The sequence below is a fragment of the Oryza brachyantha genome, chromosome 1 (genome assembly GCF_000231095.2).
Source record: "Oryza brachyantha chromosome 1, ObraRS2, whole genome shotgun sequence".
Classification (NCBI taxonomy): Eukaryota; Viridiplantae; Streptophyta; class Magnoliopsida; order Poales; family Poaceae; genus Oryza; species Oryza brachyantha.
Genome location: NC_023163.2, coordinates 4,279,092 through 4,345,160, shown reverse-complemented (window position 1 = coordinate 4,345,160; position 66,069 = coordinate 4,279,092). Strand labels below are relative to the sequence as shown.

Below are 66,069 nucleotides of genomic sequence, written 5' to 3'. Positions count from 1 at the left end.
TCTTTTTTTTCTGTTTTTTTTCTAGTGTCTGATTCTGTTTTAACCAAAAAAAATCTAGTTATGTGTGCTGAATTGGCCTGGAAAGTCGGTGTGGTATGACACTATAACATTTTCAACATTTAACGGGCAAGTTGTTGCTATGCTCCACGTAGGAAAAGGTTGGTGCGAACCACTTACTGATATGTTTGCTAGATGCCACCTGTATGTACCGGGACTATTTAAACTTGTGAAGATTGAAGACCACAAGATTTTTCTTTTTTTTAAGCATAAAATGTATTCGAGATTCGACCAACTCAAAAGCACCTCCTGCCTTCACGGAGAAATGCAAAATACCATGGCTCTGTGTCACGCGCGCGGTCAATCTCTTTCATTTCACTGCTCATAAATTGTCGTGGAGTAATACTCTCTCCGTTTTTAAAATATGCAACGGCACATTTTTTTTTTTTGACATAAGGACATCCGTCTAATTAAAAAATTTAGCACAATTTACCGATGATAATCGGGTTATAAAAATAAATAACAAAGCAGCTAAGTAAACATCATATCTAAAAGTAGACAAACATCGTATATTTAAGAAACAAAAACAAGACTGTTTACCATGGCAAACATCAAATTTTTGGATTTGCTAGATTTCAGGCACTTGAAAATTTGTAAAACTTTCAATTACCTGAAAGTATAGTGATATTCAATGTGCACTTATATTTCAACTACAATTTTGTTGTTATATATGGTTTATTGTTTTTTATCTAAGTTTCTTTTTTTCACATAATTTTGTATGTAATTTATGGCTTATAAGTTTATTTTGTATAATTTTGTATACTTTTGTATGTTAGTATAGCTTATTGTTCAGCTACTGGGGTGTGAGTGATAAGTAATACTAAGTAATACGAGAGTGCTATAATTATTGGATTATCCTGTATGGGACGAGAAAGATGACAGAATTTTTTTTTTATAAAAAGATGGCCTTTTAAAAAATTCCTTCAGTTATTTGGTGTCTGTGTGGCGTTCGTGTTCTCTTATGTTATTTTAACATAACATAAGAAGTTTTTGATGATTTTCCACCCCTATAATGATTTACGATTTAACACCCCACGTGTCTATTATATTGGTCTTTGTTCTACATGTCCTATATATACGAGCAACAAATCGTATATTGCAACTTAATAATAGTAATAGAGTGGCAATCCCTGTCAAATGAAATGCATGTCGTAGAGTATCAAACTTAGGAGTAGAGTTCACATTTTTTTTTTAAAAAAAAAAGGGTTAGAATGCCCTTTTAGTTTCAACAAGGTCACTGATCCCATGAAACAGAGATGATGAAGGAATAATGCCAATTCTCAAAATTTCGTTCAACCTTCCACGACTCCACGGGGCACTTCTTGTTGAGTCTAGATGCAAGTTATTAACATAATCTCCTTATTTGTTCCAAATGCACGACCTTAAGCCATTTGGACAATCACATCAACTACTTTTTCATAGTGTTGCATGCAAGCCACGATGAAACGATCTAAAAGCTTAAGAAATAAGAGAATAAAATTATTCTGATTGATGTTAGGATTGGTTGGCACAAGGATACACAAGAAAACTTCAATATTGGATAAACATTTTTTGCGATGCTCATAAAGTATAATACACAATAAGACAGGGAAAATGGATAGGGAGGAATGCGTGTTTGTCCGAGATCTAGTGTTACACGTCGGATCCAACACAGTGATCAGGAAATGATCAGAAGGAAACGTAAAAAGGAAGGATTGGACCGACACTAATAATGTAAAAAAATAAAAGCAAATTTCCAGCAGATATTTTTGCGCATTAAACTGGGTTTTGCTATCTGCATCTGCGTATTCTCTTCGGCCAAATGCAACCTGCATGCTTGCATTGGCAATCCCATGTTTTTTAGATGATTAAAATCCCATGATTATTATCGTATATTCACATATAAGTTTTTTTTTCAAGATGACCCTTATAAGTTGACACATAAACAACAAATGCATAATGCATGTTCTGCTTGGCAAGCACAAACATGAAAGCATTTAACAAATGCATAATGAAAGGGAAGCATTCGTCTTCATTCTCAACATTAAGCCCAGCCCGGCCCGGCCCGGCCCATAAAGACTCGCATGGTCTTCTTCCATGCACTCCGTCGCCGCCCGGCCGCCTCCCTTGGTTGGCCATCCTCTTCCTCCGTCTTTTCCCTAGACCCTGCGCTAAGGTATGGCCGATCCCGGTCCGGTGCTCGCGGCGCGCGCATTTCGTGATCACCGACCAAAGCCATCTCCCCCCTGACTCCTGCTCCAGGGGCAGGGGGGTGGCGCCGCCTCAACCCTCCAAGCCACCAAGGTAAGGTTCCAAGCGGCCATCGTTAATGCCGCGTTCTCTACATGTCGACTGAAGAATTGAAGTCGCTCACCGATTAGAATTTTGGCATTCTGGTTCTTTAAAAAAAATTATTTTACAAATAAATCCTTAAAAAAACTTATTACACGAATGGATTTTTTCGACCACGCCAAAGTTATTGACGTCGTCGTTGTATAGGACGACTCCAACGTCCTCCAAATCTTCAGCATGCATACCCACTTCACCGTGCATATTACTCCCGCCGATCACCGCGTATGTTATGATGAGGTATTTTTCTAATGAGGTAACCCAGATCAATACATCCAACATGCTTTTATCTCTGCTAATCCTTGTAGGAAGAGGCCATTTGTGCGTGGTTAGCAACCGCTAGTTAAATTTGGTATAGAGGCAGTGATTTGATAATATGTCTTGGAATGAAGTAATGCCAATAAACGTGTGGTTTGCACATAATATCCATTTTATCTTGTATGAGCCTCATAAGTCAGTGTGACTTACCTCATCTCTCCATTATTTCGCCTCCATCACCGCCGGTAAACTTTTCCTGTCCCCACCATTGTCGGGCGCCTAGCCATCCTCCAGCGGCGGCGACAGGTCGCTCACGTCGACAGCGTCGTGCACGCCATTCGGGTGTGCGGTGGACTTGAACGCGATGTGGGCGTGCCGGAGCGCGTGCGACCGTGTTTGGCCAACCGGAGTTCTCTTGCGGCGGCACAAGAATCTAGCGAAAGAAAGAGATATAAAAGATGCACGCATGAGCAAGTAAAAAAGGTGACAACTTTATGACGTTAGACCAGGGGAAAGAAATCACCCGACGAGTTCCGCCTCGTCGTCCTGGGCGCCGGCGACGCCCCTTGGCCCACACCGCTGGATCCGCCACCCAGCGTCAGCGACCTTGATGACGTCCTAGATCTCCCACAGTGTGGCACCCAGCTGTCGCGTGGAGGTTGTGGCCAAGCTCCTCCCCACCGCCATTGTCGCCACCACCGCTGGTTCTGCAACCACTGATGCAGTGCCACGGTGGCATGCTACAAAAGAAGAAGTGGCAAATAGTTAAGAAAACGTCTCTCTCCAATGGGTAATCGTGTAAGAGTAATCTTGGGAATAACATTTAAAGATATGTCATTTCTAATAGTATTTCTAATAGTGATAAACAGTTAAATTACCCTCATAAGGAGGCTGTATTAGTGTATCAACCTCCTCGCTACACATCATAGCATGCTCTCATCTCATCACAACCTCTCAATAATGGAGTACGTCCTGACCCCAGAGTCGCAGGTTTTGCTCAGCTTTACTCTGTCAGCATCTCAGAAAGTCTGAAACGGACAAGTGCAACACCGCTGCTTTTTTTTCCTGTCCCATAATAACCTTATTTTTCGTTTTACCGTGTTTAACGTTTGACCATTCGTTTTATTTGAAAAATTTATAAAAAACTTAAAAAAATAATCACTTATAAAGTACTATTCATATTTTATCATCTAGTAACAATAAAAATATTAATCGCAAAAAAATTTCAAATAAGACGAATGATCAATCGTTGAACACGGAAAAATGAAAAATAAAATTATTATGGGACAGAGGTAATATCGCAGATGCAGGCAATTCCATGGTCCCTCGTTACAGACTTTTAGCAGTGTTACAGTTCCACTTCCAACACCATGTTTACCTTAGAATTGTCCTGTGTTCTTGACGCTGAGGACCAGAGCTAGACAATACCTAGCCATGCCGTGCGAATTACGATGCTTCTGAACAGCTGTGTGCCTTTTAACCAGTGGGTAGTGGCTTCTTTCTCAACGGGTGTTGGATCCATATACGTGGGATTGTTTAGGTTTTTTTTACGTAAAAAGTTAAACGATATATTATAAATAAAAAATAATTTATAAATAAAACTTTGATATAAATATTTTCAGCGATGTAAAAGCTAACACCGTAAAATAAACTTCAAATAAACCTCAGTAAAAATTCCTAAAGCCAACTCAATGCTAAAAAATTTAAATTTTAACATATAAATATAAGTATAAGAAAACAAGTGCAACAACGCCGCATGGGCGCGCGACATGGTGGGATTGGGATCACGGCGGGTTCACGTCCGGCTGCCGCCGTCCGGCTGCCGTGTCGGCGAGGGCAGCGCGAGCATATTGCAGAGGATGCCGGCACGCGCGCGGCGCGGCTTCCTCGGTCTCTCCCGTTCCCCCTCCCCGCAACGGTCGCCGCGGAGGCGCGGATGAACTGCCAGCCCGCGCGCAGGGCGCAGCATGCCGCCGCGCGTCACCGCGGCTGCGCGTTTTACGAGCGGCGGCGCGGGCGGTCACCCGCGCGCGTGCGTCTCGTCGGCACACGCGGCCCATGCGGTGCGGAGGATGTCCACGCCCGAAGCGAGACGTATACTCGTCGTGCACGCGTGTATATGCGTCGTGCCATGTGTAGGTGGTCGCGGTTGTCTCGCGAATTCGCCGTGCCCTGCACTTCTGCTGTTCTGCAACTCTGCGACTTCTTGATTTTTTTTTTCTGTCTCTGTAGCACTAGCACAGAAAGCGATTGCCGCCGCCGCCGCGGACCGAAAAGATGACATGGAAACCTGTGGCAAAAACTTTCCAGGATGCAAAGAGGAACTTCTCCGACACAGCTGCCAGCTGGGCATTTTTCTCAGGTTTGTAAACTGTAGTGTCTACTTTCTTTCTTATTCCTGCCATGCCCTTTTTTTCCCCTTCAAAGATTATTCCTGTCATGCTTAGTGTGGAATGATGAGTGCCATCTATAGGATAGGCATTTTGTGATGATTAGTCTGTAAAAACCACAAAGGAAAAAAAAAAGGCGCAGATCGGGACACAGTGTCATGGCATGTGAGCCCGTCTGGTCCATGTGGGCTGTGGCCCAACCTGTGGCTACTTTGCCGGCTTCCTCTCCGGGGTGGCTTTGCTCAATGATCAGTAGCTAGTAGTAGATCACAGTGTACTGACTGCCGATCGAGTCACTGGATAACAGCACCGACGAGCGTCAAGTGTCTGTGGGTCGCTGCAAATGCCAACGTGTGATGATGAGGCACGAAAGAGCCAGCAAGCATCTTTCCTGAGTCAAAAACAAAAAACGATTACAAAATTTTAAGCAGGCAGGTAGTACTAGTAGTATGTATTTGCGAAATGTGATGCGGTAATGCTCCCATCTCTGGATAATTTTGGCATGACGAAATTTTCGTTTTCTGGAGAAAAGAAATCCACTGCACCACGGACCACGGTTCTACTATCAAGTTGAGACAGCCAAATTGTGTTACCTGATCTATGTAGAGCCTGGTTTGATACTTGAAATTGATTGAAAATGCGTATTTCCTCCGAGCAAAGCTTGTATAATAAGATGATATAAGTAAACAATAAGAATTACTCACATGTTCTAGAAGCATCTCCAGTATTAATGTTTTAACATGTATCCATAGCTACCTATAGTATATATGGACTAGAGACAGTAGTTGGCTCTTTAATTTGACTTTGTTCAGACAAGTGACAAACTGCTTAGCTCATTGGAAAATATTGCGTACAGCAAGTTCAATAGTATAGCGAAATACTAGTTTTAATTTATCTATAGTCAATTTAATAGTCAATTCATACAATAGTTACCTATAAAACATAAATACATAGTCTCACGTGTCATACACATATTTTGTCTTGGATCCCTATGCAGCTGGCTATAAATTAGTAGCACACATCCCTTCCTTCTCCTCTTATCTCTTTAAAATATACTTATAGCTGGCTTATATCTCTCCTCTTATCTTTTTAAAATATGCTTATAGCTGGCTTTGCTCTAATCTGATCTACGCTTCTAGCAGTCATCCAATCAGGCACTGGCCATTGCCATCCGGGACTGCCTCATCTGCAGTGCTCCACTACTCCACGGGTCCATGAGATTCCCTGTTCTGATCGCATCGTCGATCTATTAATCAACGGCTGGAATGTGTTCGGACTAAAACCCCACCCGGCCAAGAATCAGTTCAGTTGTGTGAATTCTGAGAAAATCCAGTGCAAGAACAGTCTTTCCCGTTTGTTTTTGGTAAAAACAGGATTAATAATAAGTTTATGGCGTTGGCGAAGCGTACATCTAGAATGCATTTTGATCCAGTTTCACGATGAGTTCACTCGCCGGCAGTTGAGCCGGACCTCGCCGTTCTTTCCTGTGAGCGGGCTCAGGTTGCCCAGCCGCACCATCGCGGCGGCGAAGTCCGCCCCGAACGCCGTCGAGTTAGCGGCGTACGCGCGCACGAACGCGTCCGTGGTGCCATTGCCCGCGCCGCTGCCGTAGAGCTCCTGGTCGGAGCGCAGCAGGACGCGGCGGCTGACGAGGTCCTGGTAGTAGGCGTTGTCGAAGGTATTGGGCGCCTGCAGCTCGAGCGGCGCGAGGTTGGCGTCGCCGCCGGTGGTGGGGCACGACTTGGTGCGCAGCTGCGTGGCGAAGGTGGAGTTCACGCCGGTGTCGTTGTAGATGTGCGCGCGGAAGGTGGAGCAGCGCGCCCACCCGACGGTGTGGGCGCCGGACAGCGCGGTGAGGTCGCGCGCGTCGAGGCCCTTGGCGCTGAACATTGACAGGAGCGAGGCGAGGCTCGCGCCGGGAGGCGGCAGGTTTGTGTTCGCCGCGCTCTGGCTCGTCGAGCGCGCGTCGCGCCGCCCCAGCTGCACCGTCCAGTTCGGCCCCCCGAGCTGCACGCATGACGCATCCGCCATTAATGCCAGCATTACCACGAGAGCGTAGCTTCGTTTTGTCTGGGCATGGATACAGGGGAACTAGTAACTGACCAGGTTGACGGCGTCGCGCGCCGCGAGGGCGATGATGTCGGCGCAGGAGACGGTGGCCTTGCAGGAGGCCTCGACCTGCGCCTTGATGGCGTCGATGACCTCGTACCCGCGCACGGAGTTGGCATTCGGCCCCGCGTTCTTCTCCCCCGTGAAGTTGGCCGTGTCGTCCAGCAAGATGGAGGCGTCGCACCCCTACACACACACACACACCACGCAGGCATCAACTCAGCACGCGTCCCTCCCACTACACTGAACAGGACGACGTAAGTTGGCCGAGGCAGGCAAAAGCTTACATTGACGAAGCAGTCGTGGAAGAAGAGGCGGAGGATGGAGGCGCCCATCCGCGCCTCCTTCTGCACCGCCTGCGCCATGCCGCGGCGCACGATGGCCGTCACCCCAGGGCACGTCGCGCTGTAGTACCCCGGCGACAGCTGCGCCTCCACCGCGAGGACGACGCCCGCCGCCGCCGCCAAAGCGACAACGCGCGCCACGACCACGACCATCGTCGTAGCCCCGGACGACGACGACGACCACCCCCACCCCATCGCCAGCAAAAAGAGAGCAAAAGAAAAAGGGAAGCGACCAAACAAACGCTCGGCTCGATCCGCCTCACACCCTCACGTCACGCATCGTACGTATATATGGCTGGCCGCGCGCCGCACCGAAACACCGAGCACGGAAAAGGCCGCCCGGCGCCGCGCGCGTTTCCAGCTACCGCTCGCTGCACCGTCTGCCGTTGTGCCGCGGTCTACAAGGTGACAAAGCTAGGCAACCGGGCTTGCTTTGTCGCGGCCGCGTGCATGCGAGCCCCGAGCCAACGCACGCACGCACCACCACCACCAACCGCGCGGGCTCGCGACGCGATGGGTGAGGGTGAGGTGTGTGGGGGGACACCGCGCGAGCCGGCCGGCGCTGCGCGGCTGCTGATCATGTGAACAGCGTAGTACTACTAGTATAGTAGTATCTCGTCTCGTGGTAGCCCGAGCGTGCACGGCGGTCGAGACCGACACGGCGACACACAGACATGCACGGGCCAATCCAATGGCCACCGGAACGTTGGTACGTGCGTCGCGCGTGCATGGCAGCACTGCAGCAGCTTGGGGGATGGCACCAACCAACAGCGAGCATCGCGGCAGGGCCAGTACGCGCCACTTGCAGCTGTGGCCTGACCATGTCTGGACAACACCGCCGGCACTTCCGAAGCTCCAAGTCGTACTCCAACTCCAAGTGGTAGCTAGACTACTCGTAATTTAGGGTCGATAGGTCGAGGCTCGAACGTAGGAACAGCGTGTAAGTACGAGTAAAGTATACCAAAGTAGAGTCATGTAGCTAGTGTTTGCTACTAATGAGCAGGCCGGCTGGCCGGTGTTGATGGAGACAGGCAAGCTTGTGGATTACGAACTTATCGGTGTCCCCCGGCTTTGTCAAGGCTTCAAGTTCACGGCAGAAACGAAATGGGGATCGATCGATGCGCCATCATCAAACCTCATCCCTCCTTTGCCTTTGATTGAGAAGACGAGCTCTGGTTTTGGCAACGTACGTACACGCGCTCACTACCTAGCATGCCTCGTGTCGGCGGAACAGATCGTGCTCGAGTATGGAATTATGATCATGATGACTTCGCATTCCTGTTCAAGGTTTTTGTGTGGAAATTTAGGTATGTGCGATCCATGGATTACTGTTCTTCTTTGCAGACAAGTCATCTGAAAACATGGTCATTTCTTCAATGTCAAAGTACTACGTCCATCTCAAAAGGTATTCAAGTCACTCAACACGTACCAAAACAAAGGTGTAATCGTTTGGTGGCATATTTATAAACGAAAAATAAGTTACAAATAAAAATTTTATATGTATTATTAGAGATCTAAAATCTAAGGCTAAAAAATGAAGTACGATGGAAAAAAATCCCAAAATCAATTTTAATTTAAGATTAAAAATTTAAAATTTGGCTTATAAGCATAATCAGAACCGAGAAGAGGATGCTGAAAGACAAATGCCAAAAATACAGTTTCCAATATAATTCTCTCTTACTTTCACATGTCCTAATGAATTTATCACCCACTATAACAAACCCGCAAATGCATCTTTGTCCACTGCTTTGTAAACTCCAATGCACTAGGAGGGTAGCTGACTTGGGAAAGTTAATTTGAACAGGCTGCTGATATGAGTATAAAATTTGCGGTCCACGGCTTCTGAGAATTCTGGAAAATGAAATAAGAATTCAGAAGCTGATTTTATGAGCTTTTTTAGATTCTCAGAAGCTGACTACTAAACAATTGCTTCTCAGAATCTAAAGCTCTCAAAACAGGCCCTTAGCCTTTTGCTTGCCTCTTGGTTTAAGATTTAAGATTGGTCTAGAAAAGAAATGAAATTGCATTGTACGGGCATTTCCTTAATATTTTCGTTATAGCCCAGTAGCAGGTTCACTCCTTCCGGCCCATATTTCCCTTCTTTCTCTGGTGGCTCCAGTTGCATGTCGACCTGGACTAAATCCCAAGCTGGACCAGCCCAACACAAGAGCAAGTGTTCTGCTTGAGATGGCATCGCATATGGCTGGACCAGCACGTCATTTACCGGTTATTCCTTTCCCCAATTAATACGTGTGTGCCCTTTGCTACCCATAAATAAAATTTTTTTATAGTGTAATCTAGAATAAATAAAAAGTTAAATGTATTACTCATTCTTTTGCTATAGGGAATATTCACATTAATTATGACTATATTGGCTTGTTTTTCAATACTAAGAAGGTTAAGAGGTAATTGTAAAATTTACAACGGGAGCAGTTTGGGTGGTCGATTTAATACTACCACTTTTTTTTAAAAAAATAACGTTTATAGATAACCTTTTTCAGAAACCATACTCCATACTGGAGTAGTCATAGGTGCTGTTTTTTATTTTTATTTTTTAAGAGATGATGACACATTGAGCCATTTGTACACATCATGTAGGTAATATTCGTGACCAATGGCTCACCAAATTTGAACCTAGCTATAGTCATGTATCGGGACAGGAGTAACTCACTAGAGAATAAAACACACTTCATTCGTTCTACTACGTGTATTAAGCGTCTATAGAGTGTATTAAGAAAACATGTACAAAAATAATTGAAAGAACATCGTAATTGGTTGGGAAGAAAATATATGTAGAGAAAATAAATAAATAATACCTGTGATAAGTTGAGATGAGTGGACGTGGGAAATAACTTTATTTTAGAATAAAGGTAAAATGATACGAATAGTTTCATTTTGAAACGTAGATAGTGCTATACATTTCATGATATAAAAATCCAATATAAGGTTTAAAAGCTTCCCGTAAAGAAACGTATTAAAGTTGAAATTAGCAGAAGATACTCCAATTGTAATACTCTTTTTTCAGTTTTAAGATACGGAGTATAATGTTTTGACTTCTCGTGTTATTTAAAAATTTACGACTAATATTTTTATTGTTACTAGATGTTAAAATATTATTTTATGCATGACTAATTTTTAAGTTTTTATGTAAAATTTTTAAATAAGATTAATAGTTAAATTTTAAATGCAGAAATCGAAAAATAAAATTATCACGAGAAGGAGACTCGGCTTACTCGCTGGCTTTGGATTGGATAATCCTGTACTCCCTATTATTTAAGCCCGATAGATCGACACATCATTATTGAGGTCCCTATTCTGGTCAATGTGAGATGCGACATATAGCCTGTCTTTGTATTTGCCTCTCTACGGCATCCATGGGCCCACCACATGATCCTTGCATCCCTGTTCGATAATAATGGCATCCAGCATGTTAAATCTTGTTCCCGGACATATTCTATTTGGAGAAAGAATAACGGAAAGAAGATGCAGTTCAATCATTCACGCGCACCGATCAATGTGTCCAAAAATTTTGTTCCAGGTAGGCAGGCCTTTTTGCTGTCGCTGCTACTGGTTGCCAAAGTGTTTTTTAAAAAAATCCTCGTAACCTCTCTTGTCTATGCTCCCTGAATCAAGCAAATCCAATCGAATCAATGAAACGGGTAACCTGGTACTTTCAGCGTCTCAGCCTCGAGCTCCAGGATAAAGTTGGCTGATGAGAGACCCGAGATCTGTCAAACTTATTTGGCTATTATTTGAGCTGAATTTTGTCGAGCAAATGCTCTTCTTTTCCCTGAACGAAAAATCGCGTGAAATTTTTTTTGGTGTCACCTTGGTCACATTCCTTGTCTCACGTGACGGTTGGTCAATTCAGATCGAGGAGTAGTAACATCAAGGCATCAGTCCACCGTGCCGTGCGTTCAGATGCACACACAGGCAGGGCTTTTCCGCTTGCTTGCAGTAGAGAGACGAGAGCAGCGGCGGCAGAGACAGAGCGCCGCCCAAGCCAGCGCGAGCTTTGAATGGGGGAGTGAGGGGTGGTCAGGTCAAAACCTATGCGTTTTCCGGTCATCACGTAGCTGCGAGGCTGCGAGCTACTCTAGCTACCCTGCTACCGTCGGCGCGCAAGGAGGGAGACGGGAGATGGTTCGTCGGCCGGCTGGGTTCCGGGTTTTCCGATCGAAAGGTCCAGTTTTCCGGCATGGTTAATTGGTTAAGGCCTTGTTTAGTTAAAAAAAAATTTCTAAAAACATCACATCGAATTTTTGGACATCTAAAAAAATATTAAATATAGATAAATCAAAAAATTAATTGCATGGTTACGGAAAAAATCTTGGGACGAATCTTTTAAGCCTAATTAGTACATGATTAGTCATAAGTGCTACAGTAACCCAATATGTGCTAATGACAGATTAATTAGGCTCAAAAAATTCGTCTCGTGGTTTCTAGGCTAGTCGTGAAATTTGTTTTTTTATTCGTGTCCAAAAACTCCTTCCGATATCCGATCAAACGTTCGATGTGACCCCTTTAGCAAAAATTTTTGCCGACTAAAATGGTGTTTAGATTAAGAAAATTTTGAGAACTAAACAAAGGCCTAAACAACCCCTAATTATAACATGCGTTCTCACGGAAAGACGAGATGGCTAGAGCCCTAGCTAGGACGCTGTGTAGAAACTGGTGCTTGTCAGGGTCCTACTGGAGCTGGAGCACAGGATTCTGGTCCAGTTTTGCAAGAAGCTCGTTTCCCGTCTCCAAGCATATGAGGTTCAGAAGAAATTGTGCCTACATGGAATCCTGGAGACTGTTCAGCAACTAGGGGACTGTTTATCTTTTTACAGCGTATTTAAAAATAAAAAAGAATATATATATATATATATATATATGCTTAGTAATTTAAAGTTAAGATGGGAAAATAAAATCTAATTAAAAAATTAAAATCAACTCTAAATTTTAAGTTAAAAATTTAAATTTTAACTTGTAAAAATAAGCAGAATAAAAAAAGGTATGCTAGTGTTTGTGGCAGTGGTATACAGTAGTATGAAAGTGTTAGAGCAGGTATAATAGCATGTTATAAGAGGAGATGCTATAAGCCAGGTATAAGTATATTTTAAAGAGATAAGAGAGAAGAGAGATGAGCTACTAATTTATAGCCAGCTGTTGCACACGGGCTCCAAGACAAAATGTATATATATGACATGTGGGACCATGTATTGATGTTTTGTAGCTAACTATTGTATGCATTGGCTATTAGATTGACTATAGATGAATTGAAGCCAGTAGTTGACTATACTATTGAACTTGCTCTAAGCCAACTACAAACATATTTTAAAGAGACAAAAGGGAGAGAGAAAAGGAGTGGGGTACTAATTTGTAGCCAGGTGCAGCAAGTACTCTAAATTACGGTGTGTGTACGTCATGTGGGACCATGTATTGATATTTTTATAGGTAACTATTCTATGAATTGACTATTTAATTGGCTATGGATGAATTGGAACTAGTAGAAGTTGCTCTTAGGTGGTGTTTAGTTTGCAAAAAAATTTACAAAAACATCACATTAAGTTTTCGAATACATATTTGAAGTATTAAACGTAGCCTAATTACAAAACAAATTTCAGATTCCGGTTAGAAACCACGAGATAAATTTTTTAGTCTAATTAATTCATCATTAGCACATATTGGTACTGTAGCACGTATGGCTAATCACTTTTTAATTAGGCTCAAAAGATTCGTCTTAAGATTTCTTCCGTAACTGTACAATTAGTTTTTTGTTTTAACTATATTTAATGTTTTATTTAGGTGTCTAAAGATTTGATGTGATGTTTTTGAGAAAAATTTTTGAGAAACTAAACAAGGCCTTAGTGCCCGGATTAGAAGAAGCAAAGGATCAAATTTTTGAGAAACTAAACTGGGTAGGAACCCAGGAGAGAATAAAATTATCCACCGGTGTGAACGACTGAGCTCCAAATTATTCAGCTTTGAACGCATGCATGATTGGACGACGCCCCCGCGAGCAGCACATTTGACTGCCACCGTGGAGTAACAAAAGGAACAGTACCACGCCGATCGATGTCAGTGTATTCGGTACAGTCACCAACTGCTGCCACTTTGACCACGCAAATCTCTAAACTACTGCTACATGAGCGACGCGCCGTGCATTTATCCCCAAGACCAAACCGATGGTCGATGCATGCCAGCAACCGGCAAACAAACCACAAACCTACCCCCCCTGCACATGCTGCGACGACGACGACGGCGGCGATTAGGTCGAGTAGAGACGGCGTCACACATTCTCGTGAACGGCTGCTGCTCTCACTACAGCGAACAGTGGCACGTACGTCTACACGCATCGAGCCTGAGCTGGACGGCACGGCAGGCAGGACCAGTGCATAAAGAAACAACGGCAACGGCAACGGCAACGGTGTTTCGGCACGGCACGCAGCAGTCAAAGCGTGGCGTTGGGGCGGCGAGAGGAGGGTGGTGGTGGTGGCTGGCTGGCAACGGCGGTCGGTGGCGAGAGCGCCACGACGACAGGGTGGAAGGCATGTGGGCGGGGCGCGAGACGGTGGGGGAGGGAGGAGGTGCCCGGTGCCGACGAGGATTTGTTGCAGATGGATGCGCCAATAATTAGAGGAGGGGGAGACGACGACGCTGCTGATGCTAACCGTAATCGGGTTTGCGGGTTACGATGCCGGATGCCCGTCCGTCCGTTTCGTAGCGTTTCCACTGGAAAGAGAGTAAAAAAACGGCGAAATGGCGATAAGGATTAGGGAGAGAGGACGGACGTACAGTACAGTACAGTACAGGCCAGACGGCTTGGCCAGCGTCTCGGTCTCTCGCGTCCGCCGGTTTGACTCGCGCGCACCATTTTGGGTTCAGCCATCGGAGCAGTTTGTCGAGCACCATTTTTAAATGAAAAATAATTGGTAGCTCCTCTCTCCGTTTCATGATATAAGATGTTTAACTTTTTTTAGTCGTAATATTTAACTATTTATTTTATTAAAAATTATAAAAATATTTTGTTTGTGACTCACTTTATTATCAAAAGAATCATTTTTTATATTTATACTAAATGTTTAATAAGACAAATGATCAAACATTGTAAAAAAAATCAAACATTCTATGTTACGAAACAAATAGAGGTAGTACAACTATTCTTTACATCTACAGGGCTACAAAATAAACTAGTTAAACCTCTAAAATTAATTTTAAATTTAAGCTAAAATAAACGAAAAGTAAAAAGATAGGTTCATTTGTAGCTGGCCAGCGCATTAACCTTCCCGGGTCACTTTGGGGGTCGTAGACACGTTTTTTCAACGTTTTAAAAGATCTTAAAATACCCTAAAAAAATCTTAAAATGGACATTGATGCACCTATCTTTTTTATTTTTCATCCAGATGATGTCCATTACGTTCATCTACTGAGACCATTTCAGTCCCATTTTTAGATAAAAGTCCTGCAAGCTTACGTGAGTCAAGACAATCATCATCTGACAGTGACACGAAGAATAAAATGGTGGAAATTTTTGTAATTCAACTCGAAATTTATTTTATGGTACGTCCAGTAAAAAAATGCGACTTTTTTTCCTTAACATTTGCATGAGGATGTTTGTAGTTGCCGTGAACTTGATATTTTTCTTATCTCACCTGCTGGCGAGTCACTGACAACCAGTAAAACTACAGTGACGATGTGTTGACAATTTCCGCATAGCTAAGAAAAAATATCGCCTCTAAATTTATCGATATATCTGTAATGTACTCAACTGAACTTATTTACACCTAACTGAAGTATACAGATGGTATTTTTTATCGTATATCTTCCACCACACTTTCAAAATAAGCAAATAAAAAAAATGTAGTTTCCCAATACTGTATAATCACCTTTAGAGCACAGTCAGAGCATGTTAAACACATCTTTTCACTTTTGCTTATGTTTATAAGATGAAATTTTGAATTTTTAACCTTAAATTTAAAGTTTATTTTGAGCTTTTTAACAGTAATTTTTAGGCTTTCGTTTTAGATCTATAAAAACATGTATATAAGAATTTTATTCACAAATTATTTTTGTTTACAAATATGTCGTCTGACCATACGATCATCCCTTTAGTTTTTATCTAACCGACCCCACGTTAACTTGTCACTATCATTAGGGTAAAAAGGCTATCCATGGAAGCAATTAGAGGGAAAAATAAAAAATTAGCGTCCATCCTTATAAACAACTCTCCAGTGGTTTATTTCGAAGATCAAAATGGTGGGTTTCTATGTCGTCAGAATCCAAATAAAAGCAATAACTGCATATAAATACTAGATAAGTAACTCCTACGGCCTCTAAAAAGCAACAATTACGACCTAACAGCTAAAACTAGAAGTTCAAAAAAACAACCGTTACGACAAAATAGATAAAACTGCATGTTAATAAACAATATTACTAATACGTATCCACGATTGAAACACAAAATTAATATAATCCAAAGACTCGTTACGGCTCTATTCCCGCTCCAACCCCAAAACCTTATCCCCATCCAGAATATAGGGGGCAGAAATTCAAGATTTGTAACTAAATAGGTTTATCTTCCGTACAAATCCTCCAAAATCATCCCACAAGAAAAATCTCAATCCATAAAAGAAAAGAAAAACCCTTGAAAATACCAACACTGAGCAGCAGCACCCAAGTAAAGAAACCATTCCCAGTATTCCAGCAGCAACGGCAGCATTAGCCAGCATCACACCTATCAGTAAACCACTTCCCCATCTGTCCAACAAGCCAAAGCCGGCCACACCACACCACACCCCCGCCCGCAACACCCGCAGCCTTGCTTGCTGCCTCCTCCCTGACCGGTCAAAAGCACACCACCACCACCACCGCGCCCCAAAGCACAGACGCGCAGCCGCAGCAGCAGCAGCAGCCGCCGCCTCGCTCCCTCCCCACAGCTCAGCTCCCCTGCCTCCCTCCCGCCCGGCCGCATGGAGGCGCCGGAGCCCATGGTGCTGGACGCGCCGCTGCAGCCGCCACCAGCGGCGGCGGCGGTGTTACCCGCCGGCATCAGCGAGAAGGTAACGCGGGGGGGGGGGGGGGGGGGGGGCATGTCCGTCCAGATCTGGGGTGTGGGGTTGGATCGGGACTCTGGCTTGGGGCCGATCTGCTGGTTTCGGTGCTCCTTTGGCTAATGCTGGTTTCCGGCGTCTCCGCCGACTGTTGTTTTTGTGGTTGTTGGTGTTGGGTGGAGGTGCTGCAGAAGAAGGAGGAGGGCGCGGGCGACGCCGTCACCGGGCACATCATCTCCACCACCATCGGCGGGAAGAACGGCGAGCCGAAGCGGGTGAGCTTGGGTTGGGGGTGGGGGTTTTGGTTTCGGTTCTTCCTTCTCGTGCACAGTGGAATGTGTTAGTTTTGGCGCCATTCGCCGCGGTTGCTTGCTCATAATCGCTTGGTTCGCTAAGGGATTTGCGATTTCTAGCCATTTCTAAGCTGCTGGTAGTGCCTGACTGATCGAATTAGCTACCACCGTGCTGATTCGTCGAGGGAATTTTTGGGTTTGGGGCTGACCGGATACAATGGGTGTTTTGATTTGTGAACAATTTAGCATTTGACTGATAAGATTACGTAGTTGAATGCTTATCCAATTATTTGAGGGTAATGTACATTTTAGGGAGTATTATTTCCTTTTCTGCTCACTGTTTCGTAGCATGTTTTGTTTTTTGTAGGTAGCAATAAATGCTTCACTTCTAATCTTAGCTTAGTCATGATAAGCTGTGGCTCTGATGCTCACCATACAACCTGAGATATTTTGGTCAATTTCTCATGTGATGTTTTTTTTACCCTTACCGCAGACAATTAGTTATATGGCAGAGCGAGTCGTAGGAACTGGTTCGTTCGGGATTGTCTTCCAGGTACGGTGCTTGGTCTTATGGAAATGCGTAAGCTTATTGTGTGTTTGTACATTACTCGATATGTTTATTGAATCGAACTGATTTGGTTTTCTCATTTAGGCTAAGTGCTTGGAGACAGGGGAAACAGTGGCCATCAAGAAGGTGTTGCAGGACCGACGATACAAGAACCGTGAGCTGCAGCTTATGCGCGCAATGGAACACCCCAATGTCATCACTCTGAAGCACTGCTTCTTCTCAACCACAAGCAGAGATGAGCTGTTCCTGAATCTTGTTATGGAGTACGTCCCTGAGACACTCTACCGTGTGCTCAAGCACTACAGCAATGCTAACCAGCGAATGCCACTTATCTATGTTAAGCTTTACATCTATCAGGTATGTCAACTACCATGTTAACACCTTTGTGATTGTCGCTATGCTTCTCATGGCTTCTCTAAAGATACCTTTGATATGCTTGCAGCTTTTCAGAGGGCTAGCTTATATTCATACTGTTCCAGGAGTTTGCCACAGGGATGTGAAGCCACAAAATGTTTTGGTACGTGCTATGTGACCAAGGCTACACTATTTCTCTTGCTTGGTTGTTTATTTTGAATTGGTCTCTAATTGCTCGCTGATACAGGTTGATCCTCTCACTCATCAAGTTAAGCTATGTGACTTTGGAAGTGCAAAGGTTCTGGTATGTTGATTTCCACCCTCAGGAGTAATTTTTCTCAGCAGTTCAATGTGTTTTCAGATTATTATAGTGGTAGACTAGTCATACTATTTATGTTGTGTATTAATTGACGATTTCTTCATATTGCAATTTTAGCCCATCAATTGACGATTTACTTATGATATTCTGCCAGGTTCCTGGTGAACCCAACATATCATACATCTGCTCTCGCTATTATCGTGCTCCTGAGCTCATATTTGGTGCAACTGAGTATACAACTTCAATCGACATATGGTCAACTGGATGCGTTCTCGCAGAGTTACTTCTTGGTCAGGTTAGTTATCTTTAATGAGGTTCTGCAGCATTTTCAGATTCCTTGATTAGATTATATTATAATGTTATTCTGATTGTCTTCCATAACCTGTATTTGTCAGCCACTGTTTCCTGGAGAGAGTGCTGTTGACCAGTTAGTAGAAATAATCAAGGTATTGCATGATGTTCTGCATGCTGCATTTTATTTTGCTACAAGCATTTTTTGTGTTAACTTGATATTATGTCAGGTTCTTGGTACTCCAACCCGTGAGGAAATACGATGCATGAATCCCAACTACACTGAGTTCAAGTTTCCTCAGATTAAGGCTCATCCTTGGCACAAGGTTGGATCACCTTTATCATATCATTTTACTTGCAGGGCTTTGTAGTCCACTTCCAAACCATTTTCTGCATCATGTTTAAATTTGAAAGTTAAAATGTATCTGCAGCTGCCTGATTGATGCTCATCTGTTCTACTTTCCCTTACCCACTCAGATTTTCCACAAGAGAATGCCTCCTGAAGCCATAGACCTTGCTTCCCGTCTTCTCCAATATTCACCAAGTCTACGCTGTACTGCCGTGAGTTTTCTTTACTTTGCTAAGTTTTAAATAATTTATAAATCTATTGGCTTTACTAAGTGCAAGCCTAATGATAATTTTGTGTCAAGAACAATAAAAGAGGTGTTTCTGTTTAGGTCCCTTGTGGAAGTAGATTGATGGACATCTGGTCCTGCATCATCATTATAAATATCTAGTGGTCCAAAACCAAATGTTGATGTGTTGGCTTGTTAAGACTTGAGTGCAACTTTATACAGTCGCATGTGCTTGTTAAATATAGTTGTTAGTGCTCCACTTGAAAAAGTTGCGGTTAATTGCTTAATGCTTGTGCTTTAGCTGGAAAACAGTATAAGCTTTAAAGCAGCATCCTGTGCATTTTAAACGAACTTAACATTTGCTTGGTTATATGCAGCTTGATGCATGTGCACATCCCTTCTTTGATGAGCTACGGGAGCCAAATGCACGCCTGCCAAATGGTCGTCCATTCCCTCCTTTGTTCAACTTCAAGCATGAAGTAAGCAAATAAAATATTGTTCAAACTCTCACCTTTTATGGACATTTCCAATAAGTAAAGATATTCCATGTCTTCTACTACCCTACAAGGAATCCTCTCACTTGATTTGATTTGCTGTCTTGGATGCTTATCAATGCCATTTTTCGCAGCTGGCCGGTGCTTCTCCAGAGCTCATCCACAGGCTGATACCAGAACACATCAGACGGCAAAATGGCCTCAACTTTGTGCATGCTGGGAGCTAGAAGGACCACCTTAACGCTCAGCATTTTGTTCGTTTATTTTCCATGAGCTGGACATTGCAATCCTAAGATGATTATTCCCTTGTGGTGAACTTGGGAGCTCCATCTGAGATTGCACCATCCACATCCCTTAAAGCCATTTCCGCAAGGACTCGAGCACCAGAGAAGTACAATTATGTAAATTATCTAACCGTGGAGAAAAATGCGTGCTGCTGCTGCCGGTGTTAAGTACGTGACGGGGCATGCTCGGTCGAGTAGTAGGTAAGGTAAGGATATGTAGGCGGTGGAAACTGGAGACATGTTAAGCTAGGCAGTGACCTGCTTCTCTCTCTCTCTTTTTTTTTTCATTTCTTTCATTTTGGTTTCTTGCCATTTTGATCCGTAGCATTGCCCTACAGTAGTGTAGCTGCTCCCTGTTTTGTTTGCTCTTTTCATCATGTAAATGCCAATCCCAATCGCAATTATCCTTCGACCAGTTACATGGTGTACTCAGGCCCTGCCATGATTTGCAGTGTGTTTGGTGATGATAAGTAGCAGTGAATGTGAATGAAAACGTCTCTGCAATTCAGTGCAAGAACACAAGAGTTCATAGCAGTGAATGTGATGATAAGTAGCAGGATTGCATCTCATAATCACGCTCCAATCTTGATAGTACAACGGATGGGTACACGACGCCGGCGTGCGGCTACAGCCGCGGCCGCGGCGGCTCGTCGTCGGCGCCGCCGTCCTTCACCTTGGTCCACAGCGCCGGCCAAATCGCCTTCCTGTTCTCCGCCACGATCTCACCGTCCCAACCTCTCGCCGCGAGCGCCTCCGCCGCCTGGACGGCCGCGGCCACCACGTCGTCGACGCCGCCGTCGACGGCCGCGTCCACGACGCCCCGCCGCAGGGCCTCCGCGGCCGCCATCTTGTCGCCCCGGAGGAGCAGGTCCCTCCTGTTGACGGCGTCGGGGACCTTCTGCCGGATCAGCTCGGCGAAGTAGTCGACGATCTTGATCCCGGCGTCGACCTCGCTCATGTACAGGAACCCGCGGGAGGCGCGCATGACCACCGCGTCGTGGGCCAGCGCGAGCGCGCACCCGGCAGCCGCGGCGTGGCCGGTGACGGCGGCGACGGTGGGCATCGGGAGCGCGAGGAGGTCGGCGACGAGGTCCCGGAACGCGCCGCCCATGGAGGCGTGCAGCTCGAGCGGTGCGGTGCGCGCCCAGGCCAGGTCGAAGCCGTTGGAGAAGTACTTGCCCTCGGCGGCGACGACGAGCGCGCCGGCGCCCGGGGCGGCGCGGACTGCGGCGACGGCGGAGCGGAGAGCGGACAGGAGGGGCGGGCCGAGGCGGTGCTCGCCGGCGCCGGTGAGGGTGATAACGTGGACGCGGCCGCGCTTCTCCACGGCGCACAGGCTCGCCGTGTCCATTTGGGGACGAATGCTGTCGACACCTACACGGCTGGACTCCTTGGTGTTTCCGTCGGCCTTTTGGGCATAAGCTTCGCAGCATCTTCGCTTCGATGTTTAAAACTACAATTGGTACAGGCTATTCTCATTTTCTGTCGGGGTTTTATTCTCACGAAATATTTGATGATATTGCTAAAGTTAATGAAAAGAGATGAGAGAATATGTTTTATCGAGATGAAACTCTGTTATATATTGTTTCTAATGTAACTTCTCTCGTCGCCTTGGAAACACCATAATAAAATAATACACTGCATTACTAAAAAAACGAATTGTCTGGTTTTCGTGTCCATCATCCGTCTTGTTTAATTTTTTTAAAAAAAATTAGAAAAAATTAGTCACACGTAAACTACTATTAATTATTTATCATTTAATAAAAACAAAAATATCCATCGCAAAAAAATTTGAATAAGACCCGGAGTCAAAAATTAAGGTAAAAAGTAAAAAAATAGTTTATTTTAGGACGGATGAAGTAGACGAGTTCAATTATTAATTAAATATCTTGTCACTTGCGTATACTCTTAAAACATCAAAATGAAAACTTTTGACTGGGAATGACCTATTCGTCGATCCAGAGAGTCCAAGTCCCGGTAGCTCATGACTCATTTGCCGGCTAATCGCAGTAGATGATTTTTTAAACAATCTGTAAATAACTACTGCGTCAAGATAACATTAAAATCACAGAAATTTGTAACCAATTCGTTTACGATTGTGTTATACCTGACTCAGGCCGCGTTCGTTCATGGGTTATATAAGTTAACGAAAAACATAATAATAGATTAGTACATAATTAATTAATTATTATTAAAAAAATATAAAATAGACTAATATAATTTTAAAACAACTTTTAAAAAATACAACGTTTAAAAGTTCGGAAAACGGACACGCAGAAAACTATAGGATTAAATTAACTTAAGCCTCTTGCCGAACGCGGCTGATTTCGAAATGGGTAAAAGGCGACGCAAATTGTACCTGGAAAACACCGTGCAAAATCCTCGTCCAATCTCTAACCTTTTCATGAACAGACCACAACTAAAATGTGAAGCCACTTCCAACCGTTTCCTTTATTTTATCAGCATCATCGAGGACGGTGTTTTCAAACCTTTGTACTGTCTGACCTTTTATTTGCGCAAAACCTTTGCCGCAAATATACATATAACACGGTGTTATTTTTCAATGGGATTTTTAGACTTTTTGAATTATTTAATTTAGTAACAGCTATTTGAAGGTATGGACAACAATAGTTGAAAATTTACTTTATAAAGATCATATGAAATTTATATAAGAATTTTACACAAAACAAACTTTTCAGGAGTTTAAAAAACATGCCCTCGTTAATCTATAAGATAATGAGAAAAGAACATGTCCCAAATAGGTTAATGACAGTTATTCCTCTTCTAAGCCATTTTTCTTTCATTTTATCAACAGTGACTTCGTAGCATATGGTCTCTGCCAAGATAGTAAATAGATCTGAGCATTAAGATGAAAGTACATACCACCAAAACTGATCCAACTCAAAGTTGACAAAAATAACAGAGCATCTTTAGTTTTTGAGAAACATACAAATCCATTAACATCCAGATAACTTAATTCTAAATGAGAACTAGGCACTAGTCAATACTTAGGAAGTGTTGGCTTGGGCCTTGTTGAGGATGACACCCTCATACTTGACCTGAAACCACTTCATGGCATCCTCCTTGGTGACCCTGTGCTGGATACCAACACGGGCCTTGCACCTCCGGCGCCGTGCAACACGGTACCCAGCACGCTCAAGAACGACGTAGAAGTCCATACCGTAAATACCAGTAGATGGGTCATACCTGAAAGGCAACAGATGTCAGATTACGTGCATATGCAGAACTTCATTCAATGATTGATTGTACAATGATGATGAACGGTTAGTGCGCAATCAATAAAAAGATGACAATGTGAGACATGCCAGCAGCTCTATGCCCTACATTGAGGAACTACAAACCCTAGAATAATGTGCCTTGACAATAATGTGAATATAATTACTTAACCTGAGATTAGAACACCATATCAAATAATAACAACAAAATAAGATACATTATCTGGAATACACAGGTAATTATTTTGCAACAGTACACAAGAGCATAGACTATCGTTAAAAAGTCTTAAGCAACACTCAACAGTCACTTTGAGTCCAAGAGGCCACCATACTAGACTAGGACTAGACAACCAGTTACTTAAAGCATGAAACAGACACTGAACAAAATTTAGGAGTCAATGCATAGCACCAATTCGTTCTGCCATAAACCAAACTTACGAATGTCAAAAAATGAGTAGCGCTAGCACTTGAGATTTGAAGTGAGGATTTTGATATAGAAATAAAAATTGTTGTACTAAATACATGGATCAAACTGAAACGAAAATATCTATTTCATCTATTACCTATGTCTGAAAATACTTCTATCGTTGTAGTTGGAACTAATAGTATTTTGAGACGGAGATAGTAATAAATTATCTAGGCATGAAGAAAGATAACTGCCTTTTGGCATTGAAAAGGAATGCGACTAAAATATATTCATCAGTTGCAACAAAATGCCCCATGTTGAAATCATACAAGATTGAAGGAATATATAATCTTACTTGATGCCAAGATCAATGTGCTCCTGGATACCAAAACCAAAGCACCCAGTCTCACTGAAGTTCCTCCTCAGCAACTCATACTCCTTCACCTTCAGGCCGCTCTCCAGCAGCTGCATTGCCTTCTCACCTCGCACTGTCACATAGCATGCAATCTTCTCATTACGGCGGATACCGAACGACCGCACAGTGTACCTTGCTGCAATATGACATCACTATTACTCCGAGCACCAGTAATAAAACTACATACCACCGATAAACAACAGGTTAGATTTAAGAATTTACCCTTGGAGAACACAGGTGACTGCCCACTAAGCTGCTCCAGCACCTAGCAAAACAAAAAACATAAATTACATATAATGAATATTAGGAATAACTTAACATGCATAAAAATCAAAGTAACAATGTTTTGAACATTTGAGGCCCAATAAGGCTGGACCAAGCGTTCCCAATCTACAAATTTGATGGATGAGGCATGTCAAAAGTCAAAACAAGCTTCTAATCACAATGGTTTTATGGTAGAAGCATCAGTAGCAAAAGTCTATACACAATCCACGAGCAACAAAAAATTCAGTACAACAGAAACATGGACACTAATCAACCGCGGGGCTAAAAATGGCCTAAACCAAACGCTATCGACCTGCTACTACAATCCGACTCGAGAGCTCACCATTGCACCGAGCCTCTCTCCAACGTCTCCGTATGACACCAAGCTAAATCTGACAGGAGAGAGCAGGCGCATCGTTTTACCTTGGAGGCGCGGGTGAGGCGATCTCCGCTCTCGCCGACGGAGATGTTGAGCACCAGCTTCTGCACCTTGATCTCCCGCATCGGGTTCGACTGCTTCTTCTCCGACGCCTGCGACACAATAATCCAAACCCCCCAAAAAAACCCATCAGAAACACAAGCGCAAGCGCGCGAGAGCGAGCAGACGAACGAATTCGCACAAGAGAAAAAAAAAATAAACGGGTGAGAGCTCACCATGGCGAGATCTGGAAGGCGGCGGGAGCGGCGGAGGTGGTGGGGGTTGAGTGTTGTTGCTGCGAGCGGCGGCGGCGGCGGCGGGCAGGAGCTTTGTAGGAGGCAGGGAGGAAACCCTAAAATTGTAGCGCTGGGTGGGTGTTTGTATCGTGACAATTACAATAGTACCCCCGCTAAATGAGTAGAAATGGAAGGGGCAGTTCCGTAATTTACGTGAAAAAATGGAAATAACAACAATAAAAAAATTCCGTTGCCGGGACTCGAACCCGGGTCTCTCGGGTGAGAGCCGAGTATCCTAACCAGCTAGACTACAACGGAGAACTGTATGATATTGCGTTTATGCATAATACTTTCTTAATCTGATTAACGCAAGCCGTAGAACTTATCTAACAGATATGGGAAGAATCCCAGTTTGTCTGTTTGCTGGATGTTAACTTTGATGAAAGTTGGATTGATGAACCAATTACTTATTACCAACACAATTACACTGTACTCGGTTTAAAATAGCTTCTGCACAATACTACCTGACCTACCAAATCTTATGGTACATTGGGTATGACAAAACAAGAACTCTGACATGTACAATAATCTCCAGTTCTCCGAAGTGAAAGAGGGTATCAGATCTATATACAAAAGACTCAAGAAAACATGTGTTTAGAGAGGCAGAAACGGCTCTTGACCTGCTACTACAATTTTGTCAGGACAGCTAGAATTGTCAGCAAATTGCTGTGATTTGAGTTATTCTTGGTCTGGTCTAGGAGAGGACTTGACAATCACGCACTCTTCAGACGATCGATCAGCTCACTCTTCTTCAGCTTCCAGTAACCTTTCATCCTTCTCGCCCTCGCCAATTCTCTGAGCTGAGCCACCTTCATATCGTTCAAATCTAACCCTTTTGGTTCCCCATCTTCTTGCTCCTCCGAAGCATTACCTATGCCATTCAACAAATACACCCGCGACAAAAGGCAGATGATCATCGGCTGGGATGTCAAGAAACTTGCATTTTATTTTAGATAAAGAAGAAACTTGTATTTGTAGTTTGCTTGATGTGTTTGAAACAGCAGTAATCAGCTGCACTATATGGTTCCATCACAAATTCATGGTGTATGTACTTCAGCTCCTGACAAACAGTCATGGTGAACTTGACGACTTGTATGAATGAATCCTCTTTTTTGATGGAATGAAAGGAGAGAACGCAAAGTTCTAAGTTTTCACATACCATATGACTGCTTCCTCCTCTCAGCCTCTTCGAACGGGTCAGATGACTGCTTCCTCATCCTCCTCGAAGTTCTTGGCGACTCCTTGGCGATTGAGGTCTGGATGCTTTTGAAAAACGCAATGAGCTCTTCTTTGCTACGCTTGTTAACCGTTCTGGGCATGGGAGACCCATTGGCTTCCGATCGAATGCTAGCCAAAGATGAGCATACGAAGCTATGCTGTGGACGACGAATCAGAACCCCATCTGAAAATTCTGCAGCTTAAAAAAGTCCAGTTACTGAACCAGAACACATGAATGCAAATTTCAGAATAGATTGATCCATTGTCACCTCTGGGGAAAGCAAATGATCCCTGAAAGGCGGCCCTTGCAAGATAATTTGGAGAGATCTGGCGATGATGCAAGAGAATTCCTCCCATTTGCTCCCAATTCTTGCTCTAGCTTCCAGACAAGAGAAGAACTCTCTGTCCTCTAATGGAGTCGAGAAATTTTGTTCCTTCTGCTCTCTGCTTCCATCCACTCTCAGCCACATGAAAGAAAATGAGAAGCGATACTGGCCGGGGAAATTTTCATTTATAACCTCGGATTAAAATGTAATTTAGTAGGCATTGTTTTTGGATTCAGAAAACCTACCGAACGGCATGCTGTTCGGACGGTGCGGCATGTTGCAGCAAGAGCGCGTGGAGACAGACGAAGTCTAGACGCTGGCGGATATGTGGATGGCGATCTGTTTTAATTATCCTGTACTGCAGCGGGATTCCATATGGTAGTCGTTCTCTTTGGGATTAGTATAGCACTCTAGGATTTGGGCTGTTGTTATGATGGGTATTTTTTTGTAAATATGAGGGGGGAAATGGCAAAAGAGGCAACCCAATCCGGAAAGCTATCCATTTCAACCGACCCAAGGCGGCGCCAACGCCGCGGCATTTCGCGGCAAAATTTGAACTGCCCCTCCTTCCTCCTGCTCCTCCCATGGCGGCGCCTCCACCACTCGCCTCCGTTTCCAGCCACTTCTGTGCCCCGCCTCCGTGGCCTCCTCCTCTCAAGAGCGGCGGCCGAAGAACAAGGGTTAGGTGCGGCGTCCTCGCGCCGTCCGGTCATGTCATGGAGGCGGCTGCTGCTACTGCAAATCGGGCCCCGAGAGCCGATGTGAACGTGCGGATTGAGAGGTCCTGTCGGGCGGGCGATTTGGCGGAGGCGTTGAGGTTGCTCGGCTCGGATGGGGTCGACGCCCGGAGCTACGGCGCGGTCCTCCAGCTCTGCTCGGAGCTGAGGTCTTTGGAGGCCGGGAAGAGAGCGCATTTCCTGGTTCGTGCATCCGGTGTTGGAGAAGATGGGATGGGCAGTGTTCTCGGACAGAAATTGGTGCTGATGTATGTGAAATGCGGGGATCTGGGGAATGCAAGAAAGGTGTTCGATGAAATGCCTCAAGTGAGCGATGTGCGGGTTTGGACTTCGCTGATGAGTGGTTACGCGAAAGCTGGTGAGTTCCAAGACGGCGTTTCACTCTTTAGGCAGATGCACTGTTCTGGAGTTAGGCCGGATGCACATGCTATTTCGTGTGTCTTAAAGTGCATGGCTAGTTTGGGCAGTATTTCGGATGGCGAGGTAGTTCATGCGTACCTTGAGAAGTTGGGTTTGGGGATTCAATGTGCAGTTGGAAATGCGCTGATAGCACTGTACTCTAGGTGTGGCCACTTGGAGGGTGCACTACAGGTGTTTGATGGGATGCCTCACCGGGATGTCATTTCTTGGAATTCTGTGATTAGTGGGTGCTTTTCGAACGGATGGCATGGTAAGTCTATTGAGCTTTTCGGTAAAATGTGGTCTGAAGGCCTGGAGATCAATCCAGTGGCGATGCTTGGTGTTTTGCCTGCTTGTGCTGAATTAGGATATGATCTTGTTGGAAAGGTGATTCATGGATATTCTGTTAAAACCGGATTACTTTGGGAGTTTGAATCTTTGGAGAACGGAATAGATGAAAATCTGGGATCCAAACTGGTGTTCATGTATGTTAAATGTGGTGAATTGGGTTATGCAAGGAAGGTCTTCGATGCAATGTCATCGAAAAACAATCTACATGCATGGAATCTAATGATGGGTGGGTATGCAAAGCTTGGTAGATTTCAAGAAAGCCTCTCTCTCTTTGAGAAAATGCATGACTGTGGAATTACTCCTGATGGACACACCATTTCTTGCCTTCTAAAGTGCATCACTGGTCTGTCTAGTGTTATGGATGGTTTGGTGGTTCATGGGTATCTTGTGAAGTATGGTTTTGGGGCGCAGTGTGCAGTTTGCAATGCACTGATATCGTTCTATGCAAAATCCAACAGGATTGAAGACGCACTCGTGGTGTTTGATGAAATGCCCCGTCGTGACATCATTTCTTGGAATTCTATAATTGGTGGGTGTGCTTCCAATGGATTATCCCATAAAGCTATTGAGTTGTTTGTAAGAATGTGGTTAGAAGGCCAGGAATTGGACTCTACTACACTGCTAAGTGTTTTGCCGGCTTGTGCACAGTCACACTATTCATTTATAGGAAGAGTGGTTCATGGGTATTCTGTGAAAACTGGATTGATCAGTGAGACATCTCTTGGTAATGCTCTTCTTGATATGTATTCAAATTGCTCAGATTGGCGTAGCACTAATAAGATATTCAGGAACATGGAACAGAAAACTGTGGTGTCATGGACAGCAATGATCACAAGTTATATCAGGGCTGGGCATTTTGACAAAGTGGCTGGACTATTTCAGGAAATGGGATTAGAAGGTATCAGACCAGATGTCTTTGCAATCACCAGTGCTCTTGATGCATTTGCAGGCAATGAATCACTGAAACATGGCAAATCAGTCCATGGATATGCCATCAGAAATGGAATGGAGGAAGTTCTTCCTGTTGCTAATGCGCTGATGGAAATGTATGTGAAATGTGGGTATATGGAAGAGGCAAGGTTTATTTTTGATCATGTCACAAACAAGGATACAATCTCATGGAATACACTTATAGGAGGTTACTCCAGGAACAATCTTGCCAATGAAGCCTTCACTTTGTTCAGAGAAATGCTACTCCAACTCAGCCCTAATGCAGTAACAATGGCTTGCATCCTTCCAGCTGCATCAAGCCTTTCGTCACTTGAGCGAGGCAGGGAGATGCACGCCTATGCAGTACGAAGAGGGTACTTGGAAGATAAGTTTGTAGCCAATACACTCGTGGACATGTATGTCAAGTGTGGTGCATTACTGCTAGCACGGCGTTTGTTCGACAAGTTGACCAACAAGAACCTCATCTCATGGACTATCATGATAGCTGGATATGGTATGCATGGTCGTGGCAGAGATGCAATTGCCCTCTTTGAGCAGATGAAAGGAAATGGCATCCAGCCTGATGCCGGCTCTTTCAGTGCCATTCTTTATGCCTGCAGCCATTCAGGCCTCAGAGATGAGGGATGGCGATTCTTCAATGCGATGCGGAATGAACACAGAATAGAGCCTAAACTGAAGCACTACACCTGCATGGTTGATCTACTAAGCAATACCGGGAACCTGAAGGAAGCTTATGAGTTCATAGAGTCAATGCCGATTGAACCAGATTCAAGCATCTGGGTCTCGTTGCTTCATGGGTGTCGAACCCACAGGGATGTGAAGCTTGCAGAGGAGGTAGCGGAGAGGGTCTTTGAGCTAGAACCTGACAACACAGGGTACTATGTTCTTCTTGCCAACATATATGCTGAGGCAGAGAGATGGGAGGCTGTCAGGAGGCTCAAGAACAAGGTTGGTGGCCGGGGGCTCCGTGAGAACACTGGCTGCAGCTGGATTGAGGCGAGGGGCAAGGCCCATGTCTTCTTCCCGGACAGCCGGAATCACCCACAGGGGACGAGGATTGCAGAGCTTCTGGATGAAGTTGCCAGGAGGATGCAGGAAGAAGGCCATGATCCTAGGAAGAAATATGCTCTGATGGGCGCTGACGATGCTGTCCATGATGAGGCGCTCTGCGGCCACAGCTCGAAGCTCGCCGTCGCATTTGGCGTGCTGAATCTGTCGCAGGGCCGGCCAATCCGTGTGACGAAGAACTCGAGGGTCTGCAGCCATTGCCATGAGGCTGCCAAGTTCATCTCCAAGATGTGTGGTAGAGAGATTATTCTGAGGGATTCAAATAGGTTTCACCATTTTGAAGAAGGTAGGTGTTCTTGCAGAGGTTATTGGTGAGGAAACCATCGCTCGTGTAAGAGCTGTTCATTACCCAGGTGTAGTTTACTTTAGTTCATAGCGGCGTACATATGTGCACCTTGTTAAGCTTGAATATCTACTCTGATTTGCTCATTACATGAAGAAGAATTGAAGATGGCATGCTACATCATTGTGGGAATGTTGTTGCAAGAACGAACAGCTAAAACAACACAAAACATAAATGGACATTTCGCCGTTAGTACGTAAAAACTGGTTGCTAGCACACAAACACGCACTCTTACAAATCATATGCTCATTTCATCGTACTACCCCCTCCAATCATTATAATATGACGTTTAGGACAGGAAAATGTAACTACATTCAAGTCAATCTGGTTGTCCTAAATGTCATATATTCAAAACTAGAGGTAGTAAAAATCTAGAATTCTCACTTCACACAACTAGCAGCGGTGGCCTAGCTTCATCACCAGACTAGTCAGGACCAAGCTGACACTGATGGTTGGGGAGACACTTTTGTGCTAAATGTCCCAAGAAATTGTTCATGAGATAATGCCGCACATTCCCCCCTAAGGTAGATTATAAACTTTGAGCACCTTGGATGTGTCGCACACAATCAGATTGTCTGAATCAGTCGGAGCAGTACACAACCAGTTCACCTGTCAAGATGTGGATCAAAGGTTAGCATTTTTACCAAGCCTAAGAATTCAATCACATCCGTTAACAGCAAAATTTAGTATCTATATCAAGTAATGAAGTAGTTCTATATATATATATAGCCAAAGTCTGAAGACAACATTTCACAAAATTAAGGTTGAGTGGCTACCTTTTTACTAACATTCATATTCAAAACCAATTCACCATTGCTATTTGTTTCAGAGGAGAACCCTTTGGACCAATCCCATAATTTAACCGACGAATCATTGCCACCGGAAACAAGGAACTTCCCCTTCTCACCAAATACCGAAAATGTACTGTTAAAGTATTAAGTGGTTAGTAAAATGGTAAGATTTGTCAGAAATTACAGAAAAACAGCATAGAGGAACTTACACACAAGAAACAGATGATGTATGGCCACCCACTGTGTAATCAAGATGGATCCTTTTCCCTTGACTTTGACTAGCACATCCATCTCCTATATCAGTTCTTTTCGAGCTTAAACTCAAATCTGCCATCCGAGGAAGCCCTTTTGATTTCGCAGGGGCAAGTTCATATTCTAGATTAACCACATCAACAGCACCATCTCCTCTTGCAACAGCGCACACTTTGTACAAACCTCCCAAGATGCCCTCTTCAGAAACTGCTATTGAGTGAACAAAAGGAGGGTTGAAACATTGGCCAGTACCTGAGCTTCCATTCTGCATTTCAGGTGATCCTGACATTCAAAGAGCCAAAAAAATAAAATAACATATATTAATCTGGAGAAAATTTCTGTGAATAAATGGAGTACACAGCTTTGTATTTAATCAACAAAACCAATATTTCCCATTTAATCTTAAAGCTACAGATGTAAACCCATTAAAGCAACCACATGAGATTCACTAGGAATTGTTAACTGCAACATTGTAAAAAGGTAAAAGGATACATGAAGTTGCTGTAATGCATGTATTGTAAGATTTTTCATTCATAGAAAAAGGAGGTACCATAATCAATAGAAAACAGTGTTCGCCCTTTGGAGAAATCCCACACAGCAAGCTTTGAATCAAGGCCTCCAGTAATGGCTGTTACATGAAATTGAACTATTTGTGAGGATAAAAAAAATTCAAATTAAAGAACACAATCCAAGGAGAACAGCTAGTATTTGTATCTTACAAGTTGACAAAAGAAAAAATATATCAAAAAAAATGAGGCGTGAAGTAGCACGAACCTGTCCAAGGTTTCCAAGGAATGAATTGTACACTGCTGCATATCTTATAAACATGACTAAGGAATAACTGATTTACATATTGCAGGGAATAAAAACACTAGGATCATAAAATGATGAAACATCAAAGTTAAATATCACAATAGCACTGCATAAGGATACACTTGTGTGAGCTTCCCTCAATCTTTTGTACATGCATTTTTGAATGGTATTGATAATCTGCAAAAGCAGAATTTCTCAAGAGTGAAAACACTGAACAAGTTCTGACTTGGTACCTTCTATTGCACAATTCACAATCAATTCCCAATTCAAAAACTATCATTTAATCTAAATGAAACTCAAGCATACAAAATCAGAAAATCCCAATCAGAAATCTTCTTCATAAAAAAAATTAATGAAGCAAGTAGTATGAAAATATCATCATAAATTCAGCTAGAATAACTGTACCATAAATATTTATAGTCAATGTTCATTTACTTAAATTTAATGATAAACTGCATTACATATTTGCCAACTCTTTCAACATTTTCAAGTGACCTCCTCTAAGTCTAAACAGCACTACCAATATTTTGATCACTTATATATTTTTAGATAATAGAATCATGCTTGTGTTCAACATTTTTGTCAACACAATATTTTACCTTAACATCCCCACTATCATCTGCAGCAGCAAGAAAACCTTTAGAGCTCACAGCAATCTGCATCGAATGTGAACTTTTAGATTCTCTTTTTATTTCAATCATGTTTGTGTAAACCTTTTAGGTAAAAATAAGAGAACATCCACAGAGTGACAGCATCATTTCAGGCTGAAATAGTGGTCTTTTCATAGAGAAGGGGATGGCAATATACTCCAGGGAACAACCTGATTGATTTCATCTCTATTGTAGTTATATTTCTCCAATGGCTCTGCTTGAGGTCCCTATTTTTTTTTAAAAAAAGTTGTAACCATAATACCAAAGAAGAACCAAGTTAAGCACATAACAAAAATAGGGATGCTGAACTTACCATTCGAACATCGAAAGACAAAATTTCATTTCCAGCAGAGGCATATACAAGATCTTCATTTCCTACCAAAAGAGAGGGCATTTTAGCGTGTGATATTGCCATGCCCCACATATTTTGGGACAAAACTCTGGAGTGGTTTGGACAACGGAGGGCATGCTTACCTGCTTTGAAACACACTGAAGAAATTGGTTGATTTGTTGCCTCCATGGTGAAAAGCACATTCTTCGTACGCAAATCAAACCAGCAAATACAACCATCCTGGTGTAATAAGCCATGAGAACACAAGAATTAGCATAAGCAACACACTTTACAGAAAAGGAGAAATCAAAAAGAAAGCATCAACTGGATGCAAGATGATACGGGAAATCGATGCACATTCACCAAGTTCTTAGCAATTAATGACGTTCTCGCATATGCCAACTACCATTTTGTGCTTTGTGCTAATCTTATATGAAATCTTTGATAAGCTCTACACGACATCTCTATGCTGGGAAAGTTAAGTTGGGATAATTGGTACTGAACTCAAGGGCCATCAGGAAGCAGCATTGCAGCAAGGACAAAGGTGAAATATGGAACTGGATTCTAAAAAAAATCTATGCAGGTTGCTACTTCCACAAGGGTACTGTATTCTAATGTGTACATAGTAGTGGGATGCATCAATCTCAGTTTGTCGGTCTGAGATACAATACCGCTACAAATCGGCCGCGAGACTATTGCCTACGAACTAGGCCAACCACCCCCGCTAACGCTCAAGGAGCCATAACCTCCACTGACGGAGTGAAGGACATCAGCCATGAATTCTGGCTCCATGGTTGCACATTGCGGCATCGCAGAGGGGGAAGCAGGCAAGCCTACAAAATTCTACCATTAGCTCAGCAGACAGCGCCCACGAGGTGTTCGACCAGTTTCCTCAGCGAAGCACCCCGCCATGCTGCAGCACCAAGGAGTGAGACCACGGACGGCCAGAGCCACCAGACAGCGTGTGTTTCTCCGACCAGGCAAGGTCTCGAGCGGGCACGCGAAGCCCCTGGACGGCGTCGCCTTCCCCCTGGAGAGACAGCACCACGAGCAGAACCGCGTACCTCGCCGGAGGAGGCCACGACGCCCGGGCGGGAGCATGACGCGACGCAGCAGGTGACGGCGCCCTTCCTGTGCCCCCTCAGCCTCCTGGGCTTCCTCCCCTCCGCCGCCGCCGCCGCCGCCGCCGATGACTCCGTCTCGGACATGGCTGCCGCCGAACCCCAGCGAAGGCCGAGACGGGGCCGCACGCGAGCCGCAGACCGTGCGATTAAAATCTGACGGCCTCACTGCTACCTCGAGCGCACCGACCGACGCGAGCCGGTGTATGGTTCGAGCCCGAGAACTCCGACCCGGAGAAACAGTTCGACTCCGACACGTAGGCCATCGCCCTATAAATATAGCTGTTGACCCCAGACCAACCGAAAGCACCACCAAACCGCGCGGATTTCCATCGGCGAGACAACAAACCAATCCTGATTTCAAGCGAAGCGATCCTCCGTCGCCACCGCGTCGTCCGAGATGGAGAACAAAGACGCCGCCGGGGACGCCACAGAGCAGCAGGAGGAGGAGAAGAGCGAGAGTCCGGTGGAGAATCCAACCGTCGGCGACGCCACAGAACAGCAGCAGCAGGAGGAGGAGGAGGAGGAGCAGAGCGGGAGTCCGATGGAGAATCCAACCGTCGGCGACGCCGCAGAACAGCAGCAGCCTCGGCGGGAGAAGTGGAAGGCGGCTTCGGCCGCGGAGAGTGCGGCGAGGTTGGACTTCCTCCGGGCGGCATTGGATGACGTGCTCCGGTATATAGAGATGACGGAGGAGGATGTGGTGGAGGAGTACCGGCGGGCGGGGAAGCTGCACAAGTACGATCCGGATAAGGAGTGGCAGAAGCGCTTTGCCCGTGTCGCTAGGGCTCACCCCCCGCCCCCTTCATTCCTGGCTCGTATACCCAAATATGAAGCAATACCTTGAATATCTGGACGAGGAGGATGAACAAGATTAGAAATTCATTGAGCCGTTTATGTATGGGCGCACAAAGATATTTTGTTTTTATTCTGTTTGAGCTTTGGACATTGCTTTACCTTTTCATTTATATCTGTAGTGGGTTCACATTACGATCATCAAATCATAGTGTTCTACTCGTAGTGTTCTACTCATGGGCGCGGGCGAGCGACGTGCAGCGGCTGGCGCAGGCGAGCGGTGGCCGGTGCGGGCGAGCGCGTGCAACGATGGCGCGAGCGAGCGGTGGCCGGCGCAGGCGAGCGGCGTGCACCTGCAGCACGCTGCACGCCGCTGCACACGCAGGGAGGGAGATGAGAGAGTAAAAAATAAAAAATATGAACATGTGGGACCCACCGGATGCCAAGTTTAGAGTACATATTTATGATATTATGGCTAAAGGACGAAAACTAAACTTGACTTCAAGTTAGAGACCTGTGGTGGACTTTTTTCATGGTTTTTTACATGCGGACCTGAAAGGCTAATTTGGTTGGGCTAAGATAGGACATGGCCTTACTCAATATCCGCATTACACCGCTCAAATGATGCTACTACGGGTACCGTTTATGCATACACGGTAACATGTACACTAGTCCATGTAAATCTGATGTATAGTGGGAGCTGGGTTTACAACACCGTGTGGGGAACCGTTACCGCCCTAGCGGTACTGCACGGTAACCACGGTTGAACATCGCAAAAAACACATTAGATTTGACCAAAATTTTAAATTATTTTCAATTTTTATTTGAATTTAGAGCGGTTACTATGATATTATCGAATTTGTGAATAAAACTTTGGATATATATTCTTAGAGATATAAAAGCTAAGACTGGAAAATAAGCTACGCTGAACCCTAAAATAAACTTCAAAATTAAGGTTAAGAATTGAAATTTTGTCAAAAACGAAAAGATTAGGATGCACTTCTGCAATAAGCTCCTTAATTTTTTTGTTGTGTTTTTTTTATCTCCTGAGCTGATTCGCACATTAAAACCACAGTTTGCTACTGATCAAGCTCCATATGACCCAACTCAATAAAATTATTAAGTACTCGCCCGACTTTGCTAACACTGATTGGGATTTTTTTTCTAAATAAAATTCATGTGGATTATCTGAAGCCAACTAAAGAAAAGTCTGTCCATGCTTCCACAGCCAATTTCACGGTCAAATCCACGACCATTTTCATAATTCACGTGGATAAACTGAAATCAAGTCAAATTCAAAGCTACTGACATGGCACCCGTGTACAGTATAAGCTTGTGTTGCGGGGCTGTACATGTTGGGCCAAAACGGCTTACCCTGAGGCCCACATGTATCTGGGCTGTAAATGAACGCAGCCTACATGCGGCCTATACATGTTGGGCCGGAAAGGCTTACCTGTGGGCCCATATATTTGGCCGAAGCGTGACGATTTTTTTTAATTTTATGTAATAAATAATTTAAAAAATATATTTTTGTTTCCAAAATCTATAAATCTAACCTCTTGACGTCCTCCTAAAGGGCAGAAAGGTGACGTGGCAAACGACATGAAGGGAGCCAAGGACATGCGATGATGGCGCGGGGCAATTTTGCAATTTGACCCCTTGCCACCCTTACAGAGGACGACAAGGGGTAAATTGCAAAAATTGCTGCTCGCTGGGTAGATAGAGATGGGGCCAACGGCGAAGCGGCGGCTGGACCGGGGAGTTGCAGGGGCGTCGGAGGACAGCGACACCGGCTGGAGAGAGAGTGCCCGTGTGTAATGTGCCTTTCATTTTATTCTCTCTTTTCTTTTCTCCTCGTCTCCTCTACTGCCGTCATCTCTCTCTGCTTTTCCTCCTTTTCTCTTTCTTTTCTCTCTTTTCTCTCATTGGTGTCCACAGGAGGAGGTGATGACGACGAGAGGAGCCGCGTGGCTTGACCGAGTGCAGCACCGGCAGGAGGCGGAGTCGGTGGCGCCGACCCGGAGCGTGGCTAGGATGGCAGGGGCATGCGGGGTGCCGGCAGCGCCGATAGAAGGGGATAGGCTCAACGGCGATGGTGACATCTGGGATGGGGAGCGGTAGAGGCACCGGAGGACAGCAACGCTTGCTGGAGAGGGAGCGTTCGGGCGGCTAGACTAAGGCGCGTGCCAGAGGATGCCGACCGATCCGACTGACATCTATGAACCACATGTCAGGGATTGTGGTGGTGGAATTTTTATAGTAGTGATAGAGATGTACCAAACCACGGTTTATTCGAAAGTTCTCGGGCGCGTGCGATAATTTTGCATTTTTGTACAAAACCCCTTGCCGTCCTCTGTGGAGCCAAACGGAAAAATTCGCTGAACCGCCGTCATTGCATTCGCTGCTGTGTTTTCTGTCCTCCAAGACTCCAAGAGACAACATGAGGTTAGATCTGTAATTTTTTAAAATAAAAAATCAATTTTGTGAATTATTTAATAAATAAAATAAAAAATCCAAAAAATTCGAAGCGTGACTGACTGATGGACGTGCTGCCATGCGCGGTTCACCATCCAGCGAGCCGCTCCAGCGTGGGGTCCCACTCTCAGTGAGACGAATGGTCCAGCGTGGGGGCTCTAGAAAGGAAGGGGAGGGAGGCGGGAAACCGCCGCTTGGTCATTTGGCCTCGAACCCGATTCCCGCGCCCAATCCCCCCCCCCCCCCCCCCCCCCCCCCCAATTTCGCCAAACCCTAGCGAGGCGCGAGGGGTCTAGAACCTTCTGGAAGCGAGAGCAGGAGCCCGCTGGCTCCCATGGCGGCCGCCGGGGACCTGGCGCTGCTCGACCTGATCCCCCAGATCCACGCCCTCTTCGCCGATCCGCTCCGAGTGGTAAGCGATGGCGGAAACGGACCCCCGTCCTGGTTATACGATTCGCTCGCCCGTCTTGCTTTGTGTGGCTCTAGTGCTCTACCGCGTTATGGGTTAAGGTGGCGCGAGACGATTGATTTTCTGATGCTTTGTTTTTGAGTTAGGGTTGGGTTTCGTGTTAGGGGTAATCCTCGTGATTGGCTGGTGTATCAGTGGCTTCGTTTTGGATATCAATGTTCGTTAGTACGTATGTCAGTAAAGTTTTAAAAAAGGAAACAATGAACAGATGCGGTAGTTTGTGGTGGCACCGGTGGATTTACCGATTTGACTTGTTTATTTTCTTTCGTGCTTCCGTTAAAGATTATGTGATGCCCATTTTATACATGGCGTAGAAATGTTCCAACTTTTTTCCCTTGACAAACTTAGATTTGCTCCAATCTTTTGTGGGATTATTTAATATGCTTCGGCACTTGCCTGTCAACAGTGTTGAACTGGCTAAATTTGTTCAGCTTGGAAAACATTATAAATATGTGGATGAGGGAGTATCCAATTAGGTTGGTCTATACCATGAGTTCATTCACATAATGATTAAACCGGTGTCATACTCCAGCTCAAGTGACGATAAGATGGACCTGTTTCCTGTCCTTTCTCTTCATAATTTTGTTACTTGTTTAGTGGTTGATTCACTTAACATTGTTTTAGTTGTTGGAATTGTTTTCCTGGCACTGGCAATCCATGTTTCGATACTAATTATGTGTGCTTTTGGCAGATTTCATACAAATGGCTCAGCAGGAACTTCTCTGTATCGTCCAATGATGCCAAGAGGCAAAGGCTCCCTTTATATGGATATTTCCCTCGGTCATTGGATAGTGAATCATCCTGACCACACCTAACTAAGTCACTGATTCTTTTCAGGTTGCTTCAGGAGTTTGTAAAAGAACATGGGGCTGATATTAAAGTGATTTACAGTGTGTCTGGATGGTTAAAGAACAACCCCACAAATTATTGTGTAAAACTCATTTCAGGACATAAACTTGAAGGTAATGTGTTGTCTTGGGTTTATTATGATACAATTTCCCAATTTTACAGTATGCCTTTTCTGATGAATGTCTAGTTAGCCTGAAAGTGGAGCACTTTTTTTTGTCTATATGACACAGAAGCAAGGCAAGAATTTAAAGATTCTTGTTCGGTTCAAGTGTACAGTATCCAAGCTTGTATTCCAAAAGATAGTGCTGTACTTTGGAATCCTGAATTTGTACAGGCAGAGGAGCTTTTTAACCAGCCATTTGATGAAGACAATTGTTTGAGAGATAACAGGTATTGTTCTTTTTAGTCACGTTACTTAGCCTCCAAAATCTAGAGAAGGCATAATCAGATGGGAGCAGTACAGAATGGACCAGAGTGGTGAGGGAGGATTGTAATATACTTGTATTAAATAGCAAAATATTAATGTGAGCTAGATGGTTCAAAATAGTTTTTCACAAACATCTCAATGTTTTTCACTTATGTCCGTCATAAAAAAAATCTGAACTATCTTCTCATTTTTTCTGCAGGTTCTGTGGTGTTTTGAATTCTTTTGTCAAGCGAACTGCTAATGGGAAGCTTGTGAGTTCATTGCCACCGAAACCTATAAACACTATTGCTACAGCTGCACAGTTAAAACCCAGTAGTATTCCAAAAGAACAATCTGCCAAGGGTCAACAGCAAGGTCTAGCTGGATCATCCAGTCCAAAGAAAGGAACAAATAATAAGGCTGAGAAGGATAATTCCTCGGTCTTGGATAAAGCTGCCAATCCTCCTGTTGTCAAAGAACCATCAATTGCTCTGCAGGGAAACAAAAACAAGGCTCAGAATGGGAAGGCGCTTCCCAGTAATGGTGGGTCACTTGCTACAATGTGGGGACGCACATCAGCAAAACTCAAGACTCCAGCTACCACTAATCCTACAGTTTTACCAAGTGTTGCCGGTATTGCGATACAAATGTTCATGTTTTTATTTTATTTGTTGCAATTTCTTGCATGTTAATTTCAAATGCATACCTAATCTTGTAAAATCTGATCTGGCATGTAAAGCATACTTCCGGGGTTCTTATCTTGTTGCTATTTTCAGTTACAGCTGATGCACAAATATGTGCAAAGGAAGAAGCAGATGCTGATAGCAGTGATGATGAACATGGTGTACACTACAAGCGGGGCTCTAGTGCAAATAACAGAAAGAGAAGAGCAGTCTTTGATCTTTCAGATGATGATGAAGATGACAATGTTGTAGCCATTGCATCTCCTGAGGCACCAGAGCAGTGCATTACAAATCCTGTTACTGAAGCTGGTCAAGAAAGTAAACCAAAACAAGAAAACTTGGAGAACAAACAAGAGGTTGAGACGGACCTGAAAGGTTGCATAGGAAGGACAGATTCTCCTGATTGTAAAACCAAAAGTAGCAACACCGTCAACCATTCTGGGATTACCTTAAAAGAAAAGAACAGTCCAACTAATGACAATAAGCAGGATCATGCTGCTGAGGCTGCTTCCAGGTCACCTAAAAGAAAAAAAGTTTTGAAGACACGGATTGATGAGCGAGGAAGAGAAGGTGACAGTATACTCTAAGCCCATAAAATATGCTGCACGTGTTTTAATATGCTAATATTGTTTAATTATGCTTACTGGCTACTGTAAAATTAATAAAAGGCATGATAATATCATAACAGTAACATAAATACATTGAAAATTTATTTTCCCCTTATGTGATCAACTGATTATGTTGTATTGACATGTTATGTCCTATAGCAAAGTAGTAAAGACATTATGCAGTTCTTTTGAAATGGTAAGAGTAGTACAGACAAGTGTATTCTAGTCTAATATAGACGAATGCAGTAGCTTTCAGTACATTACAGTGAACATTTAGTATGGCTATATTTATTTACGGTCAGTTCTCTAGTTTTAGTTCATGTAAGATAATCATGGAAATATTGCTTTTCCATATCATTATTTTGGATGCGTGCGTACAATGTCTAGAAAATATTAAGGTAGCACTGATATCAGTTACCAGCATATTATTGTGCCATGCATCTTAGTATTTTAGTAATCATTTTGGTCAATTCCCTTGTCTGCTTTGCATTCATATTATTTGGAAATGTTGATCCTTATTTTTTTTTCTGTTTCAGTAACTGAGGTTGTCTGGGAGGGTGAAGCTTCTGCAGGTGATAAGACTGAGAAGAACGTGAGCAATACTGGTGCCACAAACAGGTAATGTCTTCTGTCGTGTTTTGTGAAATTTGATTGCCCACTATAGTTTCACAACATTCAGTGGCCGCTTTTTTTATATATTCTCGTATCACTAGCATTCTGATTAATTTTCATGTTTAATCTCTATTGAATTAAAAATATCAAGTGCTGCTGATCATATTTGTTCCCATATGCCAACTACTGAATCACAGGGTTGTCTTCAGTTTAGTAGAATTGTTTGGTCCTGTACTAAAAAATAATCCATCTAGTATGAACCTGTAGGTATGTTACGGAGTTGGCTATAGAGTAGGAGAGAATGTAGTAGTTCTGAATTTCTTATCATCATCCCGCTGATTGGTACCTGAATCCTTTTACATCCTAAATCTTACCTGCAATAACAACACAGTTTGTTGCTGAACTATCGTTCAGCCTGCTTCACTGTTATGTTTGCACAGTTACTTGATTTATTTTCTTTAGTTCCTAGGTAGTAGCTGCTTTGGTGCATGCAAGTATGCCATCTTATCTGATATCAACATTTTTCTTTCTGATTTGATGTCTCTATCTTATTTATTTGATGAGATGACTAGGCAACTTCAGCTAGTGCGTCATTTTTAACTGAACACCCTCACAAAACCAACTGATCTGATCCGACCTACTGATAATTATTGTTCCCCTTCCATTTTCTGCCAGGACAACTCTCTCAAGTAAGCCACAGCCAGTAGCAAACACTGGAAAAGGCAATGCTTCAAGTAAAACAGCAGCTAACAAGAAACCTGCCAAGGCTGGCACCAAGCAAGGCAACATTATGTCATTCTTCAAGAAGGTATAAAGCCTTCTCGGATTTCTGACGGAGTTATTCAGTGTCTGTAAGACTGCGAGGAGCGTGCTATTACACTGGCTTCAGCTACCGCGCCATGCCCCCAGACAACTGAATTGGCTTCACCTGAATATCAAGTTGAACAAGGACTTCACCAACAAGGCATAGGCATGCAAACTGAGTATTTTATCGTAGTAGCCTGTAATATTGATTCAAGTAAAACAAACATCATGTTTCAGAACTCCAGAGACCTTGTACATATCCTGTATGTATGCCTCAACTGGTACAACATTTTCTCACGGCGTCATCAGGAAAAACTCCCCAAAACTACGCCATCTGGACCTTGGTTCGCGAAAACTGTTGGAAATATTACTGGATGATGATTATGAGTATGGCAACGGCATGGCAAGCAGCTGAAATGCTGAATTTTGTAGATGTGTGAAGCAGGCACGGGTACCTTCTGTCACTTCGCCCGTGTGGTCAGATTCAGGTATGGGCACAATGGCCCAGTACTCCTACGAAGTACTTGCTTGCCTTTCTGACAAACATGCACTGTGCAGCACCTGTCGCTACCCGTTCTTCCATCGGCACGTGTACATCCATCCATGACGTGCCAGGTCAACTTCTGCAGGTAAAAACACTGCTTTATTAACCGCTTTTTTTTTTCTGTTCTCACCAACAAGTAAAGCAGACGAGTAGTACAACGTAAGGCTTGTTTAGTTTCCAAAAAACTTTTCTAAAAATATCATATTACATTTTTGACATTTAAATAAAGCATTAAATATAAATGAACCAAAAATAGTTTATATAGTTATGGAAGAAATCTTAGACGAATCTTTTAAGCCTAATTAGCTTATGATTAGTCATAAGTGCTACAGTAACCAACGTGTGCTAATGACGGATTAATTAGGCTCAAAAGATTCGTCTCGCAATTTCTAGGCTAGCCGTGAAATTCGTTTTTTCATTTGTGTCCGAAAATCTCTTCCAACATCCGGTCAAACATTTGACGTGATACTTTTTTTTTTTAAATTTTCTCAATCTAGACACCACACCACGTAAGGAAAGCTCTACTACTACTATACCAGCAGCAGTATGATCTTCTTGCCTTCTCGTGTTACTACTACCACTCTTTTTAATTGCCACTCTTTCTTTTCTGCTCTGAAAGTTCGATCGACACAACACTGCGTGTTCTACAAGACAAAAGCTTTGTCAGCAACGACAGCGTACTTGCAGCCGAGTTGAGTTCGTGCGTGCTTCTGTTCTGCTCGCCATCATCATGTCCCATGATTATACCACGTTAATCCAGACTAAACACCCATACTTAGATCCTAATCTGAACTTATGAACACGATCTGTCATCATGGTCGTCGTCGAGACGGTTGCCTTAAGACGGCAGCAAACGGCAAGAGCAACCATGAAAGAGATGTTTGGATGCATCGTCATGCCGAACTGGCGATCGATCGTGAAAGCAGCTCCTCTTCTTCTAGGTAGAGACACCAACGTGACAACTCGATTGGATTCCACTACATCAATATATTGACATGATACATAATACTATCTCCATCCCAAACCCAAAATACAAGTAACTTTTGATCTTTTATCTGATATTAAAGATGAGAAAAAACTATGTGTTTCTTGATAAATAAGGGATGATTGAGAGTGAAAGTATAGATTGAGATAAAATAGAAAGATTTTTGAATGATGAGTGATTAATGAGATATTTCGTACCGGATTCAAATATGAAAAATGCTTATAGTTTGAGACGATGGAAGTAGTGGACAGTAGAGATCTTCATGTCCTTGTGTTAGGTTACAGAAAATGAACAGTCTCGAGAAAGGCGACGAGCCTACAAACCTATAAGCGTACTGCCCCCGTTCCATAATACAGTCGTTTTTCGATTTCTGTGTCCAATGTTTTGATCATTCGTCTTATTTAAAAAATTTATAAAAAATTTAAAATAATTAGTCATACATAAAGTCTAATAACAATAAAAATATCAATCCTAAAAAAATTTCAAATAAGATAAAGAGTCAAAATATCGTATCTAAAAATTAAAAAATAATCTTATTTCGGAACGAAGGTAGTAGTTAGGAGGAAAGGACTTTAGGATTGATTAACAAACTGAAGAGGAACGTATAATCAAATTCATTTGCATGATGACACTGGAAGAGATTAGCATGATGAGCGATGAACCGTATTGATTTGCCCAACTCAAATCTAGGCTTTCTAAATTATGCAAGTGAAGATGATGATGGGACCCTGCACGCTGGGGCCCACTCGAGTGTTGAACTCAAACTGGGATCGCATCGCCAGACGGTGGGCTACCGGATCTGCTTTGACAAACGCGGAAGCCCATGGGCCCTCCGGCTGGGCCCATGACACGTGGGTCCTGGAGGTGGCCACGTCACCCGTGTCGTGCCGTGCAAGAAACTCTGACGCTTCCTCGCATCACACGAGTGTACGCATGAGTGCACCAAATTACCGGTATAAGCTGAGTTTGAAGGGGACGAAAGAGAATAAGATGATCACGTAAAAAGTTGTATTTCGATAGCAAATGATTCGTTAAGTATCAGATATCATAAACTTGAAAATTAATAAATACGATTTTTGTAAAACAACCTATATACATTTTTTTTAGTAAAAACGTATTTTGAGTAATTTAGAAAGCACGCTCCGGAAAATAAGAGGAGTTTTCAATCTGTCACGAAGAATCCAAAGATGCATATGGTTCTGTTCTTTTGAACAGATAAAGTTGAAGATTTTATAATTTCTGTCATAGTTATTTAATGATATAAGTGATGAGGTATCTACTACAGTGTTGAATTTTAGAAATGTGAAATGGTAAATTATATATACGGACTCGATTCCCGTCTATTTGTAATGATCTCATTCAGTTGCAATTTGCTACGTGCAAGTATGTGTGACTGTGAGTAATTGACCAGTAAATAAGAAAGTAAAAAGCTGCGGTTTGGTTTAGAACCCAAACAAAATGTCCTTCCTCAACTAGATATTGATGCTTCCAAATATAATTATGCCTTAAGTACGATTCTCTAAGCGTGTGTCTAATTGTACTCCTAGAACACCGAAATGATAGGAAATATTATAAAGTGAGGCCATCAATTTATCATCATTCTCTAAAAAGAAATTACCATTATTTTTTGTTTTGCGATCAAATTTTACGAAGGCGACGAACTCTCATCATCAGGGGAAGAGGAAGCTACCCTCCAAACCCTGTCTTTGGAATGGCGACAATTAATCAAGGTACGTTAGTTGAGAAGTCACGGTAAGTTAGAGAATTTTGGGACAAGGTTGATCATGTAATTGTCCTCGACAACCATGCTAGGACGATGATGCATACGGATCGCTTGGGATGTACTCTCCGTATAGATAGATTATGTCGTTATTTTTTTTATATGTTTGATCATTCTTCTAATCTAAAAAAATGTAATTATCATTTATTTTATTATGATTATATTTATTACTAAATATATTTTTAACTATAACTCGTATTTTCGTATATTTGTACAGAATTTTTGAATAAGACAGATAGTCAAATGTGTGTCAAAAGGGCAACGAGTTTATCTATTAAAATACTAAATTATCGGAGGGGTATGTGATTGTATATATCTTGTAATGCTTTTTGTGCGTAAAAGAGCCGTGCACTATTTTAGGATTTTATAATTTTATTTAAATAAGATAAACCGTCAAGCCTGTGTCATAACCACATCATCTGTTAAATCAGTGAGGTGTAAGTGATTGTATACATTGTGCAATGCTTTTCATGCACAAAAGAGCAGAGATCGTGTGCCATTTTGAGCTTGGGACAAGCGATATCACACATGTAAAGTCTTAAAGGAAAAGGACTATACATGCAAAGTAGAGAGCACAGGACAGGGGACGTAGGCAGCAGGAGGCAGCTTTCCTGAACATATTTTCAGTTCTCCCCTTGTTTGGACCATTTGTTCTTCATGATTGATGATGACTCAAATACGGCTATATTTCTCCACGACTTTCAGGCCGTTTAGTCCTTCTCTTTTATCTCTCGAACAAACTGGACATCCTTTATTTATAAACCACGTTCCTTCTAAAGTTCTACTACCATAGACTTGGCAATGGTTTATGACTGCGTTCGGCTGGACAGAGGGAATGAGTTAGTTATCCGGCGTGGAAAACATAATAATATATTAGTATATAATTAATTAATTATTAAAAATATAAAATAGATTAATATAATTTTTTTTAAAAATTTTTTATAGAAATTTTTTGTAAAAAATATACCGGTTAACAGCTTAGAAAGCGTACGCATGAAAAACGAGAAATTAAGATAACTTGTCCGGGCTGCCGAACGCGGCCTACGCCCAACGCAGTCTATGATGTAACATCGGAAAGATAAACAATCAGTTATTGCTAATAAAGCCACGTAGCCAAGAAAACATGGAGCCGCTTTGCATGCATGTAATCAGGGATCCACACCAAATGTGACAAAACGGCAAACCCTTGTGCGTGAATCCATCCAATCTGAATGGAAGCCATGATTTGCTCTGATCTAATCTAATCATGGGAGGTTGGTTGGTAGCTGGTTGTTGCGTGATCTGCTCATACCGATTGAGCTCTCACAGACACAGATACGAGAAAATGCACATAATACTCGGAAGATCACGTACCTTGCAGTCAAAGCATATATAATAGGCTAATCTAATCCTGTCTCCTGGCCTGCGCTTACGAAGGTAATCATGGTGTTAACCACTAGACCGGCTGATAATTCGCAGTGCCATGGCCTACTGGCTAGTACTCGTTCTCCTACTTAAACTAATGCTACTCACGGCGCCACATGATGAACATCGACTCCTTTTTTTTTTCAGAAAAATGAAGAACATGGTTATACTGAAAGCAAATGCATGTTGATTACGTTGCAATCTGTTTGGGGATTAGGAAATTATAAATTAGTTTGCGCCGAACTTTATCTAAATTAACACCCTGAGCTAAAGTTCTTTCCCCCTTTATAGTTGTAATATACTCTCTTCGTATACGATGTTGTTAACTTTTTGACACACGATTGATGTCTTATTAAAATGTGTAAATACGTGGAAATGTAAATTATAATTAAATTATATTTAGCAATAATCCAATTTGAATCATGCAAGTTTTTTTGAGTAAAATGAAATGTAAAACGTGTGGCAACAAATTAACAACGTCATCTATTAAAATAAAGTCGTTTAATTGGGTTCAGATTTGTCCATCTTTGCCAATATGTTGTTGTTTAAATATAGAGCCACGTTTATTAAGAAACGGAATTATCAGAAGCTCTAAATCTTAAAGAAATTAGCTCGTTAGATTAGTTAATCTTTTCATCTAGTTGCACGGGAGTCACGCTCATTTCTCGCTTTCAGTCCGTGTCACAGAAAAGACATAAAAGCATATTGCACTGATAAAACAGGAATTGTGCTTTGCCTTTAATTACGATGCAGACATTTTAATATACAAAGTTGCATGCTAGCCCATCCTTAAGAGCAAGGCTAATAATATAGCCAATGAGTTGGCTATAAGATTTTTTATAGTTTTTTATTAGCTTACCTATATACTAGTTAGCTCTTCATCATTAATATAGGACTCACATATCATTCTCAGAGAGTTTCTTGGTTTCTGTACCCAAGTTGGCTACAAGCTAACAGACTGCTTAGAGCAAGTTCAATAGTATAGCCAACTACTAGCTCTAATGCATCTATAGTCAATCTAATAGCCAATTCATACAATAGTTACCTACAAAACATTAGTACATGGTCCCACATATCATACACACTCTGTCTTAGAGTCCGTGTGCAACTGGCTACAAATTAGTAGACAACCTCTCTTCTCTCTCCCCTCTTATCTCTTTAAAATATACTTATAGCTGGCTTATAGCCTGCTATTGTACCTGCTCTTACACTCTCTCTCGTCCCCTTTCCCCTCCACGTAAACGTATAGTTAGCTTATAGCCTGCTATTATACTTGCTCTAAGAAGAATTTATCTTAACTCTTCTTATTTATCTCACGAAGACTTTATTTTTTAAGTAATTATTATGCTGAAGTTTGCTAAAGTAAATAATAAATGTATTGAGATTTAAAAAAACAAGGGACAAGTGTTGGGCTTTGAAAATTTTAAGGGCACTCCAGTTTTTATTGTTATATATATATAAATATATATATATAAGGTAGGTTAAAAATGGATATTTGTTTCATGGTTGGAGGTGTATATACACCAGTTATGACAGAGTTGCTCGGACGTCTCCAACATATTCAGTCTCTGTTTGAAACACTCTTTCCATATAATTAATTTTTAGGATTATCTACCTGATTATGAAGATAAATTTGTAAGAAATAACAAATACCTGAGTAATTATCTATTGTTTTAAGGCGTGGAGCCAATAATCCACGACAGTAATCCGGTGAAGTAGCTGGGGAAAAAACACCCAACCGTGTCATCCTCTAGAATTAGTTACGGTGTCGCTTGCAAGTTCATGAGCTACGTACCACAATGTGATCTTTCTCAATAAATACAAACCAAAAGGTAGTTATCAATGCGTCAAATTAGTTAAACCATGAGCTGTATTTACATCGAGAAAAGCCCGATCACAACCGAAGAAGATGATGATGATCACCACACGTAGTAATCAGCACAGACATGGTGCCATTACATATCTTTTCGTTGAGCATACACAAAAATATGCTATTGCTTTCGAGATATTAGCTTAACACATGGCAGCTTCCATCAAAGCATTAACAGATCAAACACACGACAGCTGTGTTGATGTGTACACAAAATGCTCCTTCTGTTCATCTTAAAGCTTGGCCCTGTTTGGCTCCAAGAAACTTCAACAGAAAGCAGTTTGAATGAATGGCCAGCCAAAATGAGTGGCCAAATGTTCAGCCCTAGACACACTCACCCATGAAAAGCCCATGCATGAAATGATTTGATTGGATTCCTAGTGGTTTTTGTATTAATTTTTTTTTGCTTGCTTTTTTAGTGTTAAGCTAGCTGCTGGTCATGATCGAGGGTAGGTCGGGGCCCCACATGACAGGCACACAAAATGCAAAGTACCACATATTTTTCTGGGGGGGTGGCCCCACACTTTGAGATATTCTCAAATGCACTCACCTTGGAGGAGCCCAGATGCAGTCATCTCGTAGGCCATCATGCATGCTGGGTTTCCTTGCTCTCTTTAATTTTTTTTTGGCTACATTTATCCATGGCTTTTAAGCTTGATTGGCTACAAAGACAAGAAAAGGTAAGAGTAGAGGTAGGTGAACATGCTCTCTATAAAGAAACCAAAAAGAAAAATCGGAACGGAAAAGGAAATGGGCTTGGTTTAGATAATGTAGAATACTGTACTAATTAGTGTAGCCTCACAATTCACAAGATTCACGCGTGTAGTAAGTAGTATTAGCATAGCATATTCAGTGTCGGTCATCAGTGAGTCGGTCGAGTCGGTAGCCTTGAATATGATCACAAAGAGAGCCAATCGATGACGCAGCGCAGCAGTTGGTGAACCGGGGATAATTGTTTGGCTTTTTCATGGTATATTTATAAATAAAAAATAGTTCTTGAAGATAAATTTTATATACGTATTCTGAGCGATCTAAGAATCAAGGGCTATAAAATAAACTTCGGTAAAAAAACCTAAGATCAAATCTAAATTTACAGTTAAAAATTTAAATTTTGATTATAAGTATAAGCAAATAAAGCGAAATAAAAACGAGGGTGAATGAATCGATTGCGTATTTGTTGGCATGCTGAAGAGCGAGGGGTTTGCATATCTTTTCGAGCCTTTTGAAGCAGCGTGCATGGCATTGCTTGCAGCGAAAGATGCACGCAGATTGCCGAAGCGAGTAGCAGAGTAGATCGATGCAGAGAGGAGGTGCAGGCTCATCAAAAGGTGGCCAACGACCAACGGGCAACGGCAAGCATGGTGCATCAATGGCGCCTCACCTGACAAATGGCAATTGCACGCACGCACGCACGGAGATCAGGAAGAACTCGACGAAAGGCTGACCAAATCGCAAAAGACAGGCTCGCGCGTTTAGGTTCTCACCATCCAATCCGACCAAGCCGGCCGATCGAGACAGCCAAACGTTATATCTATAAATAAAAAAAAATTATTAATAAACTTTTTACTTTCGTATTTTTATGATCTAAAAGCAAATGAAAAAAATAAACTTAATTTTAACTTTAAATTTAAGACTAAAATTTAAATTTTAACTTACAACATAAGTAGAAGTAAAAATATGAGTGTAAATATGAATGGTTTTTTAAATAATATTAAACACAAAAACATATATATATATATATATATATATATATATAGTACCCGTTCTCTTACAAATAGTGTAACCAACTGGGATGCACTCGTACTCGGTTAGTCCCATGCGTAGTTAAAACAGTGTAACAGCATCGACCACGGTTCGGTCCTGCTGCTATTTTGTGACTTTTGTCGGATGGTGATGGATCTCTTCTCCCTCCTGCGCGTCGCCAATTTGCCCGGCGTGTGCGGCTCGCTCTTGCCCGTTGCATATATTTTTCGTCGTCATGACTCATGAGAGTCATGACTTTCTACGAATGCCAACAAAATTAGTTACTCCAGGCGAGAAAAGCCAGGGGAGGAAGATTAGGGCATTCACAGTGAGATCAAATGGTTTGAACGTCAGCTTGGATTTTTATGCTTGAGGCACTCCTCTTCACAGTGCATGTGGCTTTAGATGGGTCATTCTCCAGGTTTTCCTCTTCTCCCCCTCCCCTCCCCATCCACTCTCTCTCCCATCTCTCCATAACGAACCCATGCCTAGAGGCGGGTGCTCGGGCGACGGCGGCGGGCGGACGACGGCGAGGATCGACGCTAGCGGGCACGGATTGACACCGGCGGCCGTCAGCGGGCTCCGAACATTGTGTCCGTTGGTGGTCTTTGGTGGGCGCGGGCAAGCCTCGGCGGCGTGGATCGACACCGGCGGCCGTCGACATCAGGCTCCGGTGGGCGTGGGCAAGCCCTGGTGGCGCGGATCAACGCAGGATGGCAACGGCGGTCTCCGGCGGGCGTGGCCGGGCGCTTGGGCGTTGTGGATCCGACAGGAGTTCGACGGCGCCGCGTGGAGGAGCTCGAGTGACCGCGGATCCGGTGGGAGCTTGGGTGGCGCGTCGAGATCTCGACGGCGCCGAGCGTACACGAGGTCGGGCGGGATCTAGGCCCCTAGGCGTGTCCTCACTATGGATTGCCTCAATTTCTGACGAAGCTACTTGTACCCTGCTGAAGATCCAAGGATCCTAATAAAACCACTCATTCCCATCTCTCTGACCAGTCACCTTCCATACAAGCAATGTGCCTGTGTGAGCGAGTGTATGTACACTGTGAATGCATGGCCTTAAAGCCCAGCTGATCTGGCGACGCCAGCTATTCCTGTTTCAGTAGGTCGTAGGTTGGACGCTGCGATAATTTACCGACAGCAAATGCTAGAAAGTCTTACGAGATAATATCTTTCAAGCAATTCTAAATTTGTATTCTAATTAACTATATTTCAGAAAAAAAATAATACAGTTTTTTGGTGAGATTCACCTGTTTTAACATGAATCGGGAAACGGATGCTCGTTTTTTTTTCCTGTCCACGGCCCATTCTAGACAACGTGATAATGTGAGACCATTGTCCCATGATTTTTCAACCAGTAAACCGCTGCATATGCGCTGTATCATACACCGATCACCAATCTTAATTAATACTACTTCATGGAGGTGGACCTCGACCTATCTGGTCCCACAGGTCAGCGATATGATCTACCCATCCGATCAGCGTCTCACAGATGAGGCGCAATATGTAAAAGTGGCTGGTGATTTACCACCAGCCGCATCAGGGGGCGATACCGCCATCTAGTGAATCACATTGGCCATAAACACACAAAATGTAAAGATCAAAATAGCCATTGTATTTTTTTTATTAAAAAAACACAAGAGATCCAAAACTCATGAAATAAACATGCATACACTCATCAAATCTATAAGACCAATCTCAATACATGTTTCATGAGGGTGCCATGCACGTTAAATAGGATGTCACATCAGCAAAAATTGCTGACTTGACAGTGTTATTAAATGAGTGAGTTTCATGAGATGAGAGAGGAGTTTTATCCCCATAAAACTCATCTGACTCGGTTACCTAGTTTACAGTTTTGTTAACTATGTATTGAGATTAGCCTAAAATCAATCTTGAGATTGAGCCGAGGTATCTTGAGATTGATAAAGTTAACCTATAACCAGTACTCTGAGAGATGGAGTCCTCAACAACTCTGGTCAGTTTATGGGTTTGGAGGTTTGGTTTTTCTCGATGATACTTGTATCATAAGCAAATGCATCCTTTTTTTTTATCATCAGACACCATGTGTGTAAACCAGACAGAAAAATATCACAGCATGACAAGTTACTCGTCATGCTTTTCTCGGCGATGACCATATGTAGTAAATTGTCTTTAATAGTAGTTAATTTGTTTTGAATCGTACCTAAATTTTAGAACTAAATTACCATCAGACCGCTTGATTAATTTTATAATAAATATTCCAGCAATTAGCATGGCTGTCATGCTACGAACAGTGGCATATAGAATGATACAAAGTGTATATACAAGTACAAGAGCCGTCCTCGGTGCGGCTACAATGACTTGAATTATATTATGTGTGATCAAATCTGCCACGACATAGTACCGATACAATAACGTATGGACATTGCACGATCTGTCATGCAAAAAATATGGCATGGCCAAAAGATAAAAGAAAGATAATAACTTTACACCGAGATACTACCTCTGTCCATAATTATTATGATATAATATTATGTTATAGATTGTTTATTGTTTCATCTAGTATTGAACTTAATGCAAATTCTACTAGAAGGCATATCAAATAATTTTACTATGCCCTATACAAAGTTTTATCAGAATTTATACTTTTTTTCATTTTTTTATAGATTTGATGATGTAGTTTGGTGTTAAGTGAAACTTATTTTAATACAACTTGGAGAAAAACATAGAGTGTAATTTGTTTAAAAATAGTTTTAGGTGGTTTTGCCTTAATTTTTTTTAAAAGTTGTGAAAATAAAATCTGACCAACTAAGAGCAAGTTCAATAGTATAGCCAATTGATATCTTCAATTCATCTATATTCAATCTAATAGCCAATTCATACAATAGTTACCTATAAAATATTAATACATGATCCCACATGTCATACACATTTTATTTTGAAACCCGTGTGTAGCTGACTATAAATTATAGTAGTCTATCTCTTTTCTCTCTTTCCTCTTATCTGTTTAAAATATACTTATAACTGGCTTATAGCCTCCTATTATGTACCATATATGTAAAAGAATACGAGAAAAAGAACTAGAAAGGAATTAAAACCGTCTGCAGTACTACAGCCCATAGCCTCTGGGACCCAATTGTTAGTGAGGAGAAGGATATGCATCCGGAGAGAAAGAACCAGGAAATCACCTGGGCTGCTCTGTTCCACCTTCGCGCGCCACGTGGCGGGGGAAGCTGGAAACCCCGGAAGGGCGGGGAGGGCAGTTTCGGCAAAACCCCCACCTCCCCTGTGTGCAGTGCATTGAATCCCGAATAAATTGGGCCTCAGATTTGTGTAACGCGTGGACAAAAAAAGATTTACAAATATTTCTCTCTCTCTCTCGCTCTCGCTCTCGCCTCGCAATAACCGCGTCGTCTTCTCCACTTCTCTCGCCTCCTCTTCTCCCCCGTCGCCCACGCGAGCCGCCCGCCGGTGGACACGAGGTCGCGTGCCTGCGCCGACCTGACGAGTGACGACGACGGCGGCGGCTTCCCTTTCCGCTTCTCCATCGATCGCGTGGTGCTGAAGTTGAAGGGGGAGGGGCGGCACCGACGACGTCAGGCGGGGAGCGAGTGATTCGCAAGGCTGCCCGTGCGTGGCTTCCCTGTGAGGGGGGAGGAGGAGGAGGAGGAGCGCGCTTCTTCTCCGCCGCCGTGCTCTCCGTCGTCTGGTGAGTGAGTCCTCCTCTATTGCGAACTTGCGATTCTCGCGCTCCTCTTGTTTGTTTGTGAGATCCTCGCGCTCCTGTTTTCTCGGCTCCTCGAGTCCTCGCTCGTGTTGGTTGGGACCGGAGATGCCGTTTGGTGATTCGATCGGGGATTCGGGGGCGTTGGCGGCGTAGCTCCGTCTGGTTTTTCGCTGGGTTTGGTGGGGACGATGCCTCGAATTGATTTCGCGTTCCAGACTCCTTCGGTTTCGGGTTTACCCAATCTGAAACCGATGGATTCGGTTGTTTGGATACCAGCGAACCGTTCACATCTCCTAATTAATCTGCAGTGCCGATTTAGGTTTTTTCCTCGACGCGATGGAGTAATACTAATATGTTTTCAGTTTCTTCTTCACATTTTTCTCTGTTTTTTCTGGCGTACGAGGTGACGCCTTGTGTCCTTGTTGGGTTTGAACTTTGAACAAGGACGCACACGAGGGTGGAAAATTAGTGGTGGACAAAAAAAATTAGTAGCGTCTCTCTCTGCAAGTGATCATCTGCCACTTGTTATTTTTTTCTGTGTGAAAAACAATCCTTTGCTGACGGCGAAGTCGGCGTAGCGTAGTAGGCCTTGACAACGCCCCCCCTTGGATTCTTAAAGCATCCTCCTGAATCCGTAAATCACACAGCTGCGCGGCCACTGATGGTGAGTGAATTAGACCTGCCAAATGTATACTAATGTTAAAGCTGTCAAAGAAAGTACCAGTAAAATATTTGAAGAAAATCGGTCACAGCATGCTGGTTTTACAGTCGGTGATTGCTTGGGGGTAAAAAGCCTAATACATATTTGGAAAAAAAATAATTTACAAATAAAAATTTTATACATGATGTTCATGGTTATCTTAAAAACAAGAATACGAAATAAACTAAAATAAAAACACTCTAAAATCAATTTTAAATTTTAAATTTTGGTTTATAAGATGAAAAGACTAAGGTGGTACTCTCTGTGGCCGCGTTCGGCCCTCTAACTTCTCACCCTAGATTTCATGCTTTTTCTAGCGCATCGTTCTCAAATTGTTAAACGGTATATTATTTGCGAAAATTTTATATAGGTTCGTTGTTTTAAAAAGTATATTAATCTATTTTATATTTTTTAACAATTAATAATTAATTAATCATATACTAATCTATTGCTATGTTTCCGCAGCTAATCCTATCCTTCCCACATGCCGAATACAAGCCGAACGCGGCTTGTATGATGTTCGTTGTCTTATTAGTTGCACCGAAATTTAAATTTAAATTTTAAATTTGAAGTTAATTTTATTTTTTATAGCACAATTCCAAGTGCAGAATTTTTACCTGTAATTTTTTTTGATTGTTTAGTTTATTTTTATGGCTTAAGATCAACCTATGAGAAGCATACGCTTTGGGGACTAATCATTTTCACGGTGGTAACCGACCATGCAGTATACACTGCATTAAACCATGTGTAACTAAACGTCCGTGCCTTCATAAATCACTATAGGGCGTCAAAAACGCCTTTGTATTTAGATGGTGTTTAGATTGAGAAAATTTTTGAAAAAAGTGTCACGTTAGATGTTTGACCGGATGTCGGAAGAGGTTTTCGGACATGAATGAAAAAACGAATTTCACGGCTAGCCTAAAAACCGCGAGACGAATCTTTTGAGTCTAATTAATTAATCCATCATTAGTACATGTTGGTTACTGTAGCACTTAAGACTAATAATGGGCTAATTAGGCTCAAAAGGTTGTATCAAGGTTTCTTACATAACTGTGAAATTAGTTTTTTTAGTTCATCTATATTTAATGCTTTATTTAGGTGTCAAAAATTCAATGTGATGTTTTTGAAAAAAAATTTTGGGAACTAAACAAGGACTTAGGTGCAAGATTAAGGTGATGTTTAGATTGAGAAAATTTTTGGGAGAAGTGTCACGTCAAATGTTTGACCAGATGTCGGAAGGGGTTTTCGGACACAAATGAAAAAACGAATTTCACGGCTAGCCTAGAAACCGCGAGACGAATCTTTTAAGCCTAATTAATCCATCATTAGCATATGTTGGTTACTGTAGCATTTATGGCTAATCATGTGCTAATTAAGCTCAAAAGATTCGTCGCAAGATTTCTTTCATAACTGTGTAATTAGTTTTTTGGGTTCATCTATGTTTAATGCTTTATTTAGGTGTCTGAAAATTTGATGTGATGTTGTCGAAAAAAATTTTTGGAAACTAAACATGGCCTAATTCGCTGCATTTATCTGCTGTCCTAGGGCATGTACTGGTATGTACTCTATACAGTCCTACGTGGTAGTTTACTTCAGCAGAGTACTCTACCCACTCCACGGCGTGAACACGAAAATACGGATTGGTCCCACTTGTCAGTCGTGGTTCCCCTTTGACGCTACAACATCAGATGATTTACCTGGGCGTGCCACTTAATAACTTTTGGTCTACTAAGTATTTACTGTGTGTTGTAGGACTACCAAGATTACTACTAGATGAACATAGTTTAGTGGTAAAGGTCCACTTCAATTTTGGTGAACAATATTATTACCACTATTTTGGCAAACATTTACTCAGTGTTTTCAAGTTATATCTCTATGGCTTAAAAACGTAGTTGTCTATCTTCTTTTCCATCCCATCGGTTTCGTAGAAACAACCGGTTTCGTAAAACAACTTCACCCCATCTTATGTAAAAGTCATCAAAGCGTGAAAGAAAAGGTAAAAAATATCATAACAAGAAAGAAATATCAAGTGTTTTCAAATATTCTTTTCTATATGGACTAATATAGTCCATTAGTTGTATGGGTTTTTAATGTATAGGTATATTACTAGTACTAATAAATATACTATATTCGGAATCGGATAGGAAGAGAAGTCAAGTTTCAGCGGTTTTAGAAAAAAAGGATAATGCTGAGATCATGGTTGTTCTTGGATAACCAAGGGCGTGCATCTATGACTTAAGTCCTATACTTAGCTCTATAATCTCACTTATATCTTATTAATTTAATTTACTCTGAAAATTCATATGAACACCCTAAATCAGCCCTGCGTATGTTCAGTTCTTGGTTCCGCCGGTGCTGCCTGAATCTACCGGTCATTTCAAGAAGTAGCTATCCGTTGAACCTGACAATTACGGTTATGCCTGTATGCCACCAATAGGAAGTCTTACTAACAACCATATTATCTCAGGATCAGCAGCGGTGGCTGCGTTTGTTTCGTCGAATCTATTCCTCTGCCTTCCAATTGCAGTAAACTACTGAATCACTAGCCGGATGCGGTTTTTGGTGACATTGCTGCATGTGCAGCAGTATCAATGTACTCATAGTACAATAGTACCATCAGGGGAAGTGGCAGAAACATTAGGTACATTAGGGTAAGTGGCGGTAAACTAATCGCTGCAACCAACCAACGTTTGATACTGTTCGTGCAACGTTGTGACACATAAACTGGTGCTTAATGAAAGGCATCACCTCGACCAAATCCTGGCAGTCTACCACTTGGTAAAGGGTCGTCATTTCACTCGTTTATGTTTATAAACTAAAAATTTATTTAATTTTAATTTATGCTTTAGAATTTTTTCATGTAGTTTATTTATAATGTTTACTTTTATAACTATAAGTATATGTACGTAAAAGTATTATGAGTATAATATTTTTAAATTGTTAGCGTGACGTTTTGTTTATACTCTGTAGATTAATCCGTTTGTTGTTGAGTTTATCTGGTTCTTTATATTTTTCTCATTTTACCTCGGTTTCCCTGAAGTGGTTCTAGTGTTGCACGTGAGCTCTGATAGTCTTATGGGAATAACAGTTCCAATTAGTCAGTCTAACGCATCTTTTTGTACCTGTTTGGGATTTCTTTATGTGCGGGATTTCTTTATGTGCGAGTTTCACCCAACTCCCTGCTTGTCTCTGAATCAAAAGATAATCAATCATTTCTGGGGTTAGTTTTACTGTACTACTGTTCTTCACTTTGGTGTGGTTTCACCAAACAAGTGGCAGCACCATGATTTTACCAAAAAGACATAAATTTTCCGGTAAAGAAGCACGTGATGTCACCTACTACTACATTCCACCAGTAAGGAGCAGTACCTTGTCGACAAAAAAGATGTTTTGAGTTCTAATGCTAAGTGGCATGAATCATTGCAAATAAAGCAAAGAGGTGTTTAGTGCTACAGCACAAGAGTAGCGAGCAATGTGCTGTTAATCGGCGGCCATTCCTTTTTTTTTTCCCCATTAGTAGCTGAGTTGCAAGTGCCCATCACTAATGTGTCACTCACTCACTAACTCACCTGACATGCGCATGGCACATTTCATTGCTTCCACTGTACTCTCATCTTGTGATAATTGAACTGTGGAAACTGTAGCAACTGATTTGTTCAGCTGAGCATCATCTAAAAGGAGCAGTAGTGATTTGGCACAATTGAGTTACCTTTGGGGTCCGGGCTTTAATCTTGGTTGAAGATACTAGCATATAGGATATGTCGGGTTTGATTAGTTTATGAGAATCGGAACATCGGGCCAAATAAATTACTCGACTTTAAGGACCTCAACAAGATTTGTCTAATTTGCTCTGAATTCATTTAAGAATATATTTTGCATGTCTTTGGTTGGTTGGAAGTTCAAATACAAACACGATTTTGGACCCTCGTCATTTAATAAATGGATCAGGTGTACATATAAGCCTAACATAATTTAGCACCATGTAATCTAGTTTCTTTTAATTTTATGTCACCTGGCTATGACTGACCTAACCAACATCCAAAATTGAATCTAGCAGAGCAGCAGCAGCAGTGTAGCAAAGCTCCAAACTTTGCTATTGCTATCAACAAAAAGCCATTGCCTTTATTAGGTTTCCTGCCCATGTGTGTACCCCGAAAGCCAGCAGCGGCTACTCATCTGTCCTCACCCTTGTTTCGCATATCAGCACCAGATTTAGGTGGTGTTTAGATTGAAAATTTTTTTGGGAGAAGTGTCACGTCAAATGTTTGATCGATGTTGGAAAAGGTTTTCGGACACGGATGAAAAAACAAATTTCGTGGCTAGCCTAGAAACCGCGAGACGAATCTTTTGAGCCTAATTAATCCGTCATTAGCACATATTGGTTACTGTAGCGCTTATGACTAATCGTGGACTAATTAGACTTAAAAGATTCGTCTCAAAATTTCTTTCATAACTATGCAATTAGTTTTTTAGTTTATTTATGTTTAATGTTTTATTTAGGTGTCTAAAAATTCGATATGATGTTTTTGGAAAAAAAATTTAGGAACTAAACGAGGCCTTAATAAAATAGATCAGATCAGAGTAGATTGCCGGCCTGCTGCAGTTTGTTTGACCTTGCCATGTTCATAGCGCACACAAGGTACACAACTCCACCACTGTTGGAATACACACGTCAGTTAATTACTTCCCATGGACCTGGAATTCTCTGTGAAAGCGATTTTGATGATAGCAATTTAATCCCTGTGGTTTTCAGCTTAGTAGGCAAACTTGGTGTTTGTGGCCTACGTGCAAATGACTGGCTGTCACCAGTGACAACGATCATTTATGTGTGTGTTTGAAGTTATGCCGCATCTTGGGTGAAAACGGCGATACAACTACGCCAATATAAATACTTCAACGTTTCATAATACTAGTATTTCTATAATTTAAATATCATTATAAAGTATAATCCTTTTTATCTGTTCCAGTGGTCTATCAATCATCATTTATTCAAATTTATTCACATCCTACGTTGCCCTTTCATATGCTGTCCCCATCTATCTCACATTTTCTATTCAATCTTAAGCTTTATCACACAATATGTAGATGCTGCTTGTATTTCACAATGGAGTCAATACATCGGTTTCTAATAATTTGTAATGCATTTTCGATTTTTGCATCATCAAAGCCTTCTTTACGGAGTACTTTGCTGTTTGGGTGGTAGTGAAGGATTTGTTGCGTTGCTCACAAGCTTCAAATACTTGCATATCTTTTTCTTGGCACGTGTGTGCTGGGTTCGTTCGATCAGTGTGCTGGTTTGCGTGATACTTTCCCAGGATGTCAAAGTTAGACCTTACCGTGTTTTGTATATTTCTGGACATTGGGAGGTTATTTACCTCTTTTATTATATTCCCTCTTTTGTTAAATGTGTCTTTTTTTGTTAATGAGATGACAGCCTTTTCTTTCTATGGTTAGGTTTAGTTGGCAAAAATCAATGCTTGCTTGATACAGTTCGAAATCTTTGCCGTGTTCACTATAATTGGAAATTGCTCATAACTGCAGCTCTAGATACAGCGTGCATTTAAATTTGAAACAGAGCCGTAGTAATCTCCTATTGGCTTTGAAGAGCAGCTATTAGTTTCTAATTTGGATTTAGAAAAAAATCCTATTGAAGCATGGTGTACATAAACCCAACATTTGTTTTAGGATAATATTTTTTTATCCTACCCAGTTACTCCATCCGTCTATAACTAGCGATTACTATGCATATGATACCGTAGAAATTGCATTATGCACCTTCTTCAGGCTCCAAACAATGCACATGGACATTCAAAAAATGCCCATATCTGTATGCATTAGCATAGGCATGCGTCGAAAAACCACCAAAAAGGCCTGAAAGGAAAGCACAAATAGTAGATCATTTTTCAGTGTTGAGACATAACGTTTGGTTCTCTGTTTTTTTTTTAATTTACGATTAATATTTTTATTGCTAATAGACGATAAAACATAAATAGTAGTAATACTTTAGCGCGTTTAATTTTTTAATAAAAGTTTTAAATAACACTGATGATCAAAACCGCTGAATATAGAAAAGAAAAACCGTCTTTTTTTTAGGGATGGAGTATTAGCTGTAAAATTAAGGGCTTATTAGGTTTGGAGGGCCGGATAATGAGCCGGCTCGGCTCGATCTAGCTTGTTAAGGCTCAGCTCGTTACGCGTTATCGTAACGAGCTAAAAACCTGGCTTGGCTCGGCTCGGTACAGAGCTCGAGCTGGCTCGTTAGGCTCGTGAGCCATGTATTGAAAGTGAGTTTAAACAATTTTTTAATAGATTATACAAGCAAATTTTTAGTTCAAACATGAAAATCATATGAAATTGTATCTAAATATTAAAGTTTAAACCAACATATCACATGATGAATCTATGAAGTATTGAACGCATGCATTCCGGGGTGAAATCAATGAACGTCGGCTAATCGCGTGTCTTTGGTCTAGCTCGTTAGGCTCGCGAGCAGCTCACGAGCTGGCTCGTTTTCTCTAACGAGCTAAAATGCTAGCTCGGCTCGTTAGAAAAATGAAACAAGCCGAGTCGGGCTAAACCGAGTTTGTCACGAGTCGAGCGAGCTAACAAGCCATGAGCTTTCTGTCCACCCCTAATTCAACCCAAAGAAATAGAAAAAGTAGATGAATAGGGATGTATGACAACATCAATTCATAGGAATTTTTTCAAGAGGTTTAAGTGAATAAAATTTTTTCAATATTTTCTCTCTGTATCTTATAGAAAGGGAAAATTTTCTTTAATTTTTCTATAATTCCCTCCTATAAACCGAATAGCTTTTAAAGAAATTTAATTTTTAGCAATTGGATACTAAAGAAGTAGCATTGTGCCCTCCAAATTTGCCCAAACTACACAACCCACCCCTCACCACCCCATGGATAGATTGCACACAGCCACACAACACACAGTAGTGTCACCAGTGGTCACATCACCGTATACATAGCCCTGCTACCGCTGCGCCACCTGCAGCACGCCCCCCACCCCACCCTCTTTTTTTACTGCTAGTACTACTTTACAGTATCCCCCAAATATTCCTGCAAAAATTAATCCCACTCCCCCCATTCCCCCGCAGAAAAGCTGGAGACGGCGACGAGGAGGGATCCTCCGCCGGCGAGAGGGGCGCTGCTGCTGCTAGATGGAGCCGCAGATGGCGGCCGCGCACCACCCGCTGCCGCATCACCACCACCAGCCGAAGGCCGCCAATCTTGCGCGCTCGTTCACCAAGTTGCTCCGTCGGAAGCGCGGTGATGGTGTGGCTGCGGCTGCGGTGGGGGAAGGGGAGAGGGAGCCTGGGGTGGCTGATGCGGCGGCGGCGGCTGCGGCGGCGTCGGTGGCTGGGGATGAGTATGGGTGTTCCGTGGAGACGGCGGCGGCGGTGCCGTCGCTGAGTAAGCTGAAGCTGTCTGGGAACCTCGGTGCGGCGTATTCGCTGGACGCGTTCTTCCGGAATGCTGCTGAGAGGAAGGTCCCTGCGGCGGCGGCGGTGGGCGGGCCGCAGACGTCGCCGCAGGTGGCGCCGGATGTGGCGAAGGATTCGTTGCTGGCGAACCTGTTTGCCGGCGTCTCGGCGGTCAAGGCGGCGTACGCGCAGCTGCAGCTCGCGCAGTGCCCCTACGACGCGGAGGCGATACAGGCCGCGGATGCCGCCCTGGTGGCGGAGCTCACCAAGCTGTCAGACACGAAGAGGCGGTATCTCCGGGACCCCGCCGCCGCGGCCAAGAACGCGGCGGCGGCGGGGCACACGGCCCTCTTCGCGCACGCCGAGGAGCAGCGGTACCTTCTCAAGACGTACCAGATCACGGCGCGGAAGCTGGAGGGGGAGCTCCGCGCCAAGGAGGCGGAGGCCGACTGCGCCAGGAGCTCCCTCACCGCGGAGCTCCGCGCCGAGCGGGCCATGGAGGCGCGCCTCCACCCGGGACGCACGCTCGCGTCTCTCGACGAGCTCCACCTCTCCGGCCTCAACCCCACCCACTTCCTCACCGCCCTCCGCCACACCGTCAAGTCGATCCGGTCCTTCTCCAAGTCAATGCTCAACTCGATGCAGTCTGCCGGCTGGGATCTCGGCGCCGCCGCGGCCGCCGTGCACCCCGGCGTCCCGTTGCGCCGCGCCGGGGACGCCAAGTTCGTCTTCGAATCCTACGTCGCCATGAAGATGTTCGCCAATTTCCACCGGAGAGACTTCAACTTCAGCTTCTTGGACGAGCGGGAGTTCTACGACCGCCGCCGGTTCTTTGAGGAGTTCACGGAGCTCAAGACGGCGCCGGCCAGCGCCTTCCTCGACGTGAGGAACGCGCGGTGGGGCGGATTCGGCAAGTTCCTGCGCGCCAAGTACCTGTCGCTGGTGCACGCGAAGATGGAGACGGCATTCTTCGGGAGGCTCGAGCAGCGCGGCATCGTGAGCGCTGGGCCGGGGTTCCCGGAGAGCTCGTGGTTCGCCGAGTTCGCCGAGATGGCGCGCCGCGTCTGGCTGCTGCATTGCCTCTTCTACGCATTCGACGGCGGCGCCGAGGAGGACGGCGCGTCCATCTTCCAGGTGCGCATGGGGGCGCGCTTCTCCGAAGTGTACATGGAGAGTGTCAGCGACGGGCGCTCCGACGAAGCCGCCGCCGAGGAGCGCGTCGTCGGGTTCACCGTAGTGCCGGGGTTTAGAGTCGGCCGGACAATGATCCAATGCCGGGTGTACCTGTGCCGGCCGGGACGGCGGCCGTGATGGCTGACAAAGCCGTCTTGTTCCAGGTGTCCGGCGGATGATAAAGAGGGGGGGGGGGGGGGAGGAATGTCCATTTTGGGGCGGCCGTCGAGGTCTCCCGCCGGCAGCCGGCTGCGGTGGTGGTGACGATGATGACCAGTGGGTGGCTATGTATCTATTAAGGGATGTAGTGATGGTGATCATAATATAAATGGCATTTTAAGTTTGGATCCATCAGAGCAGTGTTCTTGCAGTGTTCATCTTGGATTATTGGAAGGATTGTCTCCTGTGATTTGCTTCTTTTGTAGGGCTGGCATACAAGATGGAACCAAAGATCCAGTTCATGAGCATCCATGTATGTTGGGTGGTAAGTACTACTACTAACTGGTAAGCATATTCTTGCTCCAAATTTTTGCTTATTTAACTTGCATATTAAAGCGTTTAGGTTGATCTGATCAATGTGGTCTTAGTTCTGGAGTGGTGTTCTTGTTTCTGGGGAGGAACAAACAATAATAATAAATACTTTTTGGATGTTTGTTGCGATGGGCTTTGGCATGTTGGAACTTGTGATTTGCTGTTTTGCAGTTGGTTGCCTGCTTTTGGTGGTTTGTGATCAAGACCTAAAGGTATGTGCTTATGGGCAACGGCATCGTCATGGACTTGTTAATCTTGCTGGCTTCTTTAATCTTTAAGCCAGGCCGCCTAGTTTGTTATGAGAACAAGACAAGGAGAGGATCAAAGGCTTTCCTTGCTTTGGCTCAAGGCAATATAGACCCATTTTTGTTGAAATTCTGATGTGTTGCTGTCTATTCACAGCTTTGCTGACAGTGTCAAATATAAATGAGCGTCATCAACATTGGTGAGCTGGTCATGTTGATCCATTTTGTTGCTTCATAATGTCACCTCGTGTATAAGAACCTCTTTTGTTTGTGTAGGAAAAGGGAGGTAGTATTTTTGAGCTATTTCCTCCTTTTTTTGCTTTTCTTTCTTAATATTTTTGAGACAATGATAACTGGTGCTAGCTTTGGTTTGGGAGCATCATACACAGCTAAGTTGCACTAAGCAGCAACTGAAAAAGGATTGAGGTGTGGAACGTGAAAATAGTCACACACTTAGGCCTTAATCCAAGTGGAGTGGGGGACTTTATTCCCTTAATTTTTTAGCTGGAACTTTTCTTCTTTATTTGGGGAGGTACTAACTGCTGTTTTGACCGTCGTCTTTAGTCCTTATTCAAACACGACTTAAATCTGCATATTTGGCCCATGGGCTATTGTCTGGATAAACAGGGATTAGTCAATGGGGGCCATCGTACACAGTAAACTTGGTTGTGATTTGTGAAATGTGAATTCTCTCTGCCAATTCAGCTATAATTTACATCACCTGTTGTTTACAAGACAAAACTAAATCATTACTAGGCAAATTTGTTAGACTGCGTTGGCAAAAACTCTCACGAAGATACACCTTTGACATTCCATATTCGAGATTAAATAGTAATTTCTAGAGTCGGGAGTTACTTTTGCAAAATTGAACACAGGAAATTTACTAGATTTTTATATAAATTACTTCATTTCTTCTGAATTCTTCTGTTCTAAAAGTGGTCTATAGCGTTAAAAACAATTTCTTGACACCACATTTATTTGTGCTTCTCAATGGGTAGATTTATTTGATTATCAACTAAAAGTGTAGTTTTTGAAATGGAAAAATTTTACAGAACTTTCACAATAAACAGTTTCATTCCTCCAAACCAAGGACGCCGACCAGAGGTAAGGGTAGGTTGACGGTCCTGAGATAATTTATTGATTTACTTACTCCTAAGGGTGTAGGCGGGCAGGCCCGTCAATCTATTAAACGGGTTGTCTACCGGTTTATTCGCTTAATTGACCTATAAGCGGGTTCGCGGACCGGTCCACTTACACCTCTACTTACTCCCTTCATCCAAATATGTAGGGATATTTATCATTTTGGTTTGTCCAAGAATATAAATGACTTTATGTTCCGAGATAAGTACATTATTCCTCATTTATTCATTCATTTATGTACTAGTTTATTCCCTACGTAATATCTTTTGTAGGACTATTAGGTTACTCCCCAACCATCATATTTCTACTTGTTTATTCTCTGAATCATCACCTTTTATACTATAATCTATCCTTCCACTACTTTCTTTTTTATTGCAGAAAATAATATATTTTCTTTCGTATTTTTTGGATCGAGGGAGTGCAATTTAATATCGCTCAAGCCGCTACTAACGCATCCATTCCATTATTCCAAGCACATGTTGGAGCACAAGGAAGAAGCGGCAAATCATCGAGGCGTACATGACCATCAGACAAGAAATGTCAACATGTCACGTGGCAAATCGGAGCAAAAGGTCAAATATTCCAGTGCCGTACGTGTCGTCTTTCGGCCATGGTCCATGGACCCCAAAGAATTACATTTGATAGCAAATGACACGGTGGGCCATTGCTTCTCTAGATTATTTATTATTTTTTATTGTCTTTTGCAAGTAGCATCTAAACTACTAAACATTATATATAGTTTTTATAAGAGTTTTTGCACATAGAAATTTGACCTCGCTCTTTTGCACTAAAACAATGCATATTACTTCTTGAATTTAATTTGTATGGGTTTCACGAACAGTTAAACGGTGTATTTAGTTCTCTATATAAAAGTTAATAATCTCATATTTATAAAATAAATTTTAAGATTCTACTGTTTATATCATCAAATAGTTATAAAAAAATCAAATAATATTTCATCTTTTGTCCGAATCTAATTAAGAAAAGAACACAACCTTTATCATATCACATTAAAGTA

General features: G+C 42.8%; 9 protein-coding genes and 1 non-coding gene across 15 annotated transcripts; 4 read left to right on the top strand and 6 right to left on the bottom strand.

Annotated features, from left to right (window-relative positions):
* Window positions 1-6,354: 6,354 nt before the first annotated feature.
* Window positions 6,355-7,730, bottom strand: LOC102708376 (peroxidase P7-like). The gene is made up of 3 exons (XM_006643826.2): window positions 7,430-7,730; window positions 7,137-7,328; window positions 6,355-7,040 (listed from the first exon to the last, which is right to left on the bottom strand). The coding sequence occupies exons 1-3, from the start codon at window positions 7,679-7,681 to the stop codon at window positions 6,468-6,470; spliced, it is 1,017 nt and encodes a 338-aa protein (XP_006643889.1). The 5' UTR covers window positions 7,682-7,730; the 3' UTR covers window positions 6,355-6,467.
* An 8,533-nt stretch (window positions 7,731-16,263) lies between these two features.
* Window positions 16,264-20,117, top strand: LOC102708097 (shaggy-related protein kinase GSK1). The gene is made up of 12 exons (XM_040526456.1): window positions 16,264-16,533; window positions 16,716-16,799; window positions 17,311-17,370; window positions 17,470-17,742; window positions 17,828-17,902; window positions 17,987-18,043; window positions 18,213-18,353; window positions 18,454-18,504; window positions 18,580-18,675; window positions 18,827-18,910; window positions 19,302-19,403; window positions 19,553-20,117. The coding sequence occupies exons 1-12, from the start codon at window positions 16,444-16,446 to the stop codon at window positions 19,643-19,645; spliced, it is 1,206 nt and encodes a 401-aa protein (XP_040382390.1). The 5' UTR covers window positions 16,264-16,443; the 3' UTR covers window positions 19,646-20,117.
* A 117-nt stretch (window positions 20,118-20,234) lies between these two features.
* On the bottom strand, window positions 20,235-21,130 carry LOC121055047 (enoyl-CoA delta isomerase 2, peroxisomal-like). Its single transcript, XM_040526460.1, has one exon. The coding sequence runs from the start codon at window positions 21,051-21,053 to the stop codon at window positions 20,328-20,330; it is 726 nt and encodes a 241-aa protein (XP_040382394.1). The 5' UTR covers window positions 21,054-21,130; the 3' UTR covers window positions 20,235-20,327.
* Window positions 21,131-22,484: 1,354 nt separating this feature from the next.
* LOC102707812 (60S ribosomal protein L11) lies at window positions 22,485-24,816 on the bottom strand. The gene is made up of 5 exons (XM_006643824.2): window positions 24,678-24,816; window positions 24,447-24,554; window positions 23,982-24,024; window positions 23,700-23,895; window positions 22,485-22,909 (listed from the first exon to the last, which is right to left on the bottom strand). The coding sequence occupies exons 1-5, from the start codon at window positions 24,678-24,680 to the stop codon at window positions 22,711-22,713; spliced, it is 549 nt and encodes a 182-aa protein (XP_006643887.1). The 5' UTR covers window positions 24,681-24,816; the 3' UTR covers window positions 22,485-22,710.
* Window positions 24,817-24,922: 106 nt separating this feature from the next.
* Window positions 24,923-24,995, bottom strand: TRNAE-CUC. The gene has a single exon. It is a non-coding gene; the product is annotated as a tRNA-Glu (tRNA).
* A 110-nt stretch (window positions 24,996-25,105) lies between these two features.
* On the bottom strand, window positions 25,106-26,391 carry LOC102707528. Of its 2 annotated transcripts, none has more exons than XM_040528895.1 (3): window positions 26,225-26,391; window positions 25,897-26,148; window positions 25,106-25,608 (listed from the first exon to the last, which is right to left on the bottom strand). In XM_040528895.1, the coding sequence occupies exons 1-3, from the start codon at window positions 26,310-26,312 to the stop codon at window positions 25,451-25,453; spliced, it is 498 nt and encodes a 165-aa protein (XP_040384829.1). In that variant the 5' UTR covers window positions 26,313-26,391; the 3' UTR covers window positions 25,106-25,450. The 2 variants fall into 2 exon arrangements, with proteins under 2 accessions (XP_040384829.1, XP_015695262.1); XM_015839776.2 differs by having other exon boundaries at window positions 25,897-26,139.
* Window positions 26,392-26,807: 416 nt separating this feature from the next.
* LOC102707251 (pentatricopeptide repeat-containing protein DOT4, chloroplastic) lies at window positions 26,808-30,144 on the top strand. Its single transcript, XM_006643822.3, has one exon. The coding sequence runs from the start codon at window positions 26,866-26,868 to the stop codon at window positions 30,100-30,102; it is 3,237 nt and encodes a 1,078-aa protein (XP_006643885.3). The 5' UTR covers window positions 26,808-26,865; the 3' UTR covers window positions 30,103-30,144.
* Window positions 30,145-30,228: 84 nt separating this feature from the next.
* LOC102705027 (sperm-associated antigen 16 protein) lies at window positions 30,229-34,197 on the bottom strand. Of its 2 annotated transcripts, XM_006645553.3 has the most exons (11): window positions 34,032-34,197; window positions 33,111-33,207; window positions 32,950-33,011; window positions 32,807-32,863; window positions 32,586-32,642; window positions 32,107-32,163; window positions 31,948-31,990; window positions 31,724-31,801; window positions 31,131-31,455; window positions 30,907-31,054; window positions 30,229-30,739 (listed from the first exon to the last, which is right to left on the bottom strand). In XM_006645553.3, the coding sequence occupies exons 1-11, from the start codon at window positions 34,173-34,175 to the stop codon at window positions 30,650-30,652; spliced, it is 1,158 nt and encodes a 385-aa protein (XP_006645616.2). In that variant the 5' UTR covers window positions 34,176-34,197; the 3' UTR covers window positions 30,229-30,649. The 2 variants fall into 2 exon arrangements, with proteins under 2 accessions (XP_006645616.2, XP_040379286.1); XM_040523352.1 differs by lacking the exon at window positions 32,807-32,863.
* Window positions 34,198-37,547: 3,350 nt separating this feature from the next.
* Window positions 37,548-42,144, top strand: LOC102704757. Of its 2 annotated transcripts, none has more exons than XM_006645552.3 (8): window positions 37,548-37,770; window positions 38,519-38,574; window positions 38,665-38,789; window positions 38,907-39,066; window positions 39,303-39,715; window positions 39,859-40,335; window positions 40,910-40,991; window positions 41,661-42,144. In XM_006645552.3, the coding sequence occupies exons 1-8, from the start codon at window positions 37,693-37,695 to the stop codon at window positions 41,797-41,799; spliced, it is 1,530 nt and encodes a 509-aa protein (XP_006645615.1). In that variant the 5' UTR covers window positions 37,548-37,692; the 3' UTR covers window positions 41,800-42,144. The 2 variants fall into 2 exon arrangements, with proteins under 2 accessions (XP_006645615.1, XP_015688335.1); XM_015832849.2 differs by having other exon boundaries at window positions 37,646-37,770; window positions 38,910-39,066.
* An 11,243-nt stretch (window positions 42,145-53,387) lies between these two features.
* Window positions 53,388-64,479, top strand: LOC102706975 (protein GRAVITROPIC IN THE LIGHT 1). Of its 3 annotated transcripts, XR_005811680.1 has the most exons (3): window positions 53,389-53,809; window positions 63,561-63,619; window positions 63,838-64,467. XR_005811680.1 is itself a non-coding variant. In XM_015843809.2 (2 exons), exon 2 carries the CDS (start codon window positions 61,699-61,701, stop codon window positions 63,271-63,273), a length of 1,575 nt encoding a protein of 524 aa, XP_015699295.2. In that variant the 5' UTR covers window positions 53,445-53,809; window positions 61,636-61,698; the 3' UTR covers window positions 63,274-63,482. The 3 variants fall into 3 exon arrangements, 1 of the variants encoding a protein (XP_015699295.2); XR_005811679.1 differs by having other exon boundaries at window positions 53,388-53,809; window positions 63,561-64,479; XM_015843809.2 differs by lacking the exons at window positions 63,561-63,619; window positions 63,838-64,467 and adding an exon at window positions 61,636-63,482 and having other exon boundaries at window positions 53,445-53,809.
* The last annotated feature ends 1,590 nt before the right edge of the window (window positions 64,480-66,069 follow it).

Bases quoted from the DNA above. Each gene is read 5' to 3' on its own strand.
- LOC102708097 (XM_040526456.1), top strand. From the start codon at position 16,444: ATGGAGGCGCCGGAGCCCATGGTGCTGGACGCGCCGCTGCAGCCGCCA. The intron at 16,800-17,310 runs GTGAGCTTGGGT...CCCTTACCGCAG, and splicing joins AGAACGGCGAGCCGAAGCGG to ACAATTAGTTATATGGCAGA. The intron at 18,911-19,301 runs GTGAGTTTTCTT...GGTTATATGCAG, and splicing joins CAAGTCTACGCTGTACTGCC to CTTGATGCATGTGCACATCC.
- LOC102704757 (XM_006645552.3), top strand. From the start codon at position 37,693: ATGGCGGCCGCCGGGGACCTGGCGCTGCTCGACCTGATCCCCCAGATC. The intron at 38,790-38,906 runs GTAATGTGTTGT...TATATGACACAG, and splicing joins TTCAGGACATAAACTTGAAG to AAGCAAGGCAAGAATTTAAA. The intron at 39,716-39,858 runs GTATTGCGATAC...TGCTATTTTCAG, and splicing joins AGTTTTACCAAGTGTTGCCG to TTACAGCTGATGCACAAATA.
- LOC102707812 (XM_006643824.2), bottom strand. The intron at 24,025-24,446 runs GTAAAACGATGC...TTGTTTTGCTAG, and splicing joins GCCTCACCCGCGCCTCCAAG to GTGCTGGAGCAGCTTAGTGG. The intron at 23,896-23,981 runs GTAAATTCTTAA...GTCATATTGCAG, and splicing joins GTCACCTGTGTTCTCCAAGG to CAAGGTACACTGTGCGGTCG.
- LOC102705027 (XM_006645553.3), bottom strand. From the start codon at position 34,175: ATGTCCGAGACGGAGTCATCGGCGGCGGCGGCGGCGGCGGCGGAGGGG. The intron at 31,802-31,947 runs GTTCGTGCTACT...TTCATGTAACAG, and splicing joins TCCTTGGAAACCTTGGACAG to CCATTACTGGAGGCCTTGAT. The intron at 30,740-30,906 runs GTAGCCACTCAA...ACATCTTGACAG, and splicing joins ATATGAATGTTAGTAAAAAG to GTGAACTGGTTGTGTACTGC.
- LOC102708376 (XM_006643826.2), bottom strand. From the start codon at position 7,681: ATGGGGTGGGGGTGGTCGTCGTCGTCGTCCGGGGCTACGACGATGGTC. The intron at 7,329-7,429 runs GTAAGCTTTTGC...GTGTGTGTGTAG, and splicing joins TCCACGACTGCTTCGTCAAT to GGGTGCGACGCCTCCATCTT. The intron at 7,041-7,136 runs GTCAGTTACTAG...TCATGCGTGCAG, and splicing joins CGCGCGACGCCGTCAACCTG to CTCGGGGGGCCGAACTGGAC.
- LOC121055047 (XM_040526460.1), bottom strand. From the start codon at position 21,053: ATGGACACGGCGAGCCTGTGCGCCGTGGAGAAGCGCGGCCGCGTCCAC.
- LOC102706975 (XM_015843809.2), top strand. From the start codon at position 61,699: ATGGAGCCGCAGATGGCGGCCGCGCACCACCCGCTGCCGCATCACCAC.
- LOC102707528 (XM_040528895.1), bottom strand. From the start codon at position 26,312: ATGGGAGGAATTCTCTTGCATCATCGCCAGATCTCTCCAAATTATCTT. The intron at 26,149-26,224 runs GTGACAATGGAT...TTTAAGCTGCAG, and splicing joins ATCATTTGCTTTCCCCAGAG to AATTTTCAGATGGGGTTCTG. The intron at 25,609-25,896 runs GTATGTGAAAAC...TGAATGGCATAG, and splicing joins GAGGAGGAAGCAGTCATATG to GTAATGCTTCGGAGGAGCAA.
- LOC102707251 (XM_006643822.3), top strand. From the start codon at position 26,866: ATGGCGGCGCCTCCACCACTCGCCTCCGTTTCCAGCCACTTCTGTGCC.